Source organism: Sorex araneus, chromosome 6 (assembly GCF_027595985.1).
Source record: "Sorex araneus isolate mSorAra2 chromosome 6, mSorAra2.pri, whole genome shotgun sequence".
NCBI lineage: Eukaryota > Metazoa > Chordata > Mammalia > Eulipotyphla > Soricidae > Sorex > Sorex araneus.
Genome location: NC_073307.1, coordinates 93,705,152 through 93,773,642, shown reverse-complemented (window position 1 = coordinate 93,773,642; position 68,491 = coordinate 93,705,152). Strand labels below are relative to the sequence as shown.

General features: G+C 59.2%; 3 protein-coding genes across 3 annotated transcripts in view; all 3 read left to right on the top strand.

Moving 5' to 3' along the window:
- Positions 1 to 25,867: 25,867 nt before the first annotated feature.
- On the top strand, positions 25,868 to 36,869 carry EIF3D (eukaryotic translation initiation factor 3 subunit D). The gene is made up of 15 exons (XM_004610682.3): positions 25,868 to 26,001; positions 28,116 to 28,248; positions 28,506 to 28,551; positions 29,955 to 30,091; positions 30,873 to 30,958; positions 31,515 to 31,587; positions 32,497 to 32,609; positions 33,092 to 33,224; positions 33,304 to 33,451; positions 34,219 to 34,349; positions 34,714 to 34,799; positions 34,889 to 35,018; positions 35,749 to 35,891; positions 35,977 to 36,260; positions 36,736 to 36,869. The coding sequence occupies exons 2-15, from the start codon at positions 28,126 to 28,128 to the stop codon at positions 36,747 to 36,749; spliced, it is 1,647 nt and encodes a 548-aa protein (XP_004610739.1). The 5' UTR covers positions 25,868 to 26,001; positions 28,116 to 28,125; the 3' UTR covers positions 36,750 to 36,869.
- Positions 36,870 to 39,892: 3,023 nt separating this feature from the next.
- Positions 39,893 to 51,925, top strand: FOXRED2 (FAD dependent oxidoreductase domain containing 2). Its single transcript, XM_004610681.2, has 8 exons — positions 39,893 to 41,079; positions 41,838 to 42,089; positions 42,403 to 42,666; positions 43,956 to 44,122; positions 46,509 to 46,674; positions 47,189 to 47,430; positions 48,481 to 48,651; positions 49,644 to 51,925. Exons 1-8 carry the CDS (start codon positions 40,532 to 40,534, stop codon positions 49,874 to 49,876), a joined length of 2,043 nt encoding a protein of 680 aa, XP_004610738.2. The 5' UTR covers positions 39,893 to 40,531; the 3' UTR covers positions 49,877 to 51,925.
- Positions 51,926 to 59,143: 7,218 nt separating this feature from the next.
- Positions 59,144 to 68,491, top strand: part of TXN2 (thioredoxin 2) — a 10,660-nt gene continuing 1,312 nt past the window's right edge. The window contains exons 1-3 of the mRNA XM_004610680.2: positions 59,144 to 59,271; positions 60,775 to 61,037; positions 63,470 to 63,593. Coding sequence (XP_004610737.1) covers positions 60,775 to 61,037; positions 63,470 to 63,593 — 387 coding nt within the window. The 5' untranslated portion in view covers positions 59,144 to 59,271. The remainder of the gene's footprint in view (positions 59,272 to 60,774; positions 61,038 to 63,469; positions 63,594 to 68,491) is intronic.

Sequence of the window (68,491 nt, the reverse complement as noted above, 5' to 3'; positions counted from 1 at the left end):
CTGGCTCATCGGCCATGCCCAGAAACCGCTTCCCACAGAGGTTGGGAGCTTACCTTGACACTCCCGCGCCAGACTCCGGGGTCCCTGCTGGCCCAGTGCTGACCTCACCACGTCCGTCCGGGGCGCACTGAGCGTCTCCCAGCGGCCAGGGCAGGCAGCTGTCTCCGGAGCGTCTAGACCTGTCTAATGAGCAGCATCCCTTTGGACCCGCTTCCAAGCCGCAGCTGAGAAAGCTGGCAGGGGACCAGCGACCGCGGCCTCCGCACGCTCAGGGAGGCAACCTTCCCAAGCAGGGGTCGCTCCCCGCACGCGTGCCCCCCTCCTGCCCCCTCCCCCCCAGCTCGGAGGCCAAACTCCAGCTCTGTGCAAGGGGCCCCTCTGCTGAGTCCTCCCTGGGCAACCCCACGCCTGGGAGCCGCTTCTGTGCCACAGAAATGGGCGAATGTTGGGGCCCTGGAGACAGGACAGAGGGGAGGGCGCTGGCCTTGTAGGCAGCCAACCCAGGTTCGATCCCCGCGGCATCCCATAGGGCCCCCTGAGCTCCACCTGGGGTAGTTCCTGAGTGCAGAGCCAGGAGTCACCCCTGAGCATCGCCGGGTGTGACCCAAAGGCAAAAAAAGGTAAAAAAAAAGAAAGAAACAAAGAAACAAACAAACAAACAAAAGAAAAGAAAAGAAATGGGCGAATGCTGTAAGTCTGGGGTTTTTTTCCCTTCTCTCCATGCCGGGGATGGAACACAAGCGTCACACAGGTCAGGGTGTGTGTGACCACTGGTCCAGTGTGCTGGACCACTGAATCACACCCCCAAGCTCCAAGGCCATTTGTGTTTTCTTTCGTCTTAATAAAGTCCCCTCGAGGGGGCCAGAGCGATAGTACAGCGGGTAGGGAGTTTGCCTTGCATGCAGCCGACCTGGGTTCAATTCCCGGCATCCCATAGGGCCCCCTGAGCACAGCCAGGAGTAAGTCCTGAGAGCAGAGACAGGAGGAACCCCTGAGCATCGCCAGATGTGACCCAAAAAGCAAAAAAAATAAAAATATAAATAAATAAAGTAAGTCCCCTGGAGGGGCAGGAGTGATAGCACAGTGGGTAGGACACTTGCTTTCCAAGCAGCTGACCCAGGTTCAATAATTAGCTTCCTAGACGGCCCCCACCCAAGACCGACCAGGAGCACTCCCTGAGCACAAAGCCAGGAATAAGTCCTGAGCACCGCTGAATGTGTGCCCCCCCCAAAACTTAAAGTAAGGACAGACTCTTCACACGCTTGGACGATCCTCACCCAAGATCAGATGAACCTCACCCAAGAGCGGACCAGCAGAAAAACCCAGGTATGTGGGAACCTGTGGCTGAGATCTCCAAGGCCACTTGAACTGAGACCAGGCCTCCTTCCCCCAGGTCCCCCGTTTTCCAGTAGCTTGGCAGTCACACCCACAAACTGCCCCCAAGCACCATGTAATCTCATCAACGGCCAAGACCCAGAGACTATAAACTAAAGCTTCCAGAAGAGAGTGCAGAATTTCCTGGAACGTGCGGCCGCATTTGTGGCTGCGTGACCTCTTACACTCTATCTCACTTATTTATCAAAAGTAGCACACATATGTTTGGTTTTAACATACTTGGTTGTCTTCTCTTATGTCCGGGCTTAAAGAGCTCCAGAATGAAATCCAACAACCTTTACACACTTCCCTCTTATGGTGGTGGGAAGGTGCTCGGTGGTGGGACTGGTGTTTGAATATCATCGGTAATGAACTATTGTGAACTACTTTTATGAAAATTAAAAAAAAACACTTAAAGTAAGGACAGCAGGGAGGGTCTGTACACAGCTGATTAGGGTTCAATCCCCATCACCTCATATGGGGCCCTGAGCCCCTCCAGGAAACATCGCTGGGCACAGAGCCCAGAATAAGCCCTTAGACCACCAGGGGTGGCCCCAGTTCTACAACCCTACTCCCCCTAAGAAAAGAAAGGGGGCGCAGGAGCACCAAGGCCAGAAGGTGAAGAAATAGGGAAGGTAAAACACACTGAAGGTCAGGGGGTGGGGAGGAAGGACCCACACACCCACTCTTGCTTATCCCACCCCTAGTCCACACACAGGCCAGGTCGCCTGAGGCTCTCCAGGCACTGGTCAGCGGCCAGCTGTGTCCACTCTGCTGCGATGCGTCTTTCTGGGTCCAGGGTCCAGATGTGCATGTCCACAGATATGTACAGATGCACCACACTGGCAGCATCTGGCCCATCCTTGGGTCACCCCCCTCCCAACCCTGCCACCCTTGTCCCCGTCCCCTCATCCCTGACAACCCCAGAACCCCATCCCCGGGTCTCACCCCCCTGGGTCCTGGCTCAGAACCAATATGGCATGAGGACAAAGAAAGACATTTCCGGGGCCCAGAACCCATTTGTTGGTCAGCAGGAGCACCCAGCCCTTCTCTCCCTCTCTTATTCTCCCTCATTCTCTCTCTCATGCTCTCTCTCTCTCTCTCTCTCTCTCTCTCTCTCTCTCTCTCTCTCTCTCTCTCTCCCTCTCTCGGTCCCTCCCTGCTCACTGCCACAGGAAAGGAATCAGGAAACGGAAATGGGGACCACGCTCCGGCCCCTGCTCCATGACTAGGACCGGAAGCAGAGGAGGAATCAAGGCTGCTGACAGGCCCTCAGAGGCAACTCCAAAACCTGGGGTGCCTGTGAGGAGGGGTGGGAGAGGACCCCTTCCCATCAGGTTCACTTGGGGCAATCTGGGGTGCCTTGGGGTGGGGAATAACTCGTCAGGACGTAATCGTCAGAGGGTGTAGTCAACTCTCAGAGGCAGAAAGTCAGAGGAGAAGGAGGTACCGGAGGGACAGAGTCTAACTTAAACTCATACTGTTGTTTCCTGGGGCTCCCTCACCCCCCCCCGCGTCTCCCCAGTGTCCTCCTAATACAGCCTGCAAATCTCAGGTCGCCCCTAGCCAGATCCCAATGTATATCTTGGCCCTGGCCAGTTGGGATGGATGGAGTGCCTGCAGAATGCCAGGCTATTCTCACTGCCCCGTGAAGCAACAGGCACGGCCATCCCCCATCCAGATACGGAAACTGAGGCTCAGTCGAGTGTGGGGGTGAAGAGGTTCTGGGTCACCGTGCCCAGGTGCTGGCCTGGCTCCAGGCCACCAACCCAGGCGAGCTGCCAAACGCCCACTGGTAAATGGGAAAAGAAGGGACGCCCTGAACTCCCTCCTTGTGTGACTGAGAGCAGAGAGCGCTGCCCTACCCACTATGCTATCTCTCTGGCCCCCTCAGTGATGATTATTTTTCTTCTCAATTTTTTTGGGGGGACCTCATCTTCTGGTACTCAGGAGATATTCCTGGTTCTCTGATCAGGAGTGTCCTCTGGCGGTGCTCAGAGAGCAGAGAGCACTGTGTGTGCCTGGGCACCCAACGGGTCACGATGCCTCCTCCACGCGAGCGTTCTAGAACAGAGCCACGGCCCCAACCTCCTCGGATGGTGGCAGAGCTGGCGTCCGAAGGTCCCCGTCTCTGAGTCCAGTGGCTACTCTGTCCTGCCTCAGTTGCCAACAATGCCCCCAGTTTCCCAGGAGGAGAACAAGAGCTCTCCCTTGAGGGAGGAGCATCATGCATGGGAGTTTGGGGGATGCAGAAATGGACTCACACCCCCTTTTACACAGATGCTGACATCTGAAATCAGAAGCGGGGGGTGGGGAAGACCAGGAAGAGGAATCCACAAGTGCAAAGTCTTCCCTTGAAACATCAATCGCCTTGCCTTGAGGCCTGAAAGAGGAACGGGGGTGGAGGATTGGGGGGGCTCAGAGAGATAATACAGGGGTTAAGGCACTCGCCTTGAACACACTTGACCCAGGCTCCATCCCCTATACCATATCTGGTCTCTGAGCACCGCCAGAGGACACTCCTGATCAGAGAGCCAGGAATATCCCCTGAGTACCAGAAGATGAGGTCCCCCCAAAAAAATTGAGAAGAAAAAAATCATCACTGAGGGGGCCAGAGAGATAGCACAGTGGGTAGGGCAGTTGCCTTGCATGCAGTCAACCTGGGTTGGAACCTCAACATCCCATATGATCCCCCGAGGACTATCGGGAGTGACTCTTGAGTGCAGAGCTAGGAGTAAGCCCTGAGCAAAACCCAGTGTGCCCCAAAAGTGAAAGAGAGTGAGAGAGAGAGAGAGAGAGAGAGAGAGAGAGAGAGAGAGAGAGAGATCACTGCTGTATTTCCATGCAACAGTCATGGGTCCAAGGCTGAACAAGGCGAGAGAAGGTGGCGGATATGAGTGAGGCTGGTTTCTCCCCAAACTCATTGTGATTTTTAATTTGATAGGTTGGTTTTTCTTCTTTTATTTGGGGAGTGGGAGATTGGTTTGGGGGGGTTTCACCCAGCTGTGCGCAGGGATCACTCCTGGCAATGCTCTGGGAACCCTATACATACCAGGAACCAAACCCAGCTTGGCCACGTGCGAGGCAAGTGCCCTACCCGCTGCGCGCCAGCCCCTCCAAATGCATCGTCGTATTTGAATTATTCCCTTGTGATTCTGCAAATGGCCCTCCTCCATTCAGCCGACCTCTATTTATAAAGCTCCGTCTATGAGTGGAGGAACGTACAGTAAAAGACACATAAATTACAAGGATTCTAGCGGGAGTTTACCAAAGCCTTGGAAAGGAGACAAAGCAAAATGCTCGAAAGGACGAGCTTCCTCGCAAATGAGGCCAAAGGGGAGACATCACAATCCTACGCTCTCATCGTCAAAGGGAAGCGCTTCAGTGGCCCCTGGGAAGAAGAATTGGGCTGGAAAACTCAGTTCTTGACTATCGGTTCTTTGCATGTGGGAGCTCCAGGTTCAAACCCAGACCTGCAGTGAAGCCCTTAACTCTGTCTGTCCCGGCCCTCCCCACAACTCAGAATGCAGAGGACTGGGCCAGAGTGATGGCTCAGGGGGTTAGAGCACGGGCTTTGCAGGTGGAAGGCCAAATTCCACCCCCAAGCGCTGTGCAGTCTCCACAGGAAGTGACCCCAAGCACTGCCACGGGTGCCCAAAAACAAAAGCAAAGAAAGGATAGGGGGACAGCCATAGAAAGAGGCAGAACAGAGGGGTGCACAGAGGAATATGGGAAGCCCAGCTCCCCTTCCACCAGCTGTGAGACTGAGCAAGATAGACATCGCCTCCCTGAGCCTTCAGCTCCTCATCTGTAAAATGGGTTCAAGATTCATGTAGAGAACTGGCAGCAGGGAATGTTCCAGAAGCACAAGCTCCTGGTTCTGTAGCCTGGCATAAACCAGAGCTGGACTCCACTCGGCTGGCCCTATTTAAGTGCCAGATGTAAAGACCAGCACTTTCCATGTGAATGCTAAGAGCAACATCACAATCTAGAGCCTGTCTTTAGCTCTGCTGTTCAAGGAGGAAAACCAAGGCTCAGTGTGCCTGAGCTCTAAGCCCAAGGTCACACAGCAGGAGTATGGCAAAATGGAGCCAATTAGCTGAGCAATCTATTGGCTCCAGAGAACCTATCTCCAATGCTAACCCACATTGCCAGCTGTCTCCTTGGCCTCTTCTATTTACTTTCACACACACACACACACACACACATACATACACACACCCTATTGGTCCTAACCAGGGTACTCACCGAGGAATGAGAATGCTTCCAAATCTCTGTCCTGTTTGGCTCAATCTCACCTTCTTTCCATATGTTGCTCTCCTCTTCACCTTAACTCTATCCTCCAGGCTTTGTGGAAAACAAACTAAAACTGTATGGCACAGAACAGTCCCTTAGACACGGAGGCTTCTGCTGAAGGGACTGGACAGGGAGCTCAGAGGCAGGGCTCAGAGCAGGCCATGAAGGATGAGGAGTCATCTCCGATCACCCTCCCCAACACCAGGGCTTCACAGGGCAGAGGACAGGCTCACAAAGAATTTATCTGGCACATGGATAACTAGACCTGGTTATCTAGGCAATGATCCAGATGAATTAAACTAATGGAACTGAACTGAACTGAGTTGAGTTGAGGTGAACTGAACAAAAATGAGTTGAATTTAATTGAGTTGAGATGAGTTGAGTTGAAATGAGATGAGATGAGTTGAGTTGAGTTGCGTTGGGTTGCATTCGGTTGGGTTGGGTTGGGTTGGGTTGGGCTGGGTTGGGTTGGATTGGACTGAGCTGAGTTGGGTTGGTTGGGTTGGGTTGGGTTGAGTTGAGTTGGTAGTTGGGTTGGGTTGTGTTGGGTTGGACTGAGCTGAGTTGGGTTGAGTTGAGTTGAGTTGGGTTGGGCTGAGTTGGGTTGGGTTATATTGGGTTGGGTTGAACTGAGCTGAGTTGGGTTGAGTTGCATTGGGTTGGGTTAAGTTGAGTTGAGTTGGGTTGGGTTGGGCTGGGTTAGACTGAGCTGAGTCGGGTTGAGTTGAGTTGAGTTGGGTTGGACTGAGTTGGGTTGGGTTATGTTGGGTTGGGTTAGACTGAGCTGAGTCGGGTTGAGTTGAGTTGAGTTGGGTTGGACTGAGTTGGGTTGGGTTATGTTGGGTTGGGTTAGACTGAGCTGAGTTGGGTTGAGTTGAGTTGAGTTGGGTTGGACTGAGTTGGGTTGAGTTATGTTGGGTTGGGTTAGACTGAGCTGAGTTGGGTTGAGTTGAATTAGGTTGGGTTGAGTTGAGTTGGGTAGAGTTGGGTTGGGCTGGGTTGGGTTGCATGGATTGAGCTGAGTCGGGTTGAGTTGAGCTGAGTTGTGTTGAGTTGAGTTGGGTTGAGTCAAGTTTGGGTTGGGTTGGGTTAGGTTGGACTGAGCTAATTTGGATTGAGCTGAGTTGTGTTGGGTTGGGTTGGGTTGGGTTGAATTGGGTTGGGCTGGGTTGGGTTACGTTGGATTGAGCTGAGTCGGGTTGAGTTGAGCTGAGTTGTGTTGAGTTGAGTTGGGTTAGGTTAAGTTGGGTTGGGTTGGGTTAGGTTGGACTGAGCTAATTTGGGTTGAGCTGAGTTGTGTTGGGTTGTGTTGGGTTCAGTTGGGTGGGTTGGGTTGGACTGAGCTGATTTGGGCTGAGCTGAGTTGGGTTGGGTTGTGTTGGGTTCAGTTGGGTGGGTTGGGTTGGACTGAGCTGATTTGGGTTGTGTTGGGTTGTGTTGGGTTGAGTTGGGTTGGACTGAGCTGATTTGGGTTGAGCTGAGTTGGGTTGGGTTGAGTTGGGTTGGGTTGGGTTGGACTGAGCTGAGTTGGGTCGGGTTGGGTTGGGTTAATAGGTTGATTCCATGGAGGATGGATTGATGCATGAATGACTGGACTCAGAATGGAAAAGAGAAGAAAGGAAGGAAGGCAGGAAAAAGGGGAAGATGCAGTACCCGCAGCTAGTAGAGGAAACTCCTTAGGTAACTGAAGGAGGAACTGAACATGCCCCAGGTGTGTCTGGAAAATACTGACTCAGTCCGTGCGGCCGAGGTAGTAGGCCCCCCCGGGGAGAAGCAGCGTCAGCTCCAAGGCTCTGCCTCCTCTGGGTCACTGGAGAGGGTGCTGGACAGCTCCGTGCTCAGTGGCTGCTGGGGAGGGAGGAGTTAACACAGGAAGGCTCCCTGGCCAGGGTGACACTGACAGATTACAGCGTGTCCTCGGCACTAATAACACTGCGGTGCCCTCCCCCTGCCGCTCCCCCGCCAGCTCCGGTGCCAGCAGATCAATACCAAAAGGCTCACACGGCACATCCGCGCCAGCTCCGAGCCTGGCTGCTCCCGAGCACAGAACCAACTGCAGCGCGATGCACCTTGGAGATGATGAGTCTGTCCATTCCCGGGGCCAGGCAGTCGCGGGGGCCAGGGATGGCATCCCGTTCACCTCGGCCTCCCTGTCTCTCTCACGCGCCCTGGATGAAGACGGCCAGAAGACGGGCTGCATGAATGAATGCAAGACCCTCCTGACCTACGCGGGGTCTTCACAGAAAACCTCTCTGCGGCGCGTGAATCCTCAGCCTGGAGTTGATTACCTCCATGCACGGAAAGCTCACTACCTTCCTTCCCCCAACCCCCAAAACCCATTTGCCTGTTTCTCATTTTTCATTTGTTGGGACAAATCTCATGCTGGGTCACCTTCTTGACTGGGGGAACCAACCTCGTCCTCCCCATTGTCTCTCCAGAACCTTCTATTTCCAAATGTCTTCCTCTCCCCCTAATCACCTCTCTTCTCTCACAAACCATACCATCACCCCCTACTCATCTCCTGAAGCGTTGAAGCCAGAGTCTGAGAAGGGGGAAGAGGGGGGGAAGAAAGCCCCTCCTTTGAGAATCTGCTCCAAGAGAGGTGAGAAATGCATCTTGTAACCCTCCTGCATATCCTGTCCCGCGGGGTGGGCGGTGGGTGCCCTGATATTCAGAGAAAGGTTAATTACGGGGGTGGTGTGGAAATACGGGGGTGATGGAGTGTGGCTGACGCTGCTCTGATTATCCGCAGCGGGTCCCCTGAGCACTAGCAAGCAAGCACCCTGAGCAGAGAACCAGAAGTGAGCCCTGAGCACTGCCGGGTGTGGCCCCAACGAAAAGAACGTGTCAGAGTGACTCAGCCCGCCAGGAGCTGCAGCGTGGACAGGCCCCAACACACAGCACAGCACTCGGGCTTCTTGTTCTTGGATTCCGAGGTCCCTCCAACCCCACCCTGGGTCTCACTGGTCCAGCTGACCTGCACTAAGGGGCTTGCCCATATCCACACACACCCCACTGCCCCCGGCAAACGCTGCTTTTCTCCTTCCATCTCCCCAGCCGGGACCGCGGCCTCTAACCAGTGTTTCTCAGAGAAGGGACCCGCCTCTGAGCAGTGGCCGCTTCCAGGTCTTGGGCAGCTACGGCAAAGGCTGGAACATTCTGTCCTTCCCGATGCAGAAAGCCAGCACCCTGGGGACTGGGCTCCAAGCTCAGCACCTGAGTCGCAGGGCACCTGCGGGTCAGAGATGAGGCCATCAGAAGGGCAGTAGAGAGGGCACACGAGGGCTTGCGGCCAGGAGACCCGCATCCCCTGTCCCCAGCACTGAAATAAAACGCATGAGAAATCATTATTAGCATTATTGTAAATCACAGCATCTCAATCAATTCAAAAATTAGGGGAAAAAAATAACAGGGCCAGAGCAATAGTACAATGGGGAGGGCGGTTGCCTTGCACGCGGCTGACCCGGGTTCAATCGCCAGCATCCCTTGGGTCCCCCAAACACCACCTGGAGTAATTCCTGAGTGTAGAACCAGGAGTGAGCCCTGAGCATCGCCAGGTGTGACCCAGAACCTCCCTGCTCTGCCCCCAAAAAGAAAGAGGGTAGCAAGTGTGAACCCAAAGACAGATTCCAGATGATGAGGCGTCTTGTGTCACTGGCTGGACCAGCACCGTTGGTCACCTACACGCAGTGGACACTTGAACACACCATGGGTTGGAGACTGCCCCCCACCCCCCACCCCACACACTCAGATGTGCATCTAAGCTTGCCCCAAACTTTCCTACTAACCACCCACTATTGACAGGGCGGCAACATCAACAGGTGAATTTGGGAGTGGGGGTGGGTTAGGGCCACACATCAGGTGCTCAGGAGCTGCTCCTGGCGACGCCAGGGGTCTAACCTGGGCCCCCAACCCACCGAGTCATCTCTCTGGCCCTGACCACATGTCTTGAGTATGTTTTATGGAACTGCATCCTTACCGGAAATCAGTCTAGAGATGAGTAGCTCTGTCGCGCTGTCGTCCCGTTGTGCATCGATTTGCTCGAGCGGGCACGAGTCACGTCTCCATGGTGAGATTTGTTGTTACTGTTTTTGGCATATTGAATACTGCACGGGTAGTTTGCCAGGCTCTGCCGTGCATGCGGAATACTCTCGGTAGCTTGCCGGGCTCTCCGAGAGGGTCCGAGGAATCGAACCTGGGTCGGCCTCGTGCAAGGCAAACACCCTACCCACTGTGCTATCGCTCTGCCCAGAGATGCGAGATGAGAAAAGGGCCTGAAAATGATGCACCGGAAAGGGGAAGCTGCACCAGGGCGGGTGTAATGAGGTGCAGCCCATTACCTGGTCCCCAGAGAATTCCCCACGGAGGTGGAGCTTTCAAGGACAAACCCTCCTTGTCCCAAGGTGAACACTCCCTACATCCCCGTGGCCCCCTCTGTCCACACAGCAGAGTCCCCGCTGTGCCCTGTAGCCCCTGCTCAGTGGGGGTCCCGCCCCACCCCCAGCCCAGCACCAAGGGGCAGCTCTGCACATGGGTCTGAGTGCATGTGTGTGCATGTGTGTGTGTGTGTGTGTGTGTGTGTGTGTGTGTGCGCACGAGTGCGGGTATGTTGGGGGCGTGTGGTGAGGGGCAGGAAGGGGCTGCAAATCTCCCGGGAGTCAGCGGAGGTCCGAGCTAGGGGACCCTCTCGCCCCCTTCCTGTACCCCCAGCTGTTGCAGGCGGCTGCCTAAGGTGACAACCCCCCCACAGCCCTCTCGCCCCCTCTCTGCCCCCAACAGTCCCCACACCTTCCCTTTGCGCCACACCTCCCGCCAGCCCCACCCCTACTCTTTGCTCCAACTGCATTGGGTGGAAACGTCTTTCTTTCTTTTTTTTTTTTTAATTTTATTGAGTCACCGTGAGATAGTTATAAGCTTTCATGTTTGGGTTACAATCTCACAATGATCAAACACCCATCCCTCCACCAGTGCACATTCCCCACCACCAATATCCCAGGTATACCCCCCCTTTCCCACCCTCCCCCTGCCTCCACAGCAGACAATATTCCCCATACTCTCTCTCTACTTTGGGGCATTACGGCTTGCAACACAGACACTGAGAGGTCATCATGTTTGGTCCATTATCTACTTTCGGCATGCATCTCCCATCCCAACTGGTTCCTCCAGCCATCATTTTCTTAGTGATCCCTTCTCTATTCCATCTACCTTCTCCCCTCCACTCATCAATCAGGCTTCCAGCTATGGGGCAATCCCCCTGGCCCTCGTATCTACTGTCCTTGGGTGTCAGCCTCATGTGATGCTACCTTACACTCCACAAATGAGTGCAGTCCCTCTATGTCTGTCTCTCTCTTTCTGACTCATTTCACTTAGCATGATACTCCCCATGTCTATCCATTTATAAGCAAATTTCATGAATCCATCTCTCCTAACAGCTGCATCGTATTCCACTGTGTAGATGTACTAAAGTTCCTTTAACCAGTCATCTATTTTAGGGCACTCGGGTTGGGAAACGTCTTTCAAGCTCGCCAGTTAGGAGCCCCCGAACCCAAGCCTCTCCCCAACCCCATCCTTGTGGCCATCACCCACAGACCAGTCTCCCCTGCTCGCACTTGAGTCTGGAGAGATTTTCAACGCAGGCACAGGAGGCCACCAGGAAAAGAGGGGCCTCCGAAGTGGGGAGAGGAGGGAGGGAGGTAGGCAGGGAGGATTCGGGGAGACCAGCTCCCTTTGCACCTCTAGAACGTGGGTGCTCGTGGGTGGGGAAAACCCAGACAATGTGAGTGATTTGGCTTCCGGGGAAGGAGACAAATCAAGGGGCAGGCACAGGCCTCAGGCACAGCGTGTGCCTGCATGTGCAAGGCCTGGGGTTCAAGCCCGGAGCCAGAGAGCTAAAACTAGAAATCTGGGGCTGGAGCAATAGCACAGCGGGGAGGGCACTTGCTTTGCACTCGGCCAACCCAGGTTCGATCCCCGGCATCCCGTATGGTCCCCTGAGCACTGCCAGGATGATTCCTGAGTGCAGAGCCAGGAGTAACCCCTGTGCATCACCGGGTGTGACTCAATAAGTGAGAGAGAGAGAGAGAGAGAGACAGAGAGAGACAGAGACAGAGAGACAGAGAGAGAGAGAGACGTCAGGATTGGGGCTGGAGCAATAGTCCGGAGGGGAGGGCATTTGCCTTGCATAGGCTGACCCGGGTTTGATCCCATATGGTCCCCAGAGCACTGCCGGGAGTAATTCCTGCGCGCAGAGCCAGGAGTGTGGCCAAAAAGCAAAACAAAACCCCACAAACATCAGGAGTGTGAAGTTCTCCCAAGGGTTTCACTGGCTTGTCAACACCCCCCCCCATACACACACACACACACACACACACACACACACACACACACACACACTGAAAATCCTCTGCATCCAGTCTCAGATCTCGGAGCTCACAGCCCAGTTCCATGCAGGAGGACGAGGGGACCTTTGAAGACCTGCGCTGAGCTCCCAGGGGACACAATTCACCCCTGACCCTGGGGAGAGCCCCGAGGTCATCCCGGGTGCCCTCACCTATCTCCCGGCAGCTTCTGGGCCATCCCTACTCCCCTCGTCCCCTTCTCACTCCTTGGCCCGGCAGCTTCTGGGCCATCCCTACTCCCCTCGTCCCCTTCTCACTCCTTGGCCCGTTAATCTGCAACCCAGACCCAGAGGCCAGGGCTGCCCTCTCTGATCTCCTGGCCTGGCCCCTCCCCCACTGTCACCCTCACCCCGCCCCCCCCCAGAGCTCTTAGTCCAGACGTGGGAGCCACCTGGACTTAGCTGTTGTCAGCAGCCTCTGAGCTGCACCCTGCACCCCCTCACCCTCGTCCCCAAAACGCACGGGCGGGCGGGCGGGCAGACGCGGAGGAAGCGTTTGTTGAATGAATAAAGGAATGAATGAACGAATGAATCATTGCTGGCGGGCCAGCCACCTGGCAGCCCTCAGATTCTGGTGAGTCACTCCGGCCCAGGCCGCGCGGGGGGAGCCTGACCTCTCTGCAGACGCTTCCGCCAGCGCCGAGCCAGAGGCTGCGGCTCTCAGCCTGAGCGCGGGCGCACACACACAGAGCCTCCGGGAAACCGGGCTGGAGGCTGCAGATGCCCCGTGCCACTGCAGCTCCGGGGAGCGTGCGTGACTGCCGGGGAGACCCTCTCCTCACATCCAGCACTGAGAACCGCGGCAGCCCCCCGCCCTCCCCCACTGAAGCTTGGGGATAGAAAGGCAGGTCGTATCGTAGAAGGAAAGACAACTGGTCTACCCCATTCAACACACACACACACACACACACACACACACACACACGCACGCACGCACGCACACACGCACACCCGCACGTGGTCCATTAAGATCTAACCCCTAGGGGCTGGAGCGATAGCATAGCGGGTAGGGCGTTTGCCTTGCACACGGCCAACCCAGGTTCGATTCCCAACATCCCATATGGTCCCCCAAGCACCGCCAGGAGTGATTCCTGAGTGCAGAGCCAGGAGGAACCCCTGAGCATCACCGGCTGTGACCCAAAAAGCAAAATAGTAATAATAATAATAATAATAATAATATGTTTTTTTAAAAGATCTGACCCCTAGCCCCTTACTCTGCACCTTAACTCAAGTCCTTTTACCTCTCCATGCCTCCACATTTCCTCCTCAAGTGGAGAGGGGGGAGAAAGACCCACCCCATCTTTTTTTTAAATTTTTATATTTTAATGAAATACCAGGAGATAGAATTACAGACACACACTTTGGTGATTACGTTTCAGTCATACATACAATGGTCAAGTACTTATCCCTCCACCAGTGCCCATTCTCCACCACCAATGTTCCCAGTATCCTTCCCACCACCCCCATCCCTTCCCCCCCCCCCCCCGCCTCTGTGGCAGGCACATTCCCCCTTTCTCTCCCTCTCCTTTTGGGTGTTGTGGTTTGCAATACAGGCAGTAAGTGGCCATCATGTTCGGTCTATAGTCTACTTTCAGCTCACATCTCCCATCCCGAGCGAGGCCTCCAGGCATCCTTTGCTTGGTGGTCCCTTTTCTGCCTCAGCTGCCTTTTCCCACAGCCTGCGACCCACCCCATCTGCTGTCAAGAATTGCTTTGCAAATGAAATGAGATTTGTCCGACGTAGCTGCCCCGGCAACTGTGACAATCCAGACCAGTGTTGTTATTGCTGGTGTGTCTGTCAGGCTATCATCAATGAGTCACTGAAGCCCTCCCCTCCGTGGACCCCAGGTGTGCACATAGTAGGAGTTCAATAGATAAGGAATTTAATTGATAAAGGGTTTCATTGATGCTGTTCCAAGTACCAGCTATGACGTTACACGACTTGAGCAGCAGCGCCACCCTGTGGCCAGAACTTAGAAGACACCGATTTTTTTTTTTTTTTTCTGGTGAAGGGGCTGCAGTCTCACCCCTGGTCCAGGTGTTGGGGTCAATGCACGGAACAGCCTGGCTGAAACCACAGAACCGGAAGAAATGTATCAGCCCCCAAGAAGTCACCCAGGTACGTGGAGAGTTTGAAGCCACACTCTGAATGATGACTCCATGAAGGGGTCCTGGGTGAGCCCAGGGGGTCCCGTCTGGCCTGGCCCTATGCACAATGATGCTTTTTTTTTCTTTTTTTGTCTAAGATAACTGAACTTGGCTCAGTTCTTCGCGAACTGCATGACCTTGAGCAGAGCGCCCTGGCCTGGCCCGTCCTCTACAAGGAGGGCCAGCTCTGGGCCCTGTACCAACCCCCCACACCCCCCACACACCCTGCGAGTTAAAGTGCCCGTCTCTCAGGGAGAAGAACAGCGCAGCCTCCTTGTAGGGGGGGACAAACAGGATGTGCGGTCACTCGGACTATTTCGAATGAGCCTAATAAATGGCACTTCCTGGCTTTCTCGCTGCGCTGAACCATATGATCTCATTTAATTCCCACAAACTAAACCGCTACTTAGAAGCGGCCCATTTTGCAAATGAGGACATTGAGGTTCAGGGAAGTGTGAAATTTCCCCCCAAAGACATGCTCAATGAATAGGGGAGAAAGCCAAGCCTGGAGCCCAGGACCACATCACCGCCGCCCCCCTCCCCCCGCCCCCGGCCCCCATCAAGGGCGGGACATCCCACTTCTCTCTGGCTCTGATGCTTCCAATGACTGGAGGAGAATTTTGTCAAGCAATCCCTGAGTGGTCTGGGAGAAAATGAAAGATGCGTTGACATTTTCCTCTTGCTTCCCCCAGGGAAAGCATGCTTCCTTGCTTCCACTTAAAGCAGCGTCTTTTTATTTATTTATTTATTTATTTATTTATTTATTTATTTTAGCTTTTTGGGTCACACTCGGCGATGCTCAGGGGTTCCTCCTGGCTCTGCACTCAGGATTACTCCTGGCGGTGCTCAGGGGACCCTATGGGATGCTGGGAATCGAACCAGGGTCGGCCACGTGCAAGGCAAACGCCCTCCCCACCGTGTTATATCGCTCTGGCCCCTAAAGCAGCGTGTCTTTGACTTGGAAACTTCTGGAAGAGGGGGCCTGCCTGGGCTCTTTGACAGTCAAGGTCAGAGGGTTCCCTAGAACAGCCCCTTCCGGAGCCGAGCTGGGAGAAGGCCCTGGGCGCTCCCCCGGGGACCAGAGAAGGCAGACGGGGGACGGATCCCCTCCAAGGTCTCTGCGGAACAGATGGAATCCCATCTGCTGGCCGCTTTCGCAGCCCTCAGCAGGCCCTTCCCCTGTCCGGAGAGCGTCCTCTTGGGCGTGACCCAGGAGTGCTCCCTCTTGGCTGCACCTCATCCCCCTGCTCACTGCTGTGAGGCCAGAACCCTTCGTGCCGGCTTTCCAGAGCAAAAAAAAACAGAGAAGCGGGGCTGGAGCGGTAGCACAGCGTGGAGGGCGCTTGCCTTGCATGCGGTCGACCCGGGTTCGATTCTCAGCATCCCATAGGGTCCCCTGAGCACCACCAGGAGTAATTCCTGAGTGCAGAGCCAGGAGTGACCCCTGTGCATCGCCGGGTGTGACCCAGAAAGCAAAAAAAAAAAAAAAACAAAAAACAAAAAACAGAGAAGCCAGGAGAGGGGGCCGAGATCGGGGCAGTGGCCATCGAGTTCCAGACCCTGGAGGCCAAACCCGGCTGGGTCTCTGCCGCTGTTTCCAGGCGGGCCGGCCTCCTTCTGGCCCCGTGACCCTGGAGCCGGGAGCTGGCTGCGTGGCCGAGATCCAGCCTGCCCTGCCTCGCTGCCCTCTGGGCTCCGTCCTTGGGCTGCACCCACGGGCGACGCTGCAGCTGGGACTCGGGCTCCCTTGGGAAGCCTCCTGACTGCCCTGGGGCTGACTTATGACTCTTCCTCCTGCTCTCGCTGCTGCGTTGCTCTGCAGGGCCGGGGAGGGCCGGGCAGCAGACCCAGGGCCGGGCCAGCAGGAGACGACAGGCAGGACAGGGGAGGTATTGCTGGGGCTGAACTCAAGCCCCCCAGTCTGGACGTTTTCATATGAAATTGGCTTTTCCTTGGGGCCAGGGCAGTGTACAGAGGGGAGGCATTTGCCTTGTAGGCCGCCAACCTGGGTTTGATCCCCGGCATCCCATAGGGTCCCCTGAGCACTGCCGGGAGTAATTCCTGAGTGCAGAGCCAGGAACAACCCCTGAGCATCGTTGGGTATGAACCACAAAGTGAAAAAAAAAGAGAAAGAGAGAGAAAGGAAGAAAGAAAGAAAGAAAGAAAGAAAGAAAGAAAGAAAGAAAGAAAGAAAGAAAGAAAGAAAGAAAGAAAGAAAGAAAGAAAGAAAGAAAGAAAGAGGGAGGGAAGGAGGGAGGGAAGGAAGTTAAGAAGAAAGGAGGGAGGGAAGAAAGAAAGAAAGAAAGAAAGAAAGAAAGAAAGAAAGAAAGAAAGAAAGAAAGAAAGAAAGAAAGAAAGGAGGGAGGGAGGGAGGGAGGGAGGGAGGGAGGGAGGGAGGGAGGGAGGGAGGGAAGGAAGGAAGTTAAGAAGAAAGCAAGTGCGCTGCCTGTTGTACTATCACTCCGGTCCAGGAATCAAGCGTTCTTGCACCTTAAAAAAAACAACAACCTGTGAACCAGTGAGAAAAGGAGAAACGTTTCCTAGACCCGCTGCCGTGCATTGTCCTGGGGTTGGAGACGCACCTCACTCATGTATCTGCTCCAGACTGGGCGACGCTTTTGTCCAGCGTCAGTCTGGACTGTGGGTTGAAGTTGGAACCCACCAGAGGCCGCCATACCACACCCGGGGGTATGGCGGCCTCTGGACCGGCCGTCAGCAGTTTCCCCTTAGGCCCTGGCCACTGAGCAAAGCTGGTCTCTTTGAACCCTGGGCTCAGTGACCTGCGGCTGTCCTTGGAATCACCCTTCCTGGTGACAGTCCCGCCCAGGCCCCAAGCACCCTGAGGTTTCTGAAACCTGCTGGCACCTGTATGTCCCACACTACTTAAGACCCTTCAACCCACAGTCCAGACTGACGCTGGACAAAAGCGTCGCCCAGTCTGGAACAGATACATGAGTGAGGTGCGTCTCCAACCCCAGGACAGTGCACGGCAGCGGGTCTAGGAAACGTTTCTCCTTTTCTCACTGGTTCACAGGTTGTTGTTTTTTTTTTTAAGGTGCAAGAACGCTTGATTCCTGGACCGGAGTGATAGTACAACAGGCAGCGCACTTGCTTTGCATGCAGCTGACCCGGGTTCCATCTCTGACACCCCTGTATGGTTCCCGAATACAAGCACAGAGCCAGGGATAAGCCCCAAGCACCTCTGGGTGTGGCCCAAAATCAAAAAGAAAAAGAAAGAGAATGAGAACGCAGGTTTCCTACTCTCTGGCCTTGCCACATACAGATGCAGATTCTGCCCATTTTACAGAGGAAAAAATCGAGGTATTGATAAGCCCACAACTTCCCCAAAGCAAGGGGGTGTGCAGGAACTCAAAGGTTCAGTCCCAAGCAGGCTGTCTCCACTGATGCCTACCGGCATGGCCAAGACAACCTACGGTCCCCAGAAGACCCCTTAAAAGATCACCTGCCGGGGCTGGAGAGATAGCACAGCGGGGAGGGCATTTGCCTTGCATGCAGCTGACCCGGGTTCGATTATCGACATCCCTGAGCACTGCCAGGAGGAACCCCTGTGCATCGCCAGGTGTGACCCAAAAAAAAAAAAAAAGATCACCCGCCTCCTGGAGTTCTCCTTGAACAGTGCTCCTGCCTGTGGGTCAGTGAGGTCCCAGATACACGGCACAGAGAGAGACAAGAATAGTGTCTGAGCTACAGAAAGGAACCCAGGGGTTCAGAGAGGGCCACCACGGAGCCCGATGCAGCACAGCCAAATCAAGCCAATGGGGAAGGGGGGTGTCAAACCCTCGGGGTTCTCCTTGGTGCTCGGCCCGACCCCTTCCCCCGACCCCCGCATTCCATGGAAGACCCGGGAAGGGTCGCAGGAGGGACCCGGGGCACGGCCTGGCCCCAATCCAGCCGTGCATGGAGCACCCTGTGGCTCCCAGGGACACGGGGATCTATTTCGTCTTGTCTCCGGGGCTGCGAGTCCTGATCTATCTCGGGCCGCGGGGAAGTGGGTGGCTCAGCACTTGGCCCGCGGCCCGCAGCCGGCAGGAAGTGGGGTGGGGGACGCCTCGGGTCCCTCTATTCTGAGAGCGGATCCGGTGGCGCGGCCGCGTGTGCAGCCAGCTGACGTCCGGAAGGGTGTCACGGGCACGGGACCACAGCAGCGCCCCGCGCGACCCACCCACCCCCCCCACGCCTCCGGGCCCCCCTCGAAGCCTCCCGTGGGGGTCTCCGCTCTTCCCACATTGTCTATTTTCGCGTCTCTGCGGCTGGAGTGGGCGGCTGACTCAAAGGCGTCCCTTCCTACCCGCGCGCGCTGCCAACGGATGAGAGAGTCGCCCACTCGCCCGAGTCCCCGACCTCAGTCTTCCTCCTCTGGAAAATGGGAGGAGGAAGCTCCGCATTGCCGAGACCCCCCCCAACCCAGGAACTACCCTCCGGGGCCTTGCTAACCTAATTTTGGGGGTTTCAGAAAGGGATCCGGGTGGGGGTAGCTGAAATTACATAATACAAGCCCCAGGCAGCTCCAGGGCGATGTTTTCTCAACCTTTTCATTTCTCCCCAACAGAATGAAATATATTCTTTTCTTTTCTATTTTGCTTATTGGGTCACACCCAGCGATGCTCAGGAATTACTCCTGACAGTGCTTGGGGGACCCTATGGGATGCCAGGGATGGAACCCAGGTTGGTCGCGTGCAAGGCAAATGCCCTCCCTGCAGGACTATCGCTCCAGCCTGAAATATATTCTTATTAGCTGGGCTAAAGCAGAGACTGAAAATCAGGTCAGAGGGATTGTACAGCGGGGTGGGCATTTGCCTTGCACCTACCCAGGTTCAATCCCCGGCATCCCATAGGGTCCCCCCTCCCGAAATGCTTCCAGGAATGATTCCTGAGCGCAGAGCCAGGAGTAACCTCTGAGCATTGCCAGGTGTGGTCCCAGAATAAAAACAAACAAGCAAAAAACAAAAAAGCAAAGATTGGAAATATTGTGTCTTGCTGACCCAGGTTCGATTCCTCTGTCCCTCTCAGAGAGCCCGGCAAGCTACCGAGGGTATCCCGCCTGCACGGCAGAGCCTGGCAAGCTGCCATCGTGTATTTCATATGCCAAAAACAGACAAGTCTTGGAGCTGGAGCGATAGCACAGTGGGGAGGGCATTTGCCTTGCACATGGCCGACCCGGGTTCGATTTCCAGCATCTCATATGGTTCCTGAGCACTGCCAGGAGTAACTCCTGAATGCAGAGCCAGGAGTGACCCCTGTGCATCGCCGGGTGTCACCCAAAAAGAAAAAAAAAATAGACAAGTCTCACAATGGAGATGTTACTGGTGCCCACTCGAGCAAATCGATGAACAGTGCTCTAAATGTCAGTGGGTAGATGGTGTCTGTGGGGGAATTTGGAGATGTGTAGGGGCCAGCCTGGGTGTCAGGTGCCAACGTGTTTTCATTCCAATGACCTTGGGCATGACCTTTCCTCTCCCTGGGCCTCAGTCTTTTCTAGACAAGGCGTTTGTGAACCTGCAGTGGGGGGGCTAAGAAGGCCCAACAGGGGGTGAAGCCGGATGAGTGAGCCTGCAATGGGGAGGTCCCTTTAACCAAACTTGTCAGCCTGGGGGCTGGAGCGACAGCACAGCAGGGAGGGCGTTTGCCTTGCACGCGGCCGACCTGGGTTCGATTCCCAGCATCCCATAGGCTCCCCCGAGCACTGCCAGGAGTAATTCCTGAGTGCAGAACCAGGAGTAACCCCTGTGCATCGCCGGGTGTGACCCAAAAAGGAAAAAAAAAAAGGAATAGAACCCCCAGGAGGGTCCCCTGAGCACTGTCAAGTGTGCACCCCCACACCACTACCACCCCTAAATAATACTGCAGTGGAAATTAGGAGCAGGACCCCTGAGTGACTCATTCTCGGAGGGGAACGAAAGATGAATCAATGGCCCATCAGGAAGTGGCGGGAACAGAGCGAGTGGACAAGTCTGGCCAGGCCCCGGGGGCAGGAAGTGGGCAGCGGAGACGGGACGTGCCCATCTGTGTGGCCCCCAAAACAAGTTGTTAGAATCACGGACTGCCCCGGCCACCGTCTATGTCAGCAGCCACTGTGTGAGTTCAAGGGGAAGCGCCACCCCACCCCCCTCCCCGAAGCACCGGGGCTGTTACTAATGCAGGAAGACTCGCTGAGCACTGCACCCCGACGTGGGGAGTCTGCCGCCTCATTAAACGGGGCCTCCCCCAATTTCTCCGGTGCCACCAGTTTCTGAGCCGCATTTCTGCACTGTGGGCGGGAGCAATAGTGCAGCAGGGAGGGCACATTCGTGGCCCGTGAGCAACCTGGGTTCGATCCCTGGTGCCCCATCTAGTCCCAGGAGCATCACTGGGCGTGGCCCAGAAACCAAAGGCGGAATCCTCTAATGACATGGGGAAGTGGAAGGACACACCGGGGTGGATGGGGGGGGGGGGCAGGAGCCTTGCCTAGAAATGGGGGAGACGGAGCCCCAGCTCACAAGTCCAGCTGCTCTGGTCTCCAGGCCTCCCGTTCTGCTCTGCACCTCTTCCTGCGCCTCCGTGCCTGCACCCCAGGTTAACCCCGACCCGCCCCAGCCAGACCCCCTCAGACATGGCAGCCTGGCGTGTGTCCCAGCTGGCGACCCTCGGAAAACGCCACCTGAAGAGATGGCAGGCTTTGGGGTCCCCAAAGGGCCACAGCTCTCCACTCTTCTAGAACCCTGGCTCTGTGCCCGTTTGGGACTTGCTGGTCCTCGCCAGGAAGGCTGGGTACAAGGCTGCACCCCATTTCTTTATTATTATTACTATCATCATCATCATCATTATTTTTGCTTTTTGGGTCACACTTGGCAATGCTCATGGATTACTCCTGGCTGTGCACTCAGGAATTACTCCTGGCAGTGCTCAGGGGACCCTATGGGATGCTGGGAATCGAACCCAGGTCGGCCGCATGCAAGGCAAACGCCCTCCCCACTGTGCTATCGCTCCAGCCCCTTATTATAAATTTTTTAATGAATCATCGTGAGATACAGTTACAGACTTACAAACTGTCGTGATTACATTTCAGTCCTACAAATGATCGAGTACCCATCCCTCCACCAGTGCCCATTCTCCACCACCCATGTTCCCAGTGTCCCTCCCGCCACCCCCACCCCATCCACCGCCACCCCCATCCCCGCCTCTGTGGCAGGCACATTCCCTCTTCTTTTTTTTTTTTTTTTTTTTGCTTTTTGGGTCACACCCGGCGATGCACAGGGGTTACTCCTGGCTCTGCACTCAGCCCAGAGCCAGGAGGAAGCCCTGAGCGTCATCGGGCAAGGCCGACAGTCCTCTCCTAAAGGGGGGGAGGGACACTCAGGCAAGGCCACACAGCGGGGTGGGCAGCAGGGCTGGGCTTCGCTTGAGGGTGCTGTGCAAATACATGTGAGTTTGTGGGGTGGGACAAAGCCGGCTGGAGGGTCAGCGGGGCGCTGAGTGGACGAGGGACGTGGCCGAGAGTTAGAGAAAGAAATGGGACACGCACCATGGAGAGTCTCATGCTGAGTGAAATGAGTCAGAGAGAGAGAGGGGGGCAGACATAGAAGGACTGCACTCATTTGTGGAATTTAAAGTAACAGTATGGGAGACTGGCACCCAAGGATAATAGAGATAAGGGCCAGGAGGGTGGGTGGCTCCACTGCTTGGAAGCCGGCCTCACGTGCTGGGGGAAAAGGCAGCTGGGATGGGGAAGGGACCACTAAGTAAGTGATGGTGGGAGGGCTCGCTCGGGGTGGGAGATGCGAGCTGAAAGTAGGCTATGGACCAAACATGATGGTCACTTAGTACCTGTATTGCAAACCACAACACCCAGAAGGAGGGAGAGAGAGTAAGAGGGAATGTGCCGGGGCTGGAGCAATAGCACAGCGAGTAGGGCGTTTGCCTTGCACGCGGACGACCCGGGTTCGATTCCCAGCATCCCATAGGGTCCCCTGAGCACCACCAGGAGTAATTCCTGAGAGCAAAGCCAGGAGTCACCCCTGTGCGTTGCCGGGTGTGACCCAAAAAGAAAGAAAGAAACAAACAAACAAGGATTTGAACCCAGGTTGGCTGCACACAAGCAAATGCCTTCCTCACTGTCTCTCTCTGCATCTTTCCCATCTATCCCGAGGAGCTGGGCCGCTTACCCGGCTGCTGGGCCCCCAGGGGGTGTGACCGTGGCCCCCTGCTGGAGGAACTCAGGGCTGCAGCTCTCAGAGTCCCCAAACCTGGGCCAGAGCGATAGTCCAGCGGGGAGGGCTTTTCCTGGCACACAGCCGACCCGGGTTCAATCCCCGGCATCCCATAGGTCCCCCGAGCACCTCCAGGAGTAGTTCCTGAGCACAGAGCCAGGAGTAACCAACCCCTAAGCGTCGCCGGGTGTGACCCCCCAAAAAAGAAAAAGAAAACTGCCCAAGCGCGGTGTGGTCATGCTACGTGCCGCACACACAGCCATCACCCTCGGCCCCTCGCGGGAGAATGCCAAGGCTGGGTCACCTGGCCCGGAGCAGCTGGACAGAGGCGGCCTGCTCTCCCTCCCGTCCATCTCCACAGCGCGCGGCTCTAGGCTCTGGGCTCCGACGGGGCGTTTCCTGCAGCCTCGCTTAGATCGAGTTTGTTTTCTCCCTGCTTCTGTGTGGCCTTCTGTGCTGGGCCCCCCCAGCCATCTGCCTCCATCTCTCATGCCGGAGTCGAATCTTCCTTCCCGCCTCTGGCCAGATGTCGCTGCCTGCCCAGAGGGAGGAATCGGGGAGGAATCGGGAGGGTCGACAGGTCCTGCCACTTTCTCATCGTCTGCACACACCGGGGCAGCCGTTCCCCACTCCCCGGGGCAGCCCTCTGAGGCTCCTTTCCCACTGTCCTGTGTCCCCACACAGTTGGAGCGACCCCCACCTGTTTCCTATCAGAGCACGCTGCAGAGGCCCCTTGCCCCCCTGACCAGCCTTCCCTGGCTCCCAGCTACCCGGAGGGTAAAGTTTTGTCCTCAACCCTGTAGCCTGGAACGTTTCTGAAACGCAGCCGTGACCCTGGCCCCTTTGCCTGGCCCGTCGTGTCCAGCAGAATTTTCCTGGTCCCCCTCAACCGCCTTTGCCCTATGCCTGGCGCAGGACCTTACATGAATCACTTGGATTCTCACACCCTCCCACTACCACCCCCTCAGGAGACCCTCGTTTCCTCCCGCTTTTCTGGAGCAGGGCGGGCTGGAGCGATGGCACAGCGGTTGGGCGTTCACCTTTCATGCGGCCGACCCGTGTTCGATTCCTCCGCCCCTCTTGGAGAGCCCGGCAAGCTACCGAGAGTATCAAGCCCGCATGGCAGAGCCTGGTAAGCTACTCGTGGCGTATTGGATATGCCAAAAACAGTAACAATAAGTCTCACAATGAGAGACGTTACTGGTGCCTGCTCGAGCAAATCGATGAGCAACGGGATGACAGTGACAGTGACAGTTTCTGCAGCACAGAGGAGCACCCTAGCGAAGGTGGGGGTTCTAGCTCAAAGCAGCCCCCCTCCTGCTCTGGCACGCCCCATTCATGTCCCCCGTAAGTGCCCAACTTTGATCTCTGTAGAAAATGACCTTGTTTGGGCGAGAGTGCTCCCTGAACACAGAGCCAGGAGGAAGCCCTGAGCATCCTCTAGGTGTGGTCCAAACTCCTCCCCACCAAGGGGCCAGGCATGCAAGGCCACACAGCGGTACTCAAGGGACTCTGCGGTGATGGAGGATCAAATCAGGGCCTCGGGCATGCCAGGCCTGTGCCCCAGCCTTAGAGCCAGCTCCCCAGGCCCTGACGGAAGTGCTCTGGGGGACACACCTGGGAAATGGCACTGAGAGGCCGCCGGGCATTCCAGGAGAGTGTGGCCAGAGAGAAGATAGCAAAGAGAGAGCGGGACTCGCTCATGGCCATCCTGGATTTGCCCCCCAGCACCCTATCGGACCCTCTGAGCCACACCAGAAGTGAGCCCAGCACACAGAGCCAGGAATAAGCCCCCAGCACAGCCAGATGTGGCACCCCTCACCACCGAAAATTTTAAAAAGTAAGAGGGCTGGAGCAATGGTACAGCGGGGAGGGCTCTTGCCCTGCACGTGGCTGACAGAATGATCTCTGAGCACAGAACCAAGAGTAAGCCCTGAGCACTGATGGGTGTGTCCAAAAAAACCAGAAGGAAATGAAAAAAAAAAGAGGAAGAGAGAAATTTGTATAGTTATATAAAGTGACAGCTGTTATTACGATCATTTTGCAAGGTATACAAATATTGACTCATTATGTTGTACCCCTGAAACTAATGTAATGTCATGTGTCAGTGATACCTTCTTTTTTTTTTTAAATTAGGAAAACTGGAAGATGAACAGATTGAGAATTTATAGAGACAGATGATGCTATTAACATTTTCATTTAACAGATGAGTAAGCAGGTTTCAAACAATCAAATAACCATTCCAAGTTCATCCGACTGGGAAGAGGCATTTTCACATACACTTATTTCTGCCCTCCCAGTACTCACAACTCATCATCTCCAATTTACAGGTGGGGAAACTAAGGCCCAGAGATGGGCAGGCTATCCAGCTGAAAGAAGCAGAGCCAAAAGTAGGTAGTAGAGCTACTAGCAGATACGTTTCACCTGTAAGGGAGATTGATAATAGAAACCCAGAGCAGGCAGAAGGGGAGTGTGAAAGAAAGGTCAGCGGGTTTATGCCTAGCTGGGTTCACGGCGTGTACACAGCACAGCCCTGGTGGTCCCAGAGCATCCCTGCAGGAGAACCCTGGCACTGTCCCCACCCCCACGCCTCGCCAAATCAAGTTCTCAGATTCCTTCAACAGTTTTAAATTTTTTCTAGTAAGATTCCAAGACAACTCCGTGGCCCGAGAGTCCTGGAAAGATCTTGCCCGTGGAACGGAAGTGCCTCCAGAGTCATCACTTCCGAATCACAGCTGCTACTTAAAATTCAGAATGCCTGGGCTCGGGCTTACACCGACCGCCAAAGAACAACTACCCACCCAGGGGCGCGGGACCCGCGGTCCGCACTCTGCAAGGCAGAGCTCTGAAACCCTGGTCGGGCGATCAAGCTCGGAACCGTGCAGGTGCCAGGCAGCCTGGCGCCGCCCGCTAAACGAGACCTCAGGTCCTCAGTGTCCTAGATTGTGAAGAACGAGGTGACAAGAGGGAGAAACCCGCGACCCGGCCCCTTGCAGAGCAGCCAGCTACGTGAGAAATTTAAAAAAAAGCAAAAGCCGCGGCGCATTGTGGGATACAGAGGGGCAGGAGCGTCCGCGATGCATTGTGGGATACAGAGGGGCAGGAGCGTCCGCGGGGCTTTGTGGGATACAGAGGGGCCAGAGCGTCCGCGGGGCATTGTGGGATACAGAGGGGCCTGGAGCGTCCCGCGAGACATTATGGGATACAGAGGGGTCAGGCACGGCGGGTCGCCACGTCTCGTTAACCCCGGAAGCCTTCTCCGAACGACGCCGATCACGCCCGTGACGTCACGTAACCGCCTGCGTCTGGGAGCCTCCGAGGCTCCGGAGAATACGGCGCTCAGAGCAATGACGCACTTCCGGGAGTGCCTTCGCTTTACGGCTGGCGCGTCCTGCCGCCCAACCCCGAAGAAATGGGAGCGCGGTTTACGACAGCGCCGGCCGCGTTTTGCGGCGCCGGCCGATGCGCGCGCACCCCGGCTCCTTTTCCCCCTTACCCGGCTCGTCGCCTTACTGTTGAGTGTCCCGCTCTTTGGCCGGGACCATCTGTCGCCATCCGGGCCCGCGGCGGCCACTGCAGGTGAGCGGCGTGTTCCGCACGGTCCCGCGGGCCTCCGGAGCCGGTTCGCACCGAGCCCGGCCTCCGGGGGCGGCCCGGAAGAGACCTCGTCGCTCCCCACCCGGCCGCGCTGTCCCCTCCAGGGCGGGGCGGGAGTCCGCCCTGACGCCCGGGTGTTGGGCAGCGGCCGGCGGCCCCCCGGGGCCCCCAGATACCTGTTGAGGCCGCTGCGCTGCGCGGGTCTCGACCCTGCCCCGCGGAGCTCACGGCCTGCAGGACTCGACTTCAGATCCCGCCCGCCGCGGCGGACGGCGGGCTTTGTAGTGGACACAGGGTCCGCGCGAGCGAGACCCCGGCCCGCCAGTCCCAGCAGCCTCCCTGGCCGAGCCGCCCACCCGGCCCCCGTGCTCAGCAGGGCCCACACCCCCCACACCGTGAGTGGGTCGCTGCCCTCTGCTGCCACTGCCCCGCCGACTCGCGCCCCCTGGACAGCTGCCTCGGGCCCTGCCCTTGCAGCCTGGTAGACGGGGGTCTCCCGGGCCGCGTGTTGAGGGATCCGGGACGGGCACGGCGGTGTGCAGGGTCTGCAAGCCCCGGGTTGTTTCTAACACGAGGGAAAGAGCGGTCAACTTGGTGGCAGGTCACACTGTCAGCCCACCCGATCTTCTTCCAGAAAGAAAGATAAATAGTAGACACAGTGCTCAGCTTGGCACGGATACGAATTTGGGGCTTGAGAATGTGGCCGTGGCGGCCGGAGAGAGAATACAGGAGGTTCGGTGCTGGCTGGCCCGTCTGGGTCCGATCCCCAGATCCCCACCGCCCGGCCGGGAGTAAGCCCGGAGCAACTGCTGGGGGTGGCCTAACTCCAAGAACAGGGAGGGGACCACTAAGATGGGGCTGTGCCTTGGTGCAAAGCGACCCTGCTGCTGTGGAATGTGGGCCCCCCCCCTCTCCTACGTGTCTTCCTGGAGTGGCCGTGAGGGTCAGGGTGGGTGACGGGAAGCCCTCCAGCTCCTGGACTCATCCTCGAGCGGGTTTTCCCTGGAACTCCCGGGCATTTTCTGAGGATCCTGGCGGGGGCCCCGTGTAGGAGCCCCGGATGGGTGTTGCCCTCCCGGGTCAGGCCCCCTGCCTTCGGAGGGTCGGGAGAGGGGGATGAGTTTATGCGTGGAAAGCCCTGACAAGGCTTCATTTGTGTGTTTACGAATGTTTGATATTTGGGGAGTGGGGGGGGTCTCTTACCCAGCCAATGGCTCGGATGGTGCAGTGCTCAGGGGACATGTCCCGTGGTGTGAGGTTAGGGATCGAGTGTATGGGCCAGGAAGGGGGCTTGTGTCTCCCCACCCAGACAGTGGTTCTCCCCTGGCCACGGAGCCATCTTCCCTGACCCTCCACCGACTTGCGCGAGCACAGATGCTTCCGGCAGGCCACTGATTTGTCCACCAGCTCCGGTCGAAGGATTTTCACAAATAGATAATCGGAAGAATCCAAGGGGAAAGTTGATTTTCAGGACATAGGTGTAGTACCAACTCTTTCGGGGTACGTGTATTTTTTCCCCCCACACCCGTCAGTTATTCCTGGCTCTGCACTCAGGAATTACTCCTGGCGGTGCTCAGGGAGCCATATGGGAAGCTGGGGATTACCAGGTCCACCAAGGCAAGTATCCTACTCCCTACCCCAATGCGCTGGCCCGGGCTAAATGTATTTCTGCAGAGCTGGCTGGTAACTGGGCCTTTGACAGTGAGTATTTGCATGATTTTCTCAGTGGACTCCTGAAACGAGTGAGGAGAGGATCTTGTTTATTTTATATGCCGAGGGAGACAGGGAAGCGTTGTGCGCCTTGGTGAAGGTTTCTGAGAAGGGGGAGTGTCCATTGCACTTGCAAAAAGGTTACTATGTCTTCGGCAAGTCCCGGAAACACTTCTGAAATGCAACAATGAATCGGTCAGTGAAGTGATCAGGTCTGGCTTCCAAGCGTCAGTGCTCACCTGAGTTAGTCACACACAGCTCGGAAGCCACCTGTTCTGTGAGATGCTTTCGGGATTTGATCGTTAACGTCTTCACTCCCCTCGGGTGTGTTTCTATTCCTCGAGGCCTCTCCCTGAGCGGCCCCTGGGCCCCTTTCTGTTCCGAAGGTTGTAGAAGATGGCCAAGTTCATGACCCCCGTGATCCAGGACAACCCCTCGGGCTGGGGCCCCTGTGCGGTGCCCGAGCAGTTCCGGGACATGCCGTACCAGCCCTTCAGCAAAGGAGACCGCCTGGGGAAGGTAGGGCGGTGCCCGCGGGAGGTCGCTCGCGGTCTGCCATGCTTGGAGCCCCCGTCACCTGCGCCCTCCAACCCTCACACCCCCTGTTCCTTCTGGGGGCACTAGCTGGGGGAGGTGACGGCTGATGGGCCCTTCCAGCCGTCCCTGGGGGGCTGGCGCTGCTTCCCACGCCACGGCCTCGCATCTTGGGGCTGCTGGGGCCGCGGAACCGTTCCTGGCTCACCCCTATGCGCCGTCTTCCCTCCCTGCTCTTCCAGGTGGCTGACTGGACGGGGGCCACGTACCAAGACAAGAGGTACACAAGTAAGTGTCCTGCGGCCGGCTGGGTGGCCCGGGTCTGTGAGGGCTGTTGCTAACTCTGAGACTACTGTGAGGAAGTCCGGGGGGGGGGGGGCGTGAGCCCTCTGACACAGTTACTTGGGCAGAGTCTGGACGGTGGACACAGACCCCGATGACTTTTGGCGGGAGGTCACACCCGGCAATGCACAGGGGTCACTCTTGGCTTTGCACTCAGGAATCACTCCTGGCCGTGCTCGGGAGACCATATGGGATGCTGGGAATCGAACCCGGTTCGGCCGTGTGCAAGGCAAACGCCCTCCCCACTGTGCTACCGTTCCAGCCCCAGTTGGGCCTGTGCCCGGTGGTGCTCCCACGGATGGGGTTCAAGAGTGTTGCCAGCGCTGCTTGGGGCACGGGGCAGTGCCAGGGCTCCGGTGTTGAAAGCACGTGTTCCGCCCCAGCCCTTTCTGGGTTTTCAGTAGCCCTAAACTTGGCCTTGTTTCTGGGGGGTTGTTTCGTTTTGTTCTGGGGCCACCCCCGTCTCTACTCAGGGCTCTCCTGGCTCTGTAGTTGGTCACTCCTGGTGGGGCAGCATTTGCCGTGCCAGGGACGGAACCGCGTTGCCCGAGCACTGTTCCTGAAAGAGGTTTCAGCTGGTTTTCGCTTTGGTCCCATTTCGGGGGGTCACAGCCGGTTGTGTTCAGGACTTACTCCTGGCTCTGCTCAGCGATCACTCTTGGCGGGCTCGGGGGCCCGTGTGGGGTGCTGGGGATCGAACCCGGGTTGGGCGCGTGCAAGGCAAGCACCCTCCCCACTGGACTGGCGCTCCAGCTGCCCTTAGAGAGAGTCGTACCGCACGGGGTCCCGTCGAGCATGCACAGAGCCCCCCACCCCCGCCGGGCTCCTTCCCTGGGAATCCCCCGGTCAGATTCTGGGTTTGAAGGTCCTGATGCTGAGGGGAAACGTTCTCTCTCCCGGTTGAGGTCGTTGGGCTGTGCGTTATGCTGGCCCGTGGCTGAGCGCAGCGCGAGGCCTGTGAGTTGTCCCTGGGGCCCAGGCTGCCCTGGGCACCCAGTGCTGGCTGGGGTGAAACAGCGATCAGAGTGGACAGCCTGTTCCGGTGCCTCAGACCCTGCTTGGTTTAGGAAGCGCTTCAGACCGTGTCTCTCCCACTCAAAGGCGCGTGTCGTCACCAGGCGAGCCTGTAGGCGCCGGCCCTGACTGTCCGTCTGTCCATACATTGGGCAGAGACTGTCCTTCTGTCCATACATTGGGCAGAGACTGTCCGTCTGTCCGTACATTGGGCAGAGACTGTCCGTCTGTCCGTACATTAGAAGCTCAGGGCCCGCGCTCAGGGTTCAGAGAGGCGTCGGCCCCGCGTGCGTGTGCGTGGGGCCTGGTCCCAACCCGCCATGCCCTCTGCCCAGATAAGTACTCGTCGCAGTTCGGCGGCGGGAGCCAGTACGCCTACTTCCACGAGGAGGATGAGACGAGCTTCCAGCTGGTAGACACGGCGCGCACCCAGAAGACGGCCTACCAGCGGAACCGCATGCGCTTCGCCCAGGTCAGTCCCCGGGGCCCCTGCTGCGGCCTGGCGGCTCGTGTCACTTGGTGCTAGTTTCGGAGATGCCTTTAAATGGCCAGGGTTTGGGGCTCCACACTCGGGCTGAGAATGTCTGCACCGGAGGGAATGGTGCGTTTGTGCCTGTTCCCCCCCCCCCTTTTCATTTGAAACTTGTGGGGTGGGTGACATCCAGCGATGCTCAGGGGTTCCTCCTGGCTCTGCACTCAAGAATTACTCCTGGGAGGGGCTGGAGCGACAGCACAGTGGGGAGGGCGTTTGCCTTGCATGCGGCCGACCCAGGTTCGATTCCCAGCTTCCCATATGGTCCCCAAGCGCCACCAGGAGTAATTCCTGAGTGCAGAGCCAGGAGTAACCCCTGAGCATCGCCGGGTGTGACCCAAAAAGCCAAAAAAATTGAATTACTCCTGGCGGTGCTCAATGGGATGCCGGGGATCGAGCCCGGGTCAATCACGTGCAAGGCAAACACCCTCCCCGCTGTACTGTCGCTCCGGCCCCCCTGTTAGCTCCTTTGATGGCGCGTGGGCGCTTACTGGTTTTATGAAGTTGCTGGCCCAGTTGAGCCGCCTCAGACTAGTAAGGGACAAACTCCACGGCTCTGGCAAGAGCTGGGCGGCCCCCTGCTAAGGCCCCACGCCTGCTGCTCCACTCCCGGCCCAGACTTGGCGCCGCCCCGTGTGCACCCCCCACCCTGCAGCCTGAGCGCGCCCAGGGCTCCCCGCCCGCCCCGCCCCTAACCTGGTGCTCTCCCCCAACCCCGCAGAGGAACCTCCGCCGGGACAAAGACCGCCGCAACATGCTGCAGTTCAACCTGCAGACCCTGCCGAAGAGCGCCAAGCAGAAGGAGAGGTGAGGGGGAAGGGCCGGCAGCGGCACGGGCAGGGGTGCTGCTGGGCTGCGGCGTCAGGACAGACAAGCCCCGCCTTCCCCCCCCCCAGACCCACTGAGTCTGAAGGGACCAGGCCCGGGCATCTGGGCGCCGCCCCGGCTGCGACTTTGGTCCCACTTCCTTGTCCGTGGCCAGTAGCTGGCAGTCGGCGTGGGCAGGAAGCAGTGAGGGTCACCGGAGGGAGACAAGCGGACGAGATGGTCTGTCCGGTGACCTCCAAGTCCCTGAGCATTGCTGGGGGGGGGTGTGAGGCCCCAGCCCCCAATTAAAGGAGCCGCTCTGCGGCTCCTACACTCAGTACTGCTGCAGTGCAGCCTCCGCTGGGGTAAAACCCGCCTGGTTGGTGCTGGGGGACAGTCCGCCTCCGGGAGCAGGGCCCAGGGCCCACCCCTCTGGTCTCTGTGCCAAGACCTGTCCTCCGTCGTCCAGAGAAGCCCGCTGTGGTGATGGTGTTTATTAGAAAGGGGCAGCTTCGGGTCCGCCCTGGACACTGGTCAGTGCTGTCCTCCTCTCCAGGGAGCGCATCCGGCTGCAGAAGAAATTCCAGAAGCAGTTTGGCGTGAGGCAGAAATGGGACCAGAAGTCACAGGTACCGGCTCCGTCTGCTGGATTGGTTCGGTTCCGCTGGGTTCGTTGCCTGGCGGGTCTACTGAGCTGACGCTTGACTCGCTGTCTAGTGTGTCCGTTTAAAGGGCGCATGCGTGGTCAGCATTGCCCGGCGTGACCACGGTTTCTGAGCTTCACGGCACCCCCGACCCTCGGCTTCCTTGCATCTGTGGAGTCACGGGCATCACATGACCGTTTGGCCCGCCTCTGGGCATGCAGGGTTAGGGGGAGGTGGGAGTGTCCGTCGTGGGGAGGCGGGGATCACTGCTACATTCTGCTCCTACGGAACCCGTGGGTGTCTGGGCTGAGACCGTTCCTCTGCTCCCAGTGGCTGTAGGGAGACACATTGGGGGACGCGGGGGGTGGGGGGTGGGGGCTGCTCCCTCAGGCCCGGGAGTCGGGGCTCGGCTTGGAAACTGTCTGCACTCGGGCAGCATCCGGCACCCATGAATGCTCTTCCCCCGGGCTCCTCCGCTGGGTGGCTGCTGCCTGCTTTCTCTGCCTCTGCTGGGTGGCCGCCGCCCGCTTTCTCTCCATCTCCCCTGGGTGACTGCCGCCCACTTTCTCTCCATCTCCCCTGGGTGACCGCTGCCCACTTTCACTCTGTCTCCGCTGGGTGACCACTGCCCACTTTCTCTCTGTCTCCACTGGGTGACCGCCACCCGCTTTCTCTCCATCTCCCCTGGGTGACCGCCACCCGCTTTCTCTCCATCTCCTCTGGGTGACCACTGCCCACTTTCTCTCTGTCTCCACTGGGTGACCGCCACCCGCTTTCTCTCTGTGTCCGCTGGGTGACCGCCACCCGCTTTCTCTCTGTGTCCGCTGGGTAACCGCCACCCGCTTTCTCTCCATCTCCTCTGGGTGACCACTGCCCGCTTTCTCTCCACCCCAGAAACCCCGGGACTCTTCGGTGGAAGTCCGCAGTGACTGGGAGGTGAAGGAGGAGATGGACTTCCCGCAGCTGATGAAGATGCGCTACCTGGAGGTATCCGAGCCACAGGACATGTGAGTGGCCCCACAGCCCCCGGGCAGGGCTGCCCACCCGGGGCCGCTGGGTCAGAAGACCGAGCTAAGATTACGTCGTGTTAGGAAGTCAGGCCGGGGAGAAAGAAGCAGTGAGCCCCTAGGAGCAAAGTCGGGCTGTCCCCGACTCCCTGGCCCTGCCGGCCCCAGAGGGGATCCAGTCCCGCGCTCTGTGGGGCCTAAAGCGGGGAAAGAGGAAAACAAGAAATGAGAGAGAATCTCCGGTCTCCTTTGGCTTCCTGGAGCCTGAGACTCGGAAGCTTCATTTCGGTGACACTTGGGCAGAAGGGGACAGCGTCGGTTTGGGAGCAGCAGAGCTGTCCCCGCCGTCCCCAGCATTTCAGAGACCTGGAAGGGACTTCTACGGGAACCAGGGGGCAAGAGGGGGCACGGGGCTCCTGCTGCTGGTCTCCCGGGTGGGGCCCTGCGCGCAGCAGGCGGTGACTCACCCCTCCGCCCGCCAGCGAGTGCTGCGGGGCCCTGGAGTACTACGACAAGGCCTTTGACCGCATCACCACTCGGAGCGAGAAGCCGCTTCGCAGCATCAAGCGCATCTTCCACACGGTCACCACCACGGACGACCCCGTCATCCGCAAGGTGCGCCCCAGGGCCGAGGGGTGGCGGGGTGGTGGGCCGCGGGGGGAGCGGACGGCCTCACCCTCTTCCCGCCCCGCAGCTGGCCAAGACGCAGGGGAACGTGTTTGCCACGGACGCCATCCTGGCCACGCTCATGAGCTGCACCCGCTCCGTGTACTCGTGGGACATCGTGGTCCAGCGGGTCGGCTCCAAGCTCTTCTTTGACAAGCGGGACAACTCGGACTTCGGTGAGAGGAGCCTCCCCTGGCGCCCCCGACTGGCCCGCCGGAGCCCCCTCCATTGTCCCCGCTTCTGTCCCTCTGTCCGACCGCGCGTTCCTCTTCCTGCAATTTCCTTTCCACTGGAGCACGCTGATGAAGGGGAAACGGGCGGGTGTCCCCCCCCCCCCCCCCGTGTGTCCGGGGGGCCAAGAATGTGCAGGGGTGAAGACTGACCTCACACACTGCTGACCCTGGGCACACGGGGTCCCACTGAGCCGTGCGGGGCTCGGCTGCGTCCTCTCCAGCCCCCCAGACGGGGATGCTCACACTGGCTCACAGTTGCTAGGAAGGAGCCCCTTCGCGCGCCGCCCCCCATCACTACATGGGAACAGCCCCACCCACACCCCCGAAAGTGCTAGTGAAAGCAGAACATCATGGCGTTCTCGTCTGAGGGCTTTTCTTCCAGTCAGTAGAACGAAACATCTCTTAAATCCACACAGGGAAAGGGCAGCTTTCTCCCAGGGGGGTTAGATCGGAGGGAAGAGACTCCGGGGCCTGAGCGGTAGGACAGCGGGGACAGCGTTTGCCTTGCGTTGTCCGACCCAGGTTCAGTCCACGGCATCCCGTACAGTCCCCGGAGCACAGAGCCAGGAGTAATTGCCAGGCCCAGACACTAACACACACACACACACACACACACACACGCGCGCAGGAGAGACGCGGGCATTCTTGGGGAGCCGCCAGGTGTCCACCGGAACGGTGGCTAATGTGCCACCGTGCTGCCCCCTCTGCAGACCTCCTGACCGTCAGCGAGACGGCCAACGAGCCCCCGCAGGACGAGGGGAATTCCTTCAACTCGCCCCGCAACCTGGCCATGGAGGCCACCTACATCAACCACAACTTCTCCCAGCAGTGCTTGCGGATGGTGAGGCGCGGGGGGCTCTAGCCCAGCCAGAGGGTGCCACGGGCATGCCTTGAGGGTGACAGTGGGCGCAGGTAGGAAGACAGCCAATAGCATCCTCCCGACAGGTGCAGGGACAGCGGGGCTGGGCCCGTGAGCCGCCTCTCACGCCTGCCCTTGCAGGCCACGGCCCAAGCTGGGGCGGGAAGTTGGAGTAGGCCGGGGAGGGACGACACACACCATGGGGTACACCAGGGCAGGAGGCGACGCGCTGGTGACTCCTCGCCACCGTGAGGCGCTCAGTCACGGCAGCCCTCACGTCCGGTGGCTCTGGAGTGGTGGCGGCCCGGCCGGGCAGCTGACGGGCTGGCCCTCTGCCCTTCTGCAGGGGAAGGAGAGGTACAACTTCCCCAACCCAAACCCGTTCGTGGAGGATGACATGGACAAGAACGAAATTGCTTCCGTCGCCTACCGGTGGGTCCCCGCTGCAGCCCGCGCCGTCTCCCTGGCGTCCGGCGTCCGGGGCGGCAGCTGACCGGACGGGCCGCCTTTCCGCCCCCCAGGTACCGCAGGTGGAAGCTGGGCGACGACATCGACCTGATCGTGCGCTGTGAGCACGACGGCGTCATGACGGGGGCCAACGGGGAGGTGTCCTTCATCAACATCAAGACCCTCAACGAGTGGGACTCCAGGGTAGGCGCCCGGCCCCCGGATGTCGCTCTGTGCGGGGTGGCCGGTGGGGAAGCCACGCGTGTGCGCATGTGCGCTGCCCTCTGCCGATGCCCCCGCCTCCCGTCAGGCCTGCCCCAGTGCTGCCTGTGACCCGCCCCAGCATGTGCGCCCCCTCCCCCGTCCTCCGCGACTCAGTCACGCGAGATCCTGCAGGCTGGGCCCTCCGTGTGCTTGACCCGCTTGCTCTCCACTTCCGGTTCTCCTTGGCATGCACCAGGCTCCTGGCTCCTCCTCCAGTGCTCCTCCTCTGTGGAGGTGACCGCTCAGGGAAGCCGAGCCTGGGTGGAGCCTGAGCCACCTGGGAGGCTGATAATGGAGTTGAGGGGGTCACTGCACCCCATCTTACTGAGAACCAGGTCTCACCCGGCCCTGGCACCCGTCCTCCTTGCACTCCCGTCTCTGGCCTCCGCTGTCTCTGCCTCTGTGCCCGGGTTTCTGAGGCCACCACGCGGCCTGGGTCAGGGCCGGGATTCCACCTGGCAAGACCCTCAACCTGAAGGGTCTCCAGCCATGCCCCTTCCACAGGGGCAAGGGTGTGACGCCCACCCAAGGGTCCCGCCCTCCCCGAGTGCTTGAGCGCCAGGAACAGGCCCGGAGGCTTCTGTGCCTCCCCGAGCCCCGGCCCTCCGCCCCGGGGACGGTGCCAGGACCCCAGACGCCCCGACCCATGTACCCGCCTTCCTCCCTCCAGCACTGCAACGGCGTCGACTGGCGCCAGAAGCTGGACTCGCAGCGCGGTGCCGTCATCGCCACCGAGCTGAAGAACAACAGCTACAAGCTGGCGCGGTGGACCTGCTGCGCGCTGCTGGCCGGCTCCGAGTACCTTAAGCTGGGGTGAGCGTCAGCCCCTCCCCATCCCCCGGGGAAAGCCTCCTCGGAACGTGACCCCCCCCCCTCACCATCCTTCCCCGGCCCCCAGCTACGTGTCCCGCTACCACGTGAAGGACTCCTCGCGCCACGTCATCCTGGGCACACAGCAGTTCAAGCCCAACGAGTTCGCCAGCCAGATCAACCTGAGCGTGGAGAATGCCTGGGGCATCCTGCGCTGCGTCATCGACATCTGCATGAAGCTGGACGAGGGCAAGTACCTCATCCTCAAGGACCCCAACAAGCAGGTCATCCGTGTCTACAGCCTGCCCGACGGCACCTTCAGCTCCGACGAGGACGACGACGAGGAGGAGGAAGAGGAGGAGGAGGAGGAAGGTCCGTGGCCTGTTTCTCAGGCTGGGGGGGGGGGTGGATGCAGGCTCAGGACCGCGTGGCCCTAGGGGTGCGGGAACCAGAGGGTTCCCCGAGCCGCCCGTCTGCAGATCAGGGCAGGGCGGAGGCAAGGCTGGAGCGGGGAGAAGCATCCAGAAGGACCACCAGTGGCCCTGCTGCACCAGCCACGTGACGGTCTCCCTGCACCCGGGCCCCCCCAGTCAGGACCCCCAGAGAATGGAGGAAATGACTCCATTTTGGTTTTTGTTTGTTTGTTTTTGCTTTTTGGGTCACACCCAGCGGATGCTCAGGGGTTCCTCCTGGCTCTGCACTCAGGAATTACTCCTGGTGGTGCTCGGGGGACCTTGTGGAATGCTGGGAATCGAACCTAGGTTGGCCGCGTGCAAGGCAAACGCCCTCCCCGCTGTGCTATCGCTCCAGCCCCAATAACTCCATTCTGAACTCTTGTGTCTTGCAGAGGAAGAGGCGTAAAGCGGGAGGCCAGCGGAGCTGCCGTTCTGTCATCTCACCTGGTCGGCCAGGTGGGGTGCTGGTCTGATTCTTGCTCTCCGGAGTTCAGCAGAGGAATAAAGAATGTGTCTATTTAGCCTCTTCCTGCCTCGGTGATTGGCGTCAGTCTGTGGCGTCTCGGGGCGGAAGGGCAACCTTCCCTGAGCTGCCAGCACTGACCCCTGAGCGCGGGTCCTTTTACATTCCTCAGATTTGGGGGACCCAGGGGAGGGCCCCCAAGAAGTCCCATTTCCACAGCTGTGCACGCTGCAGGCTGCGCGAGCAGATCCTGGAAAGAGACGCCACAGGCCGCCCAGGCCCCGGGCGTGGGGTGGCCACTCACGAGACACTCCACAGGTTCCAGCGGAGTTTTCCCTGGGCAGCCTTTGGGTTCGAGGTTGTTTGCAGGCCTCACCCAGGCGTGCCCCTCTGGAGCTGGCACTCTCAAAGCAAAGGTTATGTGAGTGTGACAGACATGCATAGTGTGCAGGGCCAGAACCATAGGACGGCGGGTCAAGAACTTGCCTTGCAGGTGGCCAATTAGGCTTGATCCCCGGTACCCCATATGGTTTCCAGGAATCACCAGGAGTGGTCCCTGAGCACAGAGCCAAGAATAAGTCTCAAGAACCACAGGATATGGCCCAAATGCCAAAAATAAAGAGAGATGGTACAGGGTTAAGGTCCTTGCCTTGTATGTTGCTGACCTAGGTTCCGTCCCTCTCACTGCATATGGTCCCTCATACACTGATGGTGTGGTCAGGAACCCCCAAAACAAGGGGCAGTATGATCACTGCTAAGTGTAGTGCTGCAGCTACTGTTCTTTCTGTAAACATCGGCCTGTCAGATGCTAGTGGGAGTGACACCTTTGTACAGAGGGAATGGACCCAACTCAGAACACCACCATGAATGAACCTATGCACTGTAGAACTGTTGTCCCATTGTTCAGTACTTGAGTGACTTGCCCGCCCCGCTTCTTTTTCCATAGTCACTGCCAGCTTGGTTTTTGATTCCGTCCTGCCCAGCCAGTCTGGTTCACGTTTACACACTGAGGACTCCAGAGCCAGTCAGACGGTTTCTGCTCTGCTGGGTCTTTGATGCTGACCAAGGCGCCGAAGAAAATGTTAAGCAGCATCCTCCATACATACTGAGCCAAGCCTCAGCACTCAGGATGACAGAACCGTCCCAGGGACAGTTTCTCAGAAAAGCTCAGTGAGAAGCAAAAAGATTCTTGTTTTTGGGGGCACACTCGGCAGTGCTCGTGGGTTACTCCTGGCTCTATCTATACCCAGGAGTTACTCCTGGCAGAGCTTAGGGGACCCTATGGGATGCCAGGGACTCAACCCAAGTCAGCCACAGGCAAGGCAAACACCCTACCCACCGTAATATCACTCCAGCCCTGGAAGATCATTCTTTCCGTGCGGTGTCACAGGCCTGTCCAGGCCTGTCCTTCCACCAGAGCCCTCAGTCACATCTCACTGGGGCCCATGATGGCCCTGGCAGGGGCTGTGCCTCTCTGCCCTGCCAGATCAGCCTCCATCCAGACCACGGGGATGGCAGTTCAGGATCCAACAGCCCTTTTCTTGTCACTGCTTCAGTCATAGGTGGATTCACACCTTCATGCTGGCCTTTCGGCAGCCACATTTGCTTCACTCGGCCCTTCTGTTTAAATACCTGTGCCGGCTATAAGACAATGTTTTCAAAGAGTTTGTAACGGAGAGTAAAAAGGGGTGGGGTTATTCCAGCTTCTTATTAATACATTCAAGGCAAACTTGGCTGTACCTGGGGGCCCATTACGTGTTAACCCCAAAACCCCACAGGGAAAGCACGTGCTCCAACACAGCAGCTCCAACTATTTCGTTTTCCTTTGGGGGCTGCACAGTGGTGGGGGGAGCTGTTCCCACCCCTGGGCTCAGGAGCCAGCCCCTGCGGCAATCTGGGCTTCATACACAGCGCCCTGAAGTGCTCGCAAGGCAGAAGCTTAACCCTCTTACTAGCTCTCTCGCCCTGCTACCACTTTGTAGCACTGTCCTCCCACTGCTCATAGATTTGCTTGAGCGAGCACCAGTAACGTCTCCATTGTGAGACCTGTCGAATACACCAGGCTCTGCCTTGCAGGCGAGATACTCTCAGTAGCTTGCCGGGCTCACCGGGAGGGGCGGAGGAATCGAACCTGGGTCGGCCGCGTGCAAAGCAAACACGCCCTACTCACTGCGCTATCGCTCCAGTCCGCTACCACTTCGTAACCAGCAAATCACCTCATCAGCCTCCTTTTTTCTTTTTTTTTTTTTTCTTTTTGGGTCACACCCGGCGATGCACAGGGGTTACTCCTGGCTCATGCACTCAGGAATCACCCCTGGCGGTGCTCAGGGGACCATATGGGATGCTGGGATTTGAACCCGGGTCGGCCGCGTGCAAGGCAAACGCCCTACCCGCTGTGCTATCTCTCCAGCCCCTCATCAGCCTCCTTTGCTCCGTCAACCGCAGAATGTGGGTATCTTGCCCACCTCTGCTGATGGATCGGTGACGTATGTATATCACTAAACACTTCATCTCTGTTCACTGGCTTCCCAGCCCCGGCTCCGGCAAACCAGGCAGCTCCCAGGTCTTTGGTCATTATGCCATCATTACACCATTACTGGAGACGGGCATCCGGAACGCAGCTGCTCCCAGGCCTCTCCTAAGGGCGCAGAGGCACAGCGTCCAGAGAGGTGCCGCAAGCCCCAGCTCAGCTCTGCCAGCCCCGCGTACGCAGCCTGGGCAAGCACGTGCGCGCCTCTCCCGCGCCGCCAGCGTCCCGCCTGCTCCCGCGTCCCGGCGTGCCCCGCGCCCAGCCCACACGTGGCTCAGTCCGCTGCCATTGGCCGAGCGGCTGGGTAAGGGGCGGAACCAGATGACAGTAAAAGGGGCGGGGCCGGCAGCAGGGGCGGAGCCGCCACAGGAGCGGAGCCTGGCAGCAGGGGGCGTAGCCTAGCAGCAGGAGAGGAGCCGGCGCTGGAGCGGAGACTGGCAGCAAGGGGCGGAGCCTAGCAGCAGGGGCGGAGCCGGCGCTGGAGCGGAGCCTGGCAGCGAGGGGCGGAGCCGGAGGCAGGGGCGGGGCCTGGTGGCAGGGGCGGGGCCGGCGGCAGGGGGCGGGGCCGCACGGCGGGAGCCGGTTGAGCGCCGCGGCCTCTGCACAGGCGGGCGCCGCGGGAGCCCCGGGTCGCCCGATCCCCGCGCAGGGACCGGCCGGCGGGCGGGCGAGGGCCCCGCACACGGGAGGGGAGCGGCTCCCGGAGGACGCGCGCCGGCAGGACGGCGGCCAGACCCGCGCGCGCAGCGGCGGCAGCCGCGGCAGCAGAGCAGGTGTGCTGGGGACATCCTGGTCACGTGCCCGCAGAGACCCGCACCCCCAGGTGCGGGCCAAGTGTGGCATCGGCAGTGGCTAAGAAGATACCCCCCGTGGGGGGGCTTGGTGTCTAGCCTGGGGGAAGTGCCGCAGAAGTGGGCACCCTGCAGACGAGATGGGACTCGGGAAACACCCTCATTCCCTAAAGGAGCTGCCACCGTGCCCGGGGATCGCGGCACAGCGGGAGATGGAAGAGGAGCCAAGTCCCGAATCTGAACTTGCAAGGACGGAAGCAGGACCCTGAGCCCAGAGGCGTCCCGGGCCAGGGGGGGTGCTGCGGGCCACCGCAAAGCTGCTTTTTTTTTTTTTTTTTGGTCCCCCGCCGTCACCGCTCCCGGGTCCCAAGCATCCCGAGCATCCCCGTCCGGTGGGCCTCAGCATGGGCCTCTCGGCCTCGGCCCCGCTCTGGGGGCCCCCGGGGCTGCTCCTGGCCGTCGCCCTGCACCCGGCTCTGTCGCCGCACCCCGCCGAGGCCGGTGCGGGCGCGCCCCGGGACTACTGCGTGCTGGGCGCGGGGCCCGCGGGGCTGCAGATGGCCTATTTCCTGCAGCGGGCCGGCAGGGACTACGTGGTGCTGGAGCGCGCCTCGAGCCCCGGCAGCTTCTTCACGCGCTACCCGCGCCACCGCAAGCTCATCAGCATCAACAAGCGCCACACGGGCAAGGCCAACGCCGAGTTCAACCTGCGCCACGACTGGAACTCGCTGCTGAGCCACGACCCCGCGCTGCTGTTCCCCCGCTACTCCGACGCCTACTTCCCCGACGCCGGCGACATGGTGCGCTACCTGGGCGACTTCGCCCGCCGCCTGGGCCTCCGCGTCCTCTTCAACACGGACATCGCCCACGTGGCGCTGGACAAGGATCGGGCGGCCTGGAACGGACACTACTTCGTCCTGACTGACCGGAAGGGCCAGGCCTACCGGTGCAGGTAGAGAGCCAGGAGCAGGGCCGGACAGTAGGACAATGGGCCCAGGGTGTTTGCCTTGCACTCGGGTTCGATCCCCGGCATCCCATAGGGACCCCCCAACAACCCCCGGCACCACCAGAAGTAATTCCTAAGCGCAGAGCCAGGAGTCACCCCTGAGCGTCACCAGGTGTGACCCAAAAAGCAGGGGTGAGGCTCACCTGGGGAAACCAAGTATTTCATAGGACAGATGATGGTGGACGGGAGTTATGGGGACAGGTGGACGTGGGCAGAAGTGGAGAAAAAGATCTTTTTATTTATTTATTTATTTTGGTTCTCTTCCCCCACCCCCGGGAGTGCTCCTGGCTCTGTGCTCAGGAATCACTCCGGATGGGATCTGGGACCCGTGGGATACCAGGGGTCAAACCCTGGTTGGCGGTGTGCAAGGCAAGTGCCCCACCGGCTCAGGGGACCATATGGGGTGCCCTTGATGAAAGCCAAGTCTGCGGAGTGCAGGGCAAGTGCCCCACCCATTGTATTATCTCCCTAGCCCCATTGTGTGGCGGCAGGAAGGGGTTGGTTTTAGGGTTCCCACCCAGTGGTGCTCAGGGGACCGTGCGGTGCTGGGGATGGAACCCAGGCTCCCACGCGCCCTTTGAGCACTCCCTGGCACCGAGGTCCTGGTTTCCCTCGGGACGCAGCCGGCTGGACCGGCTGGCAGGGGTCCCGGAGCACCAGGCTCGGAGCCACTCAAGCCCCTTCCCTCGGTCCCCACCCTGCAGCGTCCTTTTTGTCGCCACCGGTTTGTCTGTCCCCAACCTGGTCGACTTCCCCGGCTCCGAGCACACGGAGGGGTACGAGTCTGTGTCCGTGGACCCCAAGGATTTCGTGGGGCAGAACGTGCTGATTCTGGGCCGCGGGAACTCGGCCTTCGAGACGGCCGAGAGCATCCTGGGGGTCACCAACTTCGTCCACATGCTGAGCCGCTCGCGGGTCCGCCTCTCCTGGGCCACACACTACGTGGGCGACCTCAGGTAAGCTCCGCCCCCCACCACCACCCCGGAGCCCCTCCCCACTGCGTGGGTCCCGACCCCACCCCCCACCCCGGGGCCACCCACCCCGGAGCCCCTCCCCGCTGCGTGGGTCCCGACCCCACCCCCCCCACCCCGGGGCCGCCCACCCTGGAGCCCCTCCCCGCTGCGTGGGTCCCGACCCCACCCCCCACCCCGGGGCCGCCCACCCTGGAGCCCCTCCCCACTGCGTGGGTCCCGACCCCACCCCCCCCACCCCGGGGCCGCCCGCACCCGAGCGAGCGTCCGGGACCCAGACCTCTCCCTGGGGGGACAGGGCCATCAACAACGGCCTGCTGGACACCTACCAGCTGAAGTCCCTGGACGGCCTCCTGGAGTCCGATCTGAGGGACCTGGCTCTGGTCAAGGACCGCGACGGCAAGCTCCACGTCACGCTGCGCTACTTCCTGGAGGGGGCCAACCAGAGCGCCGACGCCGTCCCCCTCCCCCAGGACGACAGCGACAACTTCGCCCTGCGCGTCGCCTACGACCGCGTCATCCGCTGCCTCGGCTGGAACTTCGACTTCTCCATTTTCAACCAGTGAGTTGGGCGGGGCATCCAGGAGGCCGGAGCGGGGTCTCGGAGCCAGCCCTGCCCGATGCCTTCACCCCCAGAGGGGAAACTGAGGCACTTCCTGGGTGCCGGTTCAAGAGTGCTCCCTCTCGGAGCTGGAGCGATAGCACAGTGGGTAGGGTGTTTGCCTTGCACGCGGCCAACCCAGGTTCAAATCCCAGCATCCCATATGGTCCTCTGAGCACCACCAGGAGTAATTCCTGATGAAGAGCCAAGAGTAACCCCTGAGCATTGCCGGGTGTGACCCAAAAAGCAAAAAAAAAAAAAAAAAAAAAAAAAAGAGTGCTCCCTCTCGTCCCGGGGGCCTCCTGGCTTGTGACACCCTCCGACAGGAAGAGCTGGGTCCAGCTAAACAGGATGCGTTGGCAGAGGGCCTGGGGCTGAGCCCTCAAGGCCCACTTTGCAGCTCAGATGGGGGGGTTGGTTGGTTTTGGAGTTTGGACACATTTGGTGGTTCCCCGCCCCCAGACTCCTGCTGGCTCCGGGCTCAGGGGTTGCTGCTGGCAGGGCTCAGGGGATCACCACCAGGTATCCGGGAGTCCAGGGTACCTGGCATCAAATCAGAGTCGGCCACATGCACGGTAATGCCGAACCCTTGTACCGTCTTGGCCGCTCGGCATTTTCTCATGTTTGTGTTTCAGGGTAAGAGGCCAAACCTGGTGGTGCTCAGGGCTTACTCCTGGCCCTGTGCTCTAGAATCACTCCTGGCGGGGTTCAGGGGACTGTATGCTGTGTCAGAGATCGAACCCCAGCAAGCACCCAGCTCTCTGGCCCATCACGTGTCTTGTTGGGGTCGGGGACATACCTGGCTTTGTGCTTAGGAGCTATCTAAGTTCCAGAAAGTTCGGGACCGGAGAGGTGATCGTAGGTGGTGGGAGGGCATTGGACTTGCACAGGGCTGACCCAGGTTCAAGCCCCAGCACCCCACATGGTCCCCCAGTCCCTGCAAGGAGTGATCCCTGAGCAAAGAGCCAGGAGCCAGCCCTAAATCCAGAAGAAAGGAAGAAGGAAGAGAGCAAGGGAGGGAGGGGGGGAGGAAGGAGGAAGAATGGAGGATGGGTTCACCCTGTGGGTCACTATCTCTAGATATTACTGCCCCAGGACCTTTGATTGACAGACTCTGCCAGCACCCCCCTGCCTCATTCATTCGCCCCAGCCTCCCACCTCACGTCCCTTGAGGGCACCGTGGTCCTGCTGGGCCCGGGGGATGAGAGCGGTACCTGCAGTTGGTTCTCTCTGCCCCTCTCGGCCCCCAGGTCCCTCCGCCTCTCTTCCGAGGGTGAGCTCAGTAAGAAGTACCCCCTCGTCAGAGCCAGCTACGAGTCCCGAGGAACCCGGGGCCTCTTTGTCCTGGGCACGGCCAGCCACTCGGTGGATTACCGGAAGTCAGCCGGCGGCTTCATCCACGGCTTCCGGTACACAGGTGAGCAGAGAGAGAGAGAGAGAGAGAGAGAGAGAGAGAGAGAGAGAGAGACCCCGTCCCTGGGGATGGCGGGGAGGGTCCCACAGCCAGCAGCACCCCCAAAGGCAGAGGCGTGTCTCTTCCTACTTCTGCCCACAGGACACCAGCACTTTCCTCTCCTCTCTGGATTCATCCCGCCCTTTCCGGCTGCCTGCACCCCCAAAGGGATGCTGGGGTGGGGGGGGGCCCAAAACAGGGACAGAGTGTGGCGTGTTGCCAACCGCATTGCCCGTAGGGCCCGCTGGCAGCCTTGGCTATGTATTCAAGAAATAAATACGGGGGCTGAAGCGATAGCACAGCGGGGAGGGCGTTTGCCTTGCACACGGCCGACCCGGGTTCGATCCCCAGCATCCCATATGGTTCCCCTGAGCACCGCCAGGAGTAATTCCTGAGTGCATGAGCCAGAGTAACCTCTGAGCATCACCGGGTGTGACCCAAAAAGCAAAAAAAAAAAAAAAAAAAAAGAGAGAGAGAGATCCTTATGGGGCTGGAGCGATAGCACAGTGGGTAGGGCGTTTGCCTAGCATGCTGCTGACCTGGGTTTGATTCCCCGCATCCCATATGGTCCCCTGAGCACCGCCAGGGGTAATTCGTGAGTGCAGAGCCAGGAGTGACCCCTGTGCATCGCTGGGTGTGACCCCAAAAAATAAAAAAAAAGAAAGAAAGAAATACAAAACCCACAGCTTTCTCTCTTGCCACCTGCGTTCGGTGGTCTCTAGGCCGCTTCCCCCACTTCGGGGTGGCCGATGGCAATGGGTGGACGAAGGAGGGAACGAGGGCCAGGCTGGTTGGTCTCAATTATAGTTTATTCCCATCTCATCTCCATCCTCTCCTGATTCTTCTCCCCCCGACTCCCCTGCATCCTTCCTCTTGGATTCCGCTCCCTCAGTCCTTCTGGATTGTTGTTGGTTCCCTGCTTGCTCCCTCTCACAGCCTCAGTTATCGCTCCCATCCATGAGGGGGCTGGGGTAGCAATTACACACAGGTGTGGTCATACAGTCAACGGATGTAAGGTCCCTCCCTCAGGGGAAGCTTCTTCCAGGACAAACTCTCATTCAGCAAGAAGACCCACCTAAGGGCGAAATACAATCTATGGGTGCGTTTCTCCTTTCCTGAGTCCAACAACCATTTAAACTGTAGCACTGTTGCACTATCGTCCAGTTGTTCATCGATTTGCTCAAGCGGGAATCAGTAAAGGCTCCATTGTGAGACTCATTGCTACTGTTTTTGGCGTATCAAATACACCACAGGGTGCTTGCCAGGCTCTGCCGTGCGGGCGGGATACTCTCGGTAGCTTGCTGGGCTCTCTGAGAGGGATGGAGGAATAGAACCCCGGTCAACCGCATGCAAGGCAAACGCTCTACCCGCTGTGCTATCGCTCTAATCCCATTCATCTTAATTCTACTCCTTAATAATATTAGTCATTTGGTATGGACACAGGAAGAAACATTAAGCTTCTAGGGCAGCTCTCCTGGAGGCATCTCACTATAGACCTCAGACTTCATTGCTCAGGCCAGATTAGTCTTTCCTAACCCTAGCAGGATCCTAATCCAGTTGTTATTTTTTGGATCATGACAGAATTTGTCCACGTCCATGCTCTTAACTTATAGTTATGTATTATGGTGCTCTGGCCTGGCCCATTTCAATGGCAGGGTAGCTCACAGCTTGCCCTGGGTCCATCCAGTCCCTCATCAGGACCCTGCTTTTGGGGTACTAGGAAGTAAGGGCAACTGAGGCTGAAGTCGAGAAAACAGATGCCCCAAGAGTATTATTCAGAGTCAGTTAACTCCCAAGTTACAGAAGCATAGCATTAACTCTCTTCCTGTGTCTATACAAAAAGGACATTGATGGGGCTGGAGCAACAGCACAGCAGGCAGGACGTTTGCCTTGCATGCAGCCAACCCGGGTTCCATTCCCATATGATCCCCTGAGCACCGCCAGGAGTAATTCCTGAGTGTACAGCCAGGAGTAACACCTGTGCATCACCAGGTGTGACCCAAAAAGCAAAAAAAAAAAAAAAAAAAAAAGACATTGCTCCTATGCAAAGGATCTAAGGAGAAGAGAAAAGCAAAATATTCACTTACAAGTCACAGGTACTGCCGCTTAGGGGAAAGTGGTGATGACCGGCGGGGGGAGCACAACACAGAGGGGGACGTTGCAGATAAGCACAGAGGGATGTGGCGGCCTCGGGAGCGCTGGTGAACCTCAGCCCCCTGTGGCCAGGGAGACGGGACTTGCCAGTGTTACCCTGCACTGGGCCGTGGGCTTCCGCCAGTGATCACCAGAGAGCGCTGGGTGCCGAGGGTCCCTGCCCCCGGGTGCCAGCCCCCCGCCTCCCTCTGCCCAGCTCGCGCCGTGCACCGGCTCCTGGAGCACCGCCACCACGGCCTGGCCTGGCCGGCCACCCGGCTCCCCGTCACCCAGCTCTGCAGCGCCATCCTGCGGCGCGTGAACGAGGCGTCGGGGCTCTACCAGATGTTTGGGGTGCTGGCTGACATCGTCCTGCTGCAGGAGTGAGTAGCCCGTCCCGCCTCACCTGCCCCTCCTGTCCCAGGTATGGGAGAACTCACGGTTTCCCCTTGGCAGGGGGTGGGGGGGACCTGGGAAGAGTAGGGAACCCCGGGGGGAGCACTGGGGGACACGCAGTGAGGTCCAGAGTGGTGGACATGGCTGGAACACCCTCCCCTCTTGGGCGTCCTTTTTTTTGCTTTTTGGGTCACACCCGGCGATGCACAGGGGTGACTCCTGGCTCTGCACTCAGGAATTACTCCTGGCAGGGCTCAGGGGACCCTATGGGATGCTGGGAATCGAACCCGGGTCGGCCGCGTGCAAAGCAAACACCCTCCCCGCTGTGCTATCGCTCCAGCCCACCTCCTGGGCTTCTGGCCAGTCAGGTGGGCTGTGGGCGGCTCCCCCGGGAGCTCATGTGCCCCTCCAGGTCCTCCCCCCAACACACATACACACACACACACACACACACACACACACACACACACACACGTCTGTCTGCGTGCCCTTTGCACCCAGGAATGCCACCGAGTTCGAGTACCTGGAGGAGTTCCCCATGCAGATGCTGGCACAGCTGGAGTCGCTCACGGGCCGGCGGGCCCCGCACGGGCTCCTGGTCATCGTCCTGGAGTACGGCCGCAACTTCTCGGGGCCCGACAAGGACGTCTTCTTCCCCGACCGCTCGGTGGGGCACACCCAGGACGCCTGGCAGTCCAACTTCCTGCACCCCGTCATCTACTACTACCGGCACCTGCCCACCGGTGAGCCAGCCGCCCCGGGCCCCCGCCCTCGGCACACGGGGCACCGTTGGGGGCTGGATCGATAGCACAGCGGGTAGGGCATTTGCCTTGCACGCGGCCGACCCGGGTTCGAATCCCAGCATCCCATATGGTCCTCTGAGCACCGCCAGGGGTAATTCCTGAGTGCAGAGCCAGGAGTGACCCCTGTGCATCGCCGGGTGTGACCCAAAAAGCAAAAAAAAAAAAAACAGGGCACCGTTCACCCCCCCCACGTGACACTCAGCCCTCAGTGGGGCCCCGGGTGGGCTGGGATTGGGGGGCATCCACCCTGTCCACTGACCACCATGGGGCAGCCAGTCCCAGAGTTGCGAGGTCCCCTGGGTTCGAGCCCCACCTCACCTGGGCAGGCCACAGCGGAAGAGCTGCAGTGTCTTGGCCTATTGCAAGGTGCGTGGGAAGGGCTAGTTGGAGGAGTGGCCAGCAGGGAGACGTGGCTCCTCCCTAATCGTGCAGCCCATCTCCAAGCCTCCGTCCACATCCTCCTGTCCAGGGCCACTGAGAGCAGGAGCCTCCATCACGGTGTGGGGGGGAGCGGGGCGGGGCCAAGGAAGGGACCAGCCGGGGTCTGTGTCACGGTCAGGTGCAAGCACGCGGCCCGGCTGTGGACGGGGCCCTGGGCCACCACCTGAGATGCCCAGGAGGGCGATGGCGTCTCGCTGGGCCCCCTGAAGAGGGCGTCCATGCCGGGGGGGGCGGGTAGGGGGACTCGAATGTGCACCCCCAGAATTCCCTGGAATGACCAGCTTGGAGGCAGCCGATACTGAGCTCGAGGGTCTCAGCACACGCCAGGGTCCTCCCTGCAGGGCGGGAATCTCGACCCAGCAGAGGGAGATCAGAGAGCTTGTCCCGCATGGGCTGAGCCTGGCTGCTGCCTGGTGTCCGAGCATCCAGCTGCCTGACTTTGGGGCCGAGACCACCGTGCAGGGGTGCGGGGAGGGAGGCGTGGGAACCGGGCCCTGCTGGGGGAGCGCCCCCTCCCGGGCCTGACTCGGCTCTGTGTGGGTCCCCCAGAGCAGGAGGTGAGGTTCCGGCCCGCGGAGTGGCCGCTGCCCCGGCCCGCGGCCATCCACCACATCGTGGAGGACTTCCTGACGGACTGGACGGCCCCCGTGGGTCACATCCTGCCCCTGCGGCGCTTCCTGGAGAACTGCCTGGACACGGATCTGCGAAGCTTCTATGCAGGTGATCCATCCCGGGGGCCACACGGGCTGGGGGGCTGCAGGAAGACCAGGTGGTGGCCTGGCCCCCTGGACTGGTCTCAATGTCCAGCCAGGCGTCAGACCCGGGAATCGGGTTTCTGCTGCGGGTTGACCAGATGTTCCCAGGAACACTGATTGCAGTGCTCTTTCTCATTTATTTCCAAGTCATCTTCTGTTTTTATTTTTTGGGGGGTTTTGGGGGCCACACCAGCAATGCTCAGGGCTTATCCCTGGCTCTGCAATCAGGGGTCACTCCTGGCAGTGCTGGGAGACCCTATGGGTTGCTGGGGATCGAATCCAGGTCAGCCACTTGTCAAGCAAGCGTCCTGTCTGCTGCACTTGGCCTACAGTGATAGTTTCCCTCATCCCGTGTCCCCAGAAGGAAGGACAACCCTAGGGTGGTTTCGTTTCTCCCCCTGAGTGTCCCCAACTGCCCTCTGACAGATCAGCCATGCCCTGAGTTCCTGCTGCGGCATCCACCAGCTCTGGCCACCTGCTCTGTAATATTTTTTTTTAAGAAGCAAAATAGGGGCTGGAGAGATAGCACAGCGGGTAGGGCGTTTGCTTTGCACGCGGCCAACCTGGGTTCAATTCCCAGCATCCCAGATGGCCCCCACCCGAGCACCACCAGGAGTCATTCCTGAGTGCAGAGCCAGGAGTCACCCCTGAGCATCACCAGGTGTGACCCAAAAAGAAAAAAAAATTGTTATCCGGGGGCTGGAGTGATAATTACACAGAGGGGAGGGCGTTTGCCTTGCACACAGCCGACCCGGGTTCGATTCCCAGCATCCCATAGGGTCCCCTGAGCCCCGCCAGGAGCAATTCCTGAGTGCAGAGCCAGGAGTGACCCCTGAGCATCGCCGGGTGGGACCCAAAAAGCAAAAAAACAAACAAAAAAAACAGAAACAAACAAACAAAAAGCTCTGGGTTCCTCCCCAGCCGTGCCCGCTCACTGCTCTCCTTTGCTTGGTCTAGATTCCTGTTTCGTCTTCGCCCTCACCCAGCGGAAGCTGCCACCCTTCTGCCAGCAGGGCTACCTCCAGGCACGGGGGCTCGTGGGCACGGAGCGCCTCCGGCAGCGGCGAGCAGACAGCGGGCTCCTGGGGAAGGCCAGGTGGTGGCCGGGCCGCCGTGGGCCAGCTCAGCGGCCCCTGGGGGCTGCCACTGCCCCTGAGTCCCCCCACGAGAGCCACAGGGAGGAGCTGTAGCAGGTGGGCTGCCCGCCCTCCCCCGACCCCGGGGTCTGCGACCACACCTGCGCCCGCCCAGCTTGGAGCTTGGGGTGCCCTCGAGCTGGGCACAGCAGCAGCTGTGCCAGCCGGAAGTCGCTTCTCCCACCTGGCCTGGGCTCCGCCCAAGATGTAGCTGGGCATTGCCAGGCAGTCTCAGTTCCGGGGGCAGCTGCCCAGCACTCCAGCCCCCCCTTCTCCAGAGAGGCCGGGGTCTTCGGGGGTCCCGCCTGCCTGCCCACCACGGAGCATCTCCCTCGGTATCAGAAGGGGGAGGGGCGCAGGGCCACGTCTGCCCCCCCCCTCAAGGGAAGTCAGCGAGGTGGAGGGTCCCCAGGCCCAGAGGTATCTCCAGCTCCTGCTCATACCCTGCTCCCGTGCCCAGAGCCCAGGCCTGCCCACCCGACTCCCCCTGCTGGACCCAGACAGCTGCCTCCGTGCACCCCGTCTGTGCTGATCCCCCCCCACCACAGGTTTTCTGTGCTTTTTTCCCCCCTGTACCTCTTTCCCAGCCTCCTCTGGGCTGGCATCTGGTGTGGGCAGCAAGCAGCCCCACGCACTGTTGTCCGGTGGTGATGGGGGGAGGGGGGATTCTTGCACCAAATCTGCACAGTCGGGTCTCAGTGCCACGCGTGGCCCATGCAGCTGATGGAGTGTGGGCATGTGGTGCTCAGATACCCCCGAGGTTCCAGGAACAAGCCCAGAGCGCCTCCCCTCCCCCACCCCGGCCGTGGGCTCCACCCCTCGAGCCAGCTCTGGGCGCCAACCAGCAGGTACTTTGTGTTGTTGTGGGGGGGAGCCATGGCCAGCAGCCCTCAGGACTCACCCCGGGCTCTGCCCTCAGGAATCGCTCCTGGTGGCACTTGAAGGACGCTACAGGATGCTGGGGATCGAACCCGGGTCAACCGCGTACAAGGCAGATAGATGCCTTCCACGCAGGACCGTGGCTCTGGCTCCGCCCAGCCCACCAGGATGAGTGAGTGGTGGCAGAGCCTTACACAGAAATGCATCCGACCCACACCGAGCCAGTTTCACGGGGGCACCCCAGACGGAGCAGGTGCAGCCCCCCTGCCCCCTCCGGATGGAGTCCTGGTGACCAAGAGCTTCCGCAAGCAAGACCCGGGTATGCGGGTGCCAGGACTGAGTCTCCGGGCTGCACGGCGGCAGGAGAGTCGGGCTGCCTCTCCCCGGCTCCCCACCCGCTGGGCACCCTGGCAGTCACACCCACCATTTGCCACCGGGTGCCATCCTAGCGCACCGACAGCCCTGGTCCAGAGACTCCCAGTTGAATCCCAGAATGGATCCGTGCCCTACAGAGATGCCTCTGGAACCCACCCATTTATAAATGTTAGAATTCCAGGAGCACGTGGCCGCTTTTGTGGCCACATGACCTCTCATGATATTCAAAATGAGCAATTGGGAAACAAGTTATCTAGCATCTGCCCCTGGCAGGCGGGCTTGAATGGTGGTGGGGAAAAATTTGAGCAAAATAGAATGCCCAAAAGTAAAAGAAAAAGTATTGGGGGAAATTTGTCTGCCCTAGAGGCAGGGTGAGGACTGGGATGGGCGGAATCCTGGGGACGTTGGTGGTGGAAAATACGCACTGGTTGGAGGGATGGGTGTTCGATCACTGTGTGACTGAATCTCAAACATGAAAGCTGTGTAACTGTATCTCACGGTGATTCAATTAAAAAAAAATAAATAAATTTGAGGAGCCTCAATACCAGTACCACAGCCCTTCTCCGGCCCTGTCTGAAGTCCCGGCAAGCGTCCCTGAGTCCAGGGGCCTGGCTGGGTTCAGCGTTTCAAGTGCTCTCAGCCCGGCGACGTCATTTTCAGCCTTCCCAGGCCTTTGTCAACAAGAAAGACCTTGATGGTCGGGGCTGGGTCCACACAGCCACGTGAGGCCCATCCAGGCGCCAGTGCCCGAGGCAAGAAAGGCTGCCACTGCGGGGAACGGGGTGCCTAGACCCGGGATGTCCACTGATGTCCCTGTGGCTGTCGGGGTCTCAGAGGACACGCGCCTCCTTGCCTGCCCTGTGCCAGCTGCCGACAGCAAAGCAGCCTTTGCTCCAGCCAAGACTGTGGCTGCTTGAGGCCGGAGCCATAGCACAGCGGGGAGGGCGTTTGCCTTGCACTCGGCCAACCCGGGTTCGATTCCCAGCATCCCATAGGGTCCCCCGAGCACCGCCAGGAGTAATTCCTGAGTACATGAGCCAGGAGGAACCCCTGTGTATCACCGGGTGTGACCCCCCCAAAAAAAAGATTGTTGCCACTTTATCACAAGGCCCAGACCCCCGGACTTCCCTCCTCGCAGGTCCCATTTGCAGAATCCGGTTCTCAGAGACTCTGGTGTCTGCTGCAAACTGTCTTTCTGCCTTTTGTTTATTTTGGGGTTTTTTGCATCACACCCAGCAATGCTCAGAGGTTCCTCCTGGCTCTGCACTCAGGAATTACTCCTGGCGGTGCTTGGGGGGGACCAAATGTGATGCCGGGGATTGAACCTGGGTTGGCCGAGTGCAAGGTAAACACCCTCCCCGCTGTGCTATCACTCCAGCCTCTTTCTGCGTTTTTGGCTTGCTACCCTGGGCGCCTGCTTTGGAGCCCTTTGGCCTGTCTCTTCTTCTCACCAGACAAACCCAGTTCCCCTTCTCGCCGAGGCCGGATTTCCTCCGTGCCCTCTAAGTTACTGGGGCAAAAGGGCCAGTCCAGGAACAACAGGCCTGGGGTGGGGGGTGTGGATGAGGAAGGCCCGCGGGAAAGATGGCATAGGACTGCGTTGCTGCCTAGTGTTGGACGGGGGTTAGCAGTTTGGAAATGGAAATAAATCTGTTTAGACTATTTCCTCCTACACACTTCAATTTTTGTTTTGCTTTGTTTTTGGTTTTGAGCCACACCCAGTGAAACTCAGGGCTTATTCTCCTGACTCTGCACTCAGGAGTCGCTCTTGGCGCTGCTCGGAGGACTGTGCACCATACGGGATGCCCTGAACTAACTGGGTGAACCGTGTGCAATGCAAACACACTACCTGCGGTGCGATCGCTCCAGCCCTTCAATACGTTTTTTACAGGGGGGAGGGGATATAGCTCAACCACAGAGCACTTGCCTTTTGCAAACAATGCAAAAACACTTGCTAAAAATCCATTTGGGGAGCCCGAGTAATAGTACAGCAGGGTGGGCTGGAGTGATATAGCACAATGGGGAGGGAGTTTGCCTTGCACGCGGCTGCCTCAGGTTCGATTCCCAGCATCCCATAGGGTCCCCTGAGCACTGCCAGGAGTGATTCCTGAGTGCATGAGCCAGGAGTAATCCCTGTGCATCGCCGGGTGTGACCCAAAAAGCAAAAATAAATAAATAAATAAATAAATAATAGTACAGCAGGGGAGGCATTTGCCTTGCACCCAGACAAACCAGATTTGCTCCCTGGGCCCCATTGGTCCCCCTGAGCTCCGCCAGAAGTGACTCCTGAGCACAGAGCCAGGAGTTAGCCCAGAGCACATCTGGGGGAGGACCAGCTGAAGTTGGAAGCCTCCACAGGAAGCCAGTGGCAAGGTCGTCCCCGCTCCCCCCCGGGGGTCCCCAGTGAGAGCAGCCAGCACGCCCCCTTCCTCACTCTCCATCACGTAAGCCCCGGGTTATGGGTGACTTGGGCTCACACAGGTCTGAAACCTCAAAAAGCAGAAGTGCGGATGGTTTCAGAAAGGCGTGGAGAAGGTTGACAGCATCCCCCACAGGGCACCCTCCAGAGGGGCTCACGGCACCCAGCCCCCAGCCTTGGGCCAGCCGAGCGAGCAGCGGGAGGCAGGGCGGGGAGGAAGCTGGAGCATCTGCCTCCAAGCCCCGCCCACAGCGCCTTCTCCATCACCATGACTGTATCACTGTCATCCCATTGTTGGCAGATTGATTCAAGCGGGCACCAGTAACGTCTCTATCACACTCAGCCCTGAGATTTTAGCAGCCTCTCCTTACTCATCTTTCCCAACGATTGGAGGCTCTTTCAGAGTCAGGGGAATGAGACCTATCGTTACTGTTTCTGGCATACTGAATATGCCACGGGGAGCTTGCCAGGCTCTGCCGTGCAGGCGGGATACTCTCGGTAGCTTGCCGGGCTCCCTGAGACGTATGTATATATCTTTTACTCCATCATTGTAATCCTCAGAAAGAGACAGGGGCTGTCTCCTGTCCTGGCAGAAGCTTATTTGCTCCTAGCTGGGTGGGGCTCAGGGCACCATGGAAGGTGCTGGAAATAGAACCCAGGTTGGCCGTGTGCAAGGCAAGAGCCTTACTAGCTCTTGTCTCCAAACCCAAAACTTCTTTTTTTTTTGGGGGGGGGGCGTCACACCTGTCAATTCACAAGGGTCACTCCTGACTCTGCACTCAGGAATTAATTACCCCTGGTGGTGCTCAGGGAACCATATGGGATGCTGGGAATCGAACCCGGGTCGGCCGCATGCAAGGCAAATGCCCTACCTGCTGTGCTATCGATCCAGCCCCAGAAACTTCTTTTTAAAATCCTGAAAAAAGGGCCAGGACAATAGTACAGCAGGTAGGGCCTTTGCATGTCCTGCAACTGACCAGGGTTGGATCCCCAGCACCCCATATGGTCCCCCGAGCCCAGAGCCATGACTAAGTCCTAAGTACCACCAAGTGTGACCAAAATAAAGCAGACGAAGAATGCAAAGTTGAAAAGAGACAGAGAGGGGCTGGAGCAATAACACAGTGGGTAGGGCGTTTGCCTTGCATGCGGCCGACCCAGGTTCGATTCCCAGCATCTCATATGGTCCCCTGAGCACCGCCAGGGGTAGTTCCTGAGTGCAGAGCCAGGAGGAACCTCTGTGCATTACTGGGTGTGACCCAAAAAGCAAAAAAAAAAAAAAAAAAGGGACAGAGAGAGATGACAGGAACTAAGGTTCTTGCCTGGCATTTGGTTGACCTTGGTTTGGTCCCCCAGTGTCCTGGGCTCACACCGTGTGGTGTCAGGGGTTGAACCGCAGCTTCAGTTGTGTATGCAAATCTACACTTTATTTTTTTTTTAAATAATTTTTTTCTTTCTGCGTCCCACCCAAAGAACTGCGACTAAAAGAAAAGTCTTAAAACTGGATGAAGAAGAAAAATAATATGTATAGAAATTTACTTTATTTACAGCTTTCCTTTCTTGGTATTAGATAGCACAGCAGGTGGGGCATTTGCCTTGCACGAGGCCGACCCAGGTTCAATTCCTCCGTCCCTCTCGGAGAGCCCGGCAAGCTACTGAGAGTATCCCACCCGCACCGCAGAGCCTGGCAAGCTCCCTGTGGCGTATTCGATATGCCAAAAACAGTAACATCGGGGCTGGAGCAATAGCACAGTGGGTAGGGCATTTGCCTTATAAGTGGCTGACCCAGGTTCGATTCCCAGCATCCCATATGGTCCCTGAGCACCACCAGGAGTAATTCCTGAGTAATTCCTGGGTGCAGAGCCAGGAAGTGACCCCTGTGCATCACCAGGTGTGACCCAAAAAGCAAAAAAAAAAAACAAAAGTAACATCAAGTCTCACAATGGAGACGTTACTGGCACCCACTCAAGCAAATCGATGAACAACAGGATGACAGTGCTACAGTGCTACAGTGGATCCCACCCAGAGACGCTCAGGGGTTCCTCCTGGCTCTGCACTCAGGAATTACTCCCGGCAGTGCTCCGGGGACCCTAGGGGATGCTGGGGATCGGACCCAGGTTGGCCACGTGGGCCCTTCATTTAAAAGGGCAGATTTTATTGTTACCGTCTCATCCCCGCCTCCTGACGGGTTGCCCCATCCATCCACCTTCCCCCAGAGCATCCCAGGAACGGCTCCACGGTGGGGGCGCCAGGCTCACCCCGCACTCACTCAGCCTGGTGAAGGCCTGGTTTCAGTTCCGGGTCCAGGGCTCATTTTCCCACCGCCCAGCTGCCCGAGGGGGAGAGGGCTCAAGAGATTTGCGGAAGAGAAAGCCTTTGTTTCCCTTCAACCTCAGCAGCTGCAGGCTCTGCCCCGCCCAGGGCATCTGAGCTGCCAGGGTGCCCCCCCCACCCCCGTCCATACCAGCCCCTCCAGCCCCCAGGCAGGCAGCGAGGGCCGGCTCGTGCCCCCTCTCCAAGCCCAGCTCACAGCCAGCATGTCCCTGATTTGTGCTCCTGGGAGGAAGAATTGTCCTGAGTGGCAAGGAGGAAAGAGTCAAACCTTTCTCCCCCCCTCCCCCCAAACTATTTGGGTCACACCCAGCGATGCACAGGGGTTACTCCTGGCTCTGCACTCAGGAATTACCCCTGGCAGTGCTCGGGGGACCCATATGGGATGCTGGGAATCGAACCCGGGGCAGCCACGTGCAAGACAAATGTCCTACCCGCTGTGCTATCGCTCCAGCCCCAAACCTTTCTGTTCTGAAAGGGCTCAAGGGCTGAGGGGAAGTTCTGCCTGTGCTACCCCCTGCAGGGTCTCCTGAGCGCTGCTTCCCAGCCCCCTGACATCCCGTTGATCATCAATTTGTTCGAGCGGGCACCAGTAACGTCTCCATTGTGAGACTTGCTGTTCCTGTTTTTGGCATATTGAATACGCCATGGGGAGCTTGCCAGGCTCTGCTGTGCCGGTGGGATACTCTCGGTAGCTTGCCAGGCTCTCCGAGAGGGATGGAAGAATCGAACCGGGAACAGAAGAAATAGAGAGTGAAAGAGGCTGTGTAATTGCTGGCGGCAACAAAGAATGTGAATCATCATTAACCACACCATGCCACCTTCGCGGATTGCAAAACTCAAGGCATAGTTTTAGTTGTTCTTCGACGTTAGAAAAACATCCACCATCATACACAAAATTAAAAAATTAAAAAAAAAATGACCTGTGAGGCTGAAGCTGGAAACTGGGTGGGACCTTGGGTGGGACCCACTATCACTTTAGACTGTGGCCCTTCATATCTCTCTCTGTCTTTCTCTGTTTCTGTCTCTCTGTCTCTGTTTCTGTCTCTCTGTCCTCTGTCTCTCTATCTCTCCTCCCCCCGACCCCCCCCCACCGTGCTCAGGGTTCATACTGGCGGGGCAGGGACTGGGAACCATATATGGTGCTGGAGATCCGATCCAGGTCGACTGCTTGCAAAGGCAAGCACCTTCCCCGCTGTGCTCTCTATGCCTCTGGCCCCACTGCCCATTTATATTATTTTTTGAACTGCAGTCCTGGGAAGAACAGAAGGAACGCAGGAGCACAGGCAAAGCCAGCACTCTCCAGCTGCGCTCCCGCCCTGATCACCCGAGCCACCCTTTATTCTTGGGGCGCCTCCCTCCAGCCCCGTCCCCTGCAGAGATCCCTTCTGTAGACAAGGAGCCTGAGCCCCAAGGTGAAGCTGTTTCCGCGGGGAACCACATTGCCACCTGGTGGAGGCTTGTGCATATAGACGCAGCCGAGACCCCTGCTGCCTGCCTACCCCTTCCTAGCAGGGGTTTTGCTCCTCTAGGTGCTTAGATTCCACTGACTGGTCTCTGGGGGAGGCAGGACTTTAGAATCAAGCCAGATCCGTGCAAAAGGCAAAATAACCCCGGAGCATCCACCTCCTGCTGTCTGGGTGGCCTCAGATGAACTGCTTAACCTCTGTGCCTCAGTTTCCCCATCTGCAATGAGACCGATCTCACAGGCTTGTAGAATGATGGGATGAATGAATACATGGAAGATGCTCAGAACAGCACCAGGGGCTCGCACTTTCTTCAAAAGAAAGGGTCGGGGCTGGAGTGATAGCACAGCGGGTAGGGCGTTTGCCTTGCACGATTCCCAGCATCCCATAGGGTCCCCTGAACACTGCCAGGAGTAATTCCTGAGTGCAAAGCCGGGAGTAACCCCTGCGCATTGCCGGGTGTGACCCAAAAAGTCAAAAAACAAAAGAAAGGGCCACTTTCACACTCTTCAGCCATGACCCACGGTTAGAGACCCACTGCAGAGCTGTAGCTATAGTACAGTGGGGAGGGTGTCTGCCTTGCATGCAGCAGACCCACGTTAGATCCCTGTTTGTTTCTCCAAGCCCACTAGAAATGACCCCTGAGATTATTTGGGGGCAAGTGGCAACAATAATTCCACCACTTCTCAGATTACCAGCCCCTGAATAAATCCATTTTCTTTTGATCCAGTGGTGCTTGGGGGGTTGCTTCCAAATAGTTACTCGGGACTCACTCCTGGCAGTGCTCAGGGGAGTATGAAGTGCAGGATTGAACCCAGGGCTCCTGCAGGCAAAGCATACAGCTCTAGGCATGCTTTTCTCACACTAACCCTCATCTCTCAGGTACCGGCTTTCTGGCTGCAGACCCCCTGGATGTCAGATTCAGGAACAATTCTACAAGGGACGAAAGAGAAGCATTTCAAAGAGGCACTGATGGATACAGCCGCAGAGCTAAGAAGCCAGAAGGGGTCATAATGGCAGACCTAGAGTACAGGGTAGTCAACCGGTGGCTGTCACCAGCCTGAGACAGCAGGCATCCAGACCCCTTCCATCCACGACAGAGGTGGTGGGAAAGGAAGGCCAGAGCCAGCCAGGTAAAGCTTTACCTGGAACCTCAAGGGCCATACCTCCAGGTATCACCAGGAGAACGTGGTGGTGTGGCTGGCAGTGGGGAAGGGGCTTGGGTGCGAGTGTATGGCGTTCAGCTCCCCAGCGACTCCAAGGAGACAAGAATGATGGCCCCATGAGTACAGTCTCAGCTGTCACTCTCACCTATTGGGGAAGCTGAAGTTCCCTGCGGAAGGACCACACTGGTGTGCTTTTTTTTTTTTTTTTGCCACACCCAGTGATACTCAGTGTTTACCCCTGGCTCTGCACTCAGGGATCACGCCTGGCGGTGATATGCAACGCAGGAGATCGAACCCAGATCGGCAAACGCCCTCTCCGCTGTACAATCTCCAGCCCCAGCATCACATTTTCGAAGAGCTCTGCCTCCTTATTCCAACAAAGGCCAAACCTTCAGCAGCTCTAGGAGGCTTCAGAGAGCGGGAGGGCTCGGGGCGAGCGGAGGAGTTGACCTACTAAGCCACCAGCGCGTGCAAATTGCGAAGCCCCGCCTCCTTACCGCTTCACTTCCGGTGACACTCCGGGGCCCGCCTCTCTGGCAGTCCCGCCTCCCAACGAACGCCCAATGAACGCGTCTCTCCGCCGGGGGGCCGCCCTCTCTTCCGGTTCCTTAGGGAGGCCCCGCCCCTTCGCGGTCTTCTCTCAGCCTTCCCATTGGCGGAAGATCCTCCCCGCCCCCTCAGGGGGCGGAGCGACTCTCCCCAGGTTGCCAATGCCTGGACGGGACGCTAAGGCCCACCCCCAGGAAGTGACGCCGCGAGTGCCCTTGACTGGCCGGGAGGGCCGGGCTCTGCGTCGCTCGCTCGCGCGGCCGGGAGGTAAGGCGTCCGTGGGCATGGCTCGGGCTGCTGTCGCGGCCGAGACGTGCGGCGGGCAGGCGCCTTCCTGCCTGGCCTGCCTCCGGCCAGCGGCGGGGGCGCCGGGCGGGGCGGGCGGGACCTGCCCCTCGGGCCCCTGGGTCCCAGGTGGCCGCGGTGCCCCCGCTCCTTGCGCATCACGCCCCCTCGTGTCGAGATCCCCGCGCTCCTGCCCCCCGTGCCTCTGGTTGCCCCCCGGGGTGGTTGACAGGTCGCGTTTCCCCGGAGCACGCTAAGAAGAGGGACCGCCGCGCGCTTTCGCGGGCGGCCCGGGACCCACGTGACCGGCCCGCTCCCTGGCTGGGGTGTGTCACAACTGGGGAGCCGCGCGGCCCACTCGGGACGGGACCCAGCGGTGCTCGGTGCTCGGGAATCGGGACTGGCCGGCGGGACTGAAGGCCCCGGCTCGTAAGCCTCCGGCCGTCCCCTGGGTCCTGAGCGCCTTCGGTTGTCAGCCCAGTTTTGCAGCCCGTGGGCTTCTTCCCTCTCCCCTCTGACCTCCTCCCTCCCTCATCTCCAAAAGTCTCCTTGCGTGTTTCTGCCAACCTTGAACCTTGCAGCCTCATCTGTCTTTGCTCCCAAGCTGCTTACTTGTTCTGCTGTGCGAACTTATTTTGTTCCTTTTCTCCTTCTTCCTTCCCTCCCTCCCTCCCTTCCTCCCTCCCTCCTTTCCTTCCTTCCTTCCTTCCTTCCTTCCTTCCTTCCTTCCTTCCTTCCTTCTTTCCTTCCTCTTCTTTCCTCCCTTCCTTTCTTCCTTCCTTACTTCTTTCATTTCTTCCTTCCTTTCTTCCTTCTTTCCTTTCTTCCTTCCTTACTTCTTTCATTTCTTCCTTCCTTTCTTCCTTCTTTCCTTTCTTCCTTTCTTTCTTTCTTCCTTCCTTCCCTTTTTCCTCCATCCCTCCCTTTTTTTTTTTTTTTGCTTTTTGGGTCACACCCGACGATGCTCAGGGGTTACTCCTGGCGGTGCTTGGGGGACCATATGGGATGCTGGGAATTGAACCTGGGTCGGCCGCATGCAAGGCAAACACCCTACCCGCTGTGCTATCGCTCCAGCTCTCTCTCCCTCCCTCCCTTCTTTGGGTCACACCCAACGATGCACAGGGGTCACTCCTGGCTCTGCACTCAGGAATTACCCCTGGCAGTGCTCAGGGGACCATATAGGATGCTGGGATTCGAACCTGGGTTGGCCACGTGCAAGGCAAAAGCCCTACCTGCTGTGCTATCGCTCCAGCCCTCCCTTCTTTCTTTCCTACCGTTTTGTCTTCCTTCCCTTTCTGGGCCACACTGGCAGTGCCCTGAAAGGGTTTATTCCTGGGTCCGGGCTCAGGGATCACTCCTTTAAGGCACAGGTGCTGTGCGGGGTGCCGGGGATGGAACCCCGGTCAGCCACAAGCAAGGCAAGCACCCTCCCCCCGGTACTGTCTCTCGGCCCTCCCCCTGATCTTTCTGCCTCTGCCCCCACAGATGGCTCAACGTCTGCTCCTGCGGAGGTGTCTGGCCTCCCTTCTCTCCCCGAAGCCCTCCCATGGCCGCTTAGCACCCCTCGCTCCCAGGGCCTCGCAGGCCCCGCGGCACCTTCCCGACAGCCTGGCGGTGGGGCCCGGCCCCGCCCGGTCCCTATTCACCACCCGAGCCTGCCCGACAACCTTCAACATCCAGGATGGACCTGACTTTCAGGACCGCGTAGTCAACAGTGAGACCCCCGTGGTGGTCGATTTCCATGCACAGTGAGTCCTGGGGGTCGGCAGATAACCGTGGCGTCTCCTGTTCATCTGCTATATTCCCTGTCTGAGGCTATGTGATGGGGGACCAAGACGGATGATGCTCCATCTCCACCCTCAGGGATCGGGTGTGGGGGCGGGGGCGATAGCACAGCGGACAGGCCACATGGCCAATCCCTCCTTCTCATATGCTCCCCTAGCACTGCCAGGAGTAAGCCCAGAGCACCACCTGTCTAGGAACTCTTGGGGGGTAACCACAGTGGGTCTGTGTCCCACCATCCGATTGGCCCAGAGGCATCTTTGCTGCCTGTGGGATTTGCATCTCTCCACCCGATTGGCCCAGAGGCATCTTGAGCTTAGCCCCAAGCAGGCCCTGTCTTATTAGCATCTTTATTTAGTAGCCTGGACTGGAGCCATAGCACAGCACAGTGGGTAGGGTAGGGTGTTTGCCTTGCTCACAGCTGACTCAGGTTCGATTCCTCCGTCCCTCTCGGAGAGCCCAGCAAGCCACCAAGAGTATCCCGCCCGCACGGCAGAGCCTGGCAAGCTCCCCGTGGCATATTCAATATGCCCAAAACAGGAACAACAAGGCTCGCCATGGAGACGCTAGCATCTGGCTGTGGGTGCCTGCTGCTTCCAGGCCTGCAGATAAGCTGATTTCATTTTAACATCTTGCCGGCACGACGGGGCCCGGCTGGCGGGAGGTTATCAGCGCACCCCACTGGTGGTGCCCCAGCTGGCAGAGGGAGCCGTTTGTCTGGACGCTCCGGCACCCGTGGCTTTCATCTGCCCGGCCTGCAGCCTTTGGAGCCCGGCCGTAAAGCCGCTGGACAGAGCCCTGAGAACTCAGTGACCGGAAGGAGGGTGTGCGCTGAGGTTGGGGTGAGGCCTGTGGAACAGCCCCAACCGTCCGCCCTGTCCGGAGGCCTTCAGGGGACCTGGGCTCCCTCTTTTGTCAGACACAAGACCTTAAGCCAGTGGGCTCCGGGGTGTTTAGCAACCTCTGAACGGTGGCTGAGGGTAGGATCGCGGGTGGGCTGCTGGCCTTGCAGCAGGCTGAGCTGGGCTCTATCCCAGCACCCCGTAGGGCTCCCCTGAGCACTGCCAGGAGCGATCCCCGAGCACCTGCGCGTGTAGTTCACACACGTGAAATCTCTGAATGGGGAAGGGACCCGAAAGGCCAAGTGTGATAGTAGCCGTGTCCTTCCTGCCCCTTCTGGTCCAGGGAACCCTCCGGAGTGGCCAGCAGCTGGGGTGCAGCTGCGAAGCCGGGTATGAGCTGGCCGAGCCGGCCTGCCACTGCGCTGGGTGCCGGGTGCCTGCTGCCTGCGATGACCCCCTGCCCCAAGGGTCGCACCTGCCCTCACGCAGGGACCACGCTGGGTGCGGGGTGAGAAGGACTCCTGGAGAAGCCCCCTCTGTGCTGCTGTAAATTCTGGGACCTGGGGCTGGAGCGATAGCACAGCGGGGAGGGCGTTTGCCTTGCAGGCAGCCGACCCGGGTTCGATTCCCAGCATCCCATAGGGTCCCCCGTGCACCACCAGAGTGATTCCTGAGTGCATGAGCCAGGAGGAACCCCTGAGCATCGCCGGGTGTGACCCAAAAAGCCAAAAAAAAAAATTTTTTTTTTTTAGGCCTTACCAAATCCAGTTTTTTGTTTGTTTGTTCGTTTGTTCAGTTTTTGTGCCACATCTGGCAGTGCTCAGGACTTAACTCCTGGCTCTGTGCTCAGGGGTGGGGGACACTGGGGTGTCAGGGATTGAACCATGTAGGCTGCAGGCAAGGCAAGGGCCTCGCCCTTTACTATTTCTTTGGCCCTCTGAATGGATTTCGGGGGGGGGGGTACTCCCAAGCAGTGCTCAGGGCCCTGGGGTGCACTCTCAGTGACGCTCAGCCGGGAAGCTCTGAGGCAACACAGACGTGCGCAGGCGCCCACGTGCTCCTGGGCACCAAGCCAGGGACATGTGCCACAGCCTTGACCCCTGTGCTGTCCCCAAACTAAAGCTCGCCCACATCCGCGGGTTTGTTTTTTTTGTTTGTTTTTTGTTTTTGCTTTTTTTGGTTTTTGGTTTTTGGTTTTAAATTTGGGGCCACACCCCGTGGTGTTCAGGAATCTCTCCCGGCGGGGCCCCGGGGGACCATATCAGATGCTGGCGATCGAACTCGGGTTGGCCACGTTGGAGGCCAGTTTCCTCCCCGCTGTGCCGTCAGTCCAGCCCGTGACCCACGTTTATAAAGTCCAGGGCCCGTGGTGACCCTGGTTGCAGCGTCATTGCGTCCAGCACGTCCCCGAGGCGGGTTAATATTCAAACACGGGACACAGAGATACCGGGGGGCAGAGGGGCCCTCCAGGAGGGGGTCACGAGGAGGCACCAGGGACAGGGCCCGGAGCGATGAGCACCGAGTGACTGGACACACACCCCACCCCCGCCCCCCAGGTGGTGTGGCCCCTGTAAGATCCTGGGCCCGCGGCTGGAGAAGATGGTGGCCAAGCTTCGGGGGAAGGTGGTGATGGCCAAGGTGGACATTGATGACCACACGGACCTCGCCCTGGAGTATGAGGTACAGTCGGCGGGGCCGCGGGGTGTTGGGACGCCCCCCCAGGCCGTCTTGGGGACACCCTTCTCCCCATAGCCTGGTGGGGGGGGTCTCGGCTTTCCCACGAGCTCTCGGGGCTTAGTTAGCGCCTTTGGCGGCCAAGCCACCATCTGTCTGTCTGTCTGTCTGTCTGTCTGTCTGGCCCCCTCTTGGGGGGTGGGGGAGTGGCCTCTGCTGCCTTCCGGCCAGATGGTCCCCTGAGACTTGTCATTCACGGACACCGTATGCAGGTGCCGCAGGGGAGCCCCCCAGCGCCTCGCCCCGAGTCTGGGTGGGGTGGAGAGGCATCACCCACCGAGGGAGAGGGATTGACGGGGTGGAGGGGCGTGTGCATACGACCCCAGGGCTCCTGTGCAATCCTGCGCTTTGGCCCCGGAGCGTGGCAGGGGTGGGTGCAGGTGGGTGCCTGGCCACCCGTGTTGTCTGGCCCCGGAGTGGCCCTCTCGTGTCCATGCTGTGGCCTGTGGCAGAAACGAGGGGCCTCCCTGCGGTGCTTTGGAGGGGCGCCCTGATGAGGGTCAGCGGGGCCCTCTGGGTGTGGTGGGCACATGTGCTCGGGCCTCAGGGTCCCCCAGGAGCCCCTGAAAGGCCAGGGGCCATCCCGGGCACCATGGACAGGGCCTCAACCGCAATGGCAGAGGTGTGGCCCCTGTGTCGATAAAACTTTATCGACAGCCAGGCTCATCATGGTGGCTGAGGACCGGCCGGGGTAGGGGTCCGGGAGCCACCCAGGGGGTCTCAGAGCCACAGTGACTCCCGGGGGCCAATCTCGCCACCGAGGCATTTGTTCAGTCTGTGAAGTGTTTGCGCGGAAAGCTGAACCTAGGGGCCAGAGAGGCAGGACACGGGGGAGGGCACTTGCCTTGCACATGGCTGATCCGGGTTTAATTCCCGGTGCTCCATCTGGTCCGAGAATCCCTGCCACAAGGGATCCCTGTGCATTGCTGGGTGTGCCCCTCCACCCCAATCAATCAGTCAATCAATAAAAACTGGGGCCAGAGCGTTATTACAGCAGATAGGGCGCTTGCCTTGCACGTGGCTGACCCAAGTTCGATTCCTGGCATCCCATAGGGTCCCCTGAGCACCGCCAGGAGTGATTCCTGAGTGCAGAGCCAGGAGGAACCCCTGAGCATCACCGGGTGTGACCCAAAAAGCAAAATCAGTCAATCAGTCAATCAATAAAAATTGAACCAGGGCCAGAGATAGGGCCGAGTTTGTCCCTGGCACCACGTGCCCTCTCTCCCCAGAGCACCCCAGGGTGGCCCCTGAACACTGACCCGTCAGGCCCACACTGCTGGCCCAAGGGGCGCCGAGCGCGGGCTTTGATGTGGGGCCTCCACCCAGGCCCGCCTGAGCGGGCGTGGCCCCCAGCTCAGATCAGTCCAGCGAACCTTCAGCAGATGCTGATGTTCCGGCTGTTTCCGGGCCAGAGGGACAGTGCAAGGTTCGGGGCACTGGCCTGGCGGGTGGCCGACCATGATTTAAATCCCCGCACCTCATAGGAGTGATCCCCTAGTGCAGGGCCAGGAGGGACCCTGAGCACTGCTGGGCTGGGTGTGGCCACCCCCTTTTTTATTCTTTTTTTCTTTTTTTTTTTTCTTTTTGGGTCACACCCAACAATGCTCAGGGGTTACTCCTGGCTCTGCACTCAGGAATTACTCCTGGCGATGCTTGGGGGACCATATGGGATGCCGGGGATCGAACCCGGGTCGGCCGCGTGCAAGGCAAACGCCCTCCCCACTGTGCTATGGCTCCGGCCTCTTTATTCTTTTTTTCCTTTTTGGGTCACACCCGGTGATGCTCAGGGGTCCCTCCTGGCTTTGCACTCAGAAATCACTCCTGGCGCTGCTCAGGGGACCCTGTGGGATGCCAGGGATCGAACCCGGGTCAACCTTGTGCAAGGCAAATGCCCTCTCTGCTGCAGTTTCACTGTGGCCCCCCAATTTTTTTTTTTTCTTTTTGGGTCACACCCGGCCATGCACAGGGGTCACTCCTGGCTCTGCATTCAGGAATTACTCCTGGTGGTGCTCAGGGGACCCTATGGGATGCTGGGAATCGAACCTGGGTCGGCCGCGTGCAAGGCAAACGCCCTCCCCGCTGTGCTATCGCTCCAGCCCCGGCCCCCCATTTTTTTTTTTTTAAATAAAACTCAGTTTCATAGGAAAGCCCTGCTTTCTGGGTCTCACTCCCCTCCCAGTGGGGTCCTCGTCCCGCCTCGGGGCACCAGCCGGCTCTGCTGTCCAGTACCCCGAGCAGGCGCCCGCCTCAGGCCAGCCCCGGGGGGCAGCAGTGGGGCTGCGCTGCCCAGTGGCGGGTGTGGGGGTGCAGGGGGAGACTGCCCTGGCACGTGGGGACCGGGCCTCGGGGGGGGGGTGGTGCCGTGGGTCACTCCCTCGGCCTCAGCCAAGGACACTCCTGTTTGTCTGACCCCTGGAGGCCCCGAGCTTCCCTTGGTGTCCACCCGCCCAGGAGGGAGAGCACGGCTGGCCACTGCCAAACCCCAGCGGCTCCAGCGGGCACGTCCCTGTGCCTGCCCTGTGCCGGGAACCAGCTGGCCGCTGCGGATGCTCAGGAGTGGCCGGTTCCTGCTGGGCCCACCCTGCCCGCACCCCCGGGAGCTGTGGGGTGGGGCCTGGTCAGGCCTGGCTCATGGGCGTGGGGGTCTTGCTTAACTCCCCTCCCCCCCCCGCCACTGCCACAAGCAGCCCTCGAGGCCATGGGGCCGTGCCCACCCACCTTCCTCGTGCCTGTGCTGGGGTCCAAGGAAGGAGGCGGCCCCCCCAGCCCCCCAGGACCGGGGCTTCTCCATCTAGCGGGGGATTTGCTGTTCAGTGCCCAGGAGAGGGGCCTTGCGGCGAGAGCCCCGGGTTCCATCCCTGGTGTCACCCCAATACTTCGGATACAAAAAACAAACCCAGTTGGGGAGTTAGTCCAAGGGCAGCCCTCCTGCACCCCTGCCTCCCCCACAGCCCTCAGGGTGCGCCTCTGCCCTGCACGCTCATGTCTCCTGAGGCAGAGGGCAGGCGCCCCGGATCTCCTCTGCCCCCCAAGACTTGCTGGGTGCAGGGGCTCCCCAAGTCACCGGGCATTTCCTGTCCCTCAGGCCTTGCCTTCGCGGGGGGGCGCTTGCAGGGACCTTTGCACCTGGGGGGGGTTCTCTGGGGGGCTCTTGCCCTCCTCTGTGGAGGTCGTTCCCCCACCATGTCACATTCTCATTGTCGGGAGCACGGAAACCCTTTGCAAAGTCAGAGGGAGCCGCCTGGCCACCAGGCGTGACCTGGGAGTGGCTCGTTAGGGGACGGGGGTCTTGGGGGGCAGGGGCCACACCCCGCAGTGCTCAGGGCCGACTTCTGCCTCTGCTCAGGGGTCGCTCCTGGTGGGGCTCAGGCACCCCAGGGGATACCAAGAATGGGACCCGGGTGGGCTGGGTGCAAGGCAGACGCCCTCCCCGCTGGGCCGTCTCTCTGGCCCCCCATATCCCCCTCTGATCACTCTGCAGCGCCTCACTTGGGGCCTCCCGGCTGGAGTGCCCCCGCGCTGCCGTGTCCCCTTCTGAGACATTGTGCCGTCCCTGTGACTCGACCCTGGCCGGGCCCCGTGGGACTAGGCAGGTTCCGGCCCTGCGGGGCCGAGTCAGCTTCTCACCTCTCAGCTTTGTGCCCAGCTTCTCCCTGGCCCTGGGGCACCCAGGGGCACCCAGACCAAGCGGCTGGAAGCTTCTCGGGGTGCGGCTTGTCCCGTGGCCATGGGGCCACGAGCAGGGAATGGGGCCACGGCCCCCGGTGCTGAGGAAGGGCCCCTGGGGAGGGTCCCTGGGGAGGGGGCGGCTGACTCACGTCCCTCAGTCATCACAGCGGGTGACATTGGGGTGCACCAGGGGGGCACTTGGTGGGGAGTTGAGCTCAGTGGCAGTGGGCGGGCTGCGGGCTACTGGGCAGGCACTACACATACACATGCACACACACACACACACACATGCACACACGCCTGGGCCCAGTGCTCAGGCGAGGAGGGGCTCCCTCCATCCCCCCAGGCTCCCCTTCCTGCCCCTTCATGCTGTCAGGATTGAGAGAAGTGTGTGGCTGTGTGTGCAGGAGGGATACGGCAAACCCAGGGCTGTGTCTGTGTGTCTGTGTGTGTCTTGGCGGGTATGCACGTGTAGGGTGGTGTGGGGTCAGTCTCTGTGGTGCCTTACGGCAGAGCTCACGGGGAGGAATTGAGACAGCCATGCCCTCCCCTCGGAGCCACCTGGGCGCGTGTGCAGGCCATCCCAGGGGTCCCAGGGCAAGCCCAGACCTCGGCCCGTCTGTCCCTGTGCGCGCCGCCAGTGTAGGCCACTAGGGGGCGCCAGAGAGCAGTGCCCCGCAGTTTCGTGCTCCCTTTCTCGCCCTACCCTGGAGACTCGGCAGGTTTCAGGCTTCGTGGGGCCCTTGGGGCCTCCTGCCACTGCCAGTGTCAGAAGTGAGAGTGACAAGGACAGGCCAGTTGTGGGAGCTGGAGAGGTGACACTCATGGCCGGCCCGCCTGCCTGGCCCAGGCCTGGAAGGGGCTAAGATAGTCGGGTCTTTGTCGCTTCCACTGTGGGTCCCCCCCACCCCGCGCCCCAGGCCTGCAGAAGGACAGGGCACATGCAGAGCCCTCCCGTGTCCATCTCCACCCGGTGCCCACAGAGCTGAGCAGGGTGCCCAGGGCAGCAGCCGGGGCACGCTGCCCGCCCGTCCCCACCCACCCCCAGGGGAGGGACGTCGGTCAGGGAAGCAGCGTCCCTGCTCGTGCCGGCCCTGGGCTGGTCCTGCCCGACGTGGCCTCTGGGCAGCCCTGGAGCGTCCACTGCGCCGGGCCAGTGCTCCTCCGTGATCTCG

Bases quoted from the DNA above. Each gene is read 5' to 3' on its own strand.
- EIF3D (XM_004610682.3), top strand. From the start codon at position 28,126: ATGGCCAAGTTCATGACCCCCGTGATCCAGGACAACCCCTCGGGCTGG. The intron at 30,959-31,514 runs GTGAGGGGGAAG...CCTCCTCTCCAG, and splicing joins AGCGCCAAGCAGAAGGAGAG to GGAGCGCATCCGGCTGCAGA. The intron at 34,350-34,713 runs GTGAGGCGCGGG...GCCCTTCTGCAG, and splicing joins CCCAGCAGTGCTTGCGGATG to GGGAAGGAGAGGTACAACTT.
- FOXRED2 (XM_004610681.2), top strand. From the start codon at position 40,532: ATGGGCCTCTCGGCCTCGGCCCCGCTCTGGGGGCCCCCGGGGCTGCTC. The intron at 42,090-42,402 runs GTAAGCTCCGCC...CTGGGGGGACAG, and splicing joins CACTACGTGGGCGACCTCAG to GGCCATCAACAACGGCCTGC. The intron at 44,123-46,508 runs GTGAGCAGAGAG...CCCTCTGCCCAG, and splicing joins CCACGGCTTCCGGTACACAG to CTCGCGCCGTGCACCGGCTC.